Consider the following 72,089-nt stretch of genomic DNA (forward strand, 5'->3'; position numbering starts at 1 on the left):
ATGTGAAAATGCATGTCATTAGCCCCGCCCTCCCATCATTCCAGACACTTTTACACAGTGAAGGTCAGAGTGCAGGATCCGCACAAACAAATATCACGTCAGGACACCAGTCCTCTGAACAGTCGGCACTTTGTTGACCACCCCGCAGCTCAAATTAAGAGGCGGCTAACTCTTTAGATGTTAAGTGAAGTGTGAGAGGCAGGAGGGTAAAAATCCCACAGTAAAAGCTGTGTGAGGGTAATTTGTCACGGCTAAGGCCTCCGCTGTTGTGCACGAGGAGGAGCAGCGGGGAGAAAATGGCTGAAAGGATTAAAAGGGCGAAACATCAGGAACACGCGGGCAATAAGACAAGTGTCGGGTGGCGACAGTAAAAAGGCGGACGCTGCCCGACGTCCCTGCGTCCCCTCCAACGGCTACCCTCCCATCTCCAACCCCTTCAGTGCAGATGAGCATATGTCGGCTGACAGCATGACAGCGCCCATGAAGGAGAAGGAGGGACGGAGGGAGAGGGAGGGGAGACCAGGAGTTACCCTGACATCCCAGAGTCTGACAGCTGATGGAGGCAGATTAGGTTAATGAGCACAACTGTCACTGACATCCAACTCCACAGCCAACACCATCCATCCCACCGCTGACTTCTACCTGCGAGTGTCTCCAGATGTCATGCGAGGTGTTCTCCCCAATATTTCACCTTTCTCACCTGCACGCAGCCATGACGACGTCCCTCTGTCCTTTTGGTACATCGTTAATATTCTGCAGTATTTGTTTTTCTTCACACAAAGAGATACAATTATACACACAATCCTTCTTTAGTTCTTTAGTCTTGGGACCTGATGTAGAATGTCTTAAATTTCCAAAATAAAGTACACGTTTTAGCAAGAAATATTTTTACAGGAGTTTTGGGGTATTTGCACTGTAGTTATGTTTTTGAAATCTAATTGTTATTTTAACTTAAATTTTTACCATCTATCCACCTACTGCTTATTTCTTTGCAGGATTGTGGAGAGGCTGAAGAGGGGAGGGGTGGACTGTAGCCAATCCCTGCTGTCAACAAGTGAGGTGGGGGTACAGCCAGGACAGTTCACCAAATGCTGTAAGAAAATTGTTTATTAATCAGATTAGCTGGTGTTTATATTATCATTATCTCTGAAAACATTGTCTGCTTAATGCTGGTGTTTATATTATCATTATCTCTGGAAACATTGTCTGCTTAATATGATTTTTATTTATTTTTTGCATTGTCTTACATTGTGTTTAATCTTCATCTTTTTTACAAGCTGTAATGGCATCCTTTTCTTATTCTTGTACAACAGTGATCATTATAGTTTTAAAATATCTAGGATGTTAAGTGAGTATGAAGTTCTTTTTTTTTGTCATTTAAAGTCTCCCTATGTCTATATACAAACGCAGTAATTACAAAACTCACACATTCAGTGAACTGTCAATTCATTTTTCACATCTCTGTCATAGAGAACATTTAAAAAAAATGTTTCACCAAAATTACCAGGATGTGAAAATGATTGTTTATGTGTTTGTGTTTGTGTGAGTTAATCTCTGATTGGCAAAACTGTAGTGTAATGCACTTTAAGTGAACATAAAGACTACTACAGTGCTATATAAATATAGACCATTGATGGACAAGGTAAACAAAGCCATTTGAATGCATTTCCTGTAGCACTTCAATACAAACAGAACACACACAGACAGAGGAAATGTAACCGTACTCTATAACGCTTGTTATATTACTGTAGTACTTAGCTCTACTGTCTATTCAGTTATTTTTAGCCCTTTTTTTTGTTGGTGTGTTGTTTGTGTTGCTAAATTGTTGTCTGACAAACATCTGTTTACAAGCCCAGCTTTTATCTTCCCACTCTGGTTACTTATGATGCATAAAAAAAAAATTCTCAACTCAGATTTATTACATTGCAGATTTAAAGCTCCTTTTAAAGTACTAAAATACACCCCTCGCCCGCCTCCACCAAGGAAATACAAACAAATGTTTGGACACACAGGAGGTGAGGATGTTGGAGCCTGGTGACTTTGTACTGATGCAGTGTTCATGCCTTTACTCTGACCCGTCAATAGTCAAGGTCTAACACCCGCACCATGATGCTGAGCGGCAGCAGCCATGTCCAGGACAGGTCTGTGCAGGCCTTCTGTCTGTTACAGTACACAGCAGAACCCCATTACCATAATGTGTGTAAGCCTCGTGACTCAGGTGGCCTCGCTCGGAGCATTCACCTCCTGTGGGCTTAACTTCAGGTGTTAGCACACTTAACCCGTGCAGTGACTGCATACGGTATCAGCACCAAAAGTAAGAATTTAACCAGTGGATAAAAAGGTTTGTTTTGTTTCTTTTCTTGTGTGTGTTTGCACATTGTACCAGGCAGGTCTGAATAAGAGACAAAAAGCTGACATTTTACTCACTGACAGATAAATGGTTGGAAGAACAGAAAAGATTTTGTGTGTGTGGAGAGAGAGAGAGGGAGAGAGGGAGGGAGAGAGAGCACAGACGTCCACCCTGGGACAGTGTGTCATCGATTGAGCTGCAGGAAGAGGCCTATTATCTCCAGCCATGGTTCAAGCGGGGGAGTCAAGTGTGTCATATGTGTTGGCTCTAATTGGCAACCCACCCTGGTGGAGGCTGAGTGGGGTGAAAGCAGAGCTGTAGAAACACACGCACACACACACACACTTGTGTGTGTGTCTCTTCAGTGTTGCCTCAGGTGATGTTACATTGTGTTGATTTTCTACCTCCCTACGAAAGAATAACAGCTTTGTAAATGTAGCAAATGACACAGTGAGTTCAAAGCAGAGCTTATTATTTCTGAGGGTGTGTGCTTTCACATGTGCTACAGTGGTTGTGTGGCTCGTTGCAATTCTGTTATTTTAATTAGCAGTCTAACACTTTTAGTGTCAGTTGCTCTGTGTTGTGTTGTGTTCTTCTAATGGCAGATATCTCCCCCCCCCTCCCCCTCCCCTCTTCAGGGTCAGTTTCTTATTTCTTAGCAACTAGCTCCGCTTTAGTGACTGTGATGTCTTTAATCTCCGCACTACAACGTTTACACGGTCTAACACCGCCATCTGCAGCCATAAACGGCAAGTGTGATGTTTGTTTTAAATTACTTCTTTCATAACTCTGTAGTCGTCCTGTCGTTGAATTCTGGAGTCTTCTCTATTCTGTTTAAAAAAAAGTCAAAGTAAGGACTAGATATTTTCTTAAGAGGCTGTAATGGATTTTTTTTGTTGTTGTTGTTAATAGGTTTTGTCAGTTTTAATTTATCGCAAAGTCAGCTTTTCTTTATATGTTTATATATGTATAACGTTTGAGCAAACATTTCCGGGAGATTTCCGTCGCTAAAATTCGCCTTTTGTTTTGGTCTCTAATACACGCCTGTGTATTAACTGTGTATTTGTTTGAATTATACGGTTTTTTTCTGTTTTATTTAACAGAATATGGTCAAAATTTAAAACGTGTTTCTGTTGTACATTGTTGTAGGTGAAGTTGTGGTTGGACCAGCAGGGGGTGCTGACTCATTGCTCATTTTTCCGCTTTGCCTTTACAAACATTCGACTGTGGTATTTAGACAAATATTTTATACTGTGGTATTTATACTGTGTTTATTTATATAAACATACCACATTCGACTGTGGTATTTATATCTCGTGGAATGGGTCGGTTAGTTAAAGAAGAAAAACGTTGTTGCCGTTGCGTGAAAGCCGTTGAAGGACGCTGATACTAAAGGCAAACGCGCTCTCTCTCTCTCTCTCCCTCTCCCCTTCTCCCTCCCTCTCTCTCCTTCCCTTCCTCCCTCTACTCTTTCTCTCCCTCCTTGTTTTGTGTGTTAAAATGTGGAAGAGAAACTTCCGGGCGACTCCTGCCAAGTGCCTTTGCCTAAAGTGACAGAGACAGGTGTTGTAAAATTATCCTATGTACAAGAACCTCTCTGTCTGTCTGTGACACACACACACACACACACACACACACCATGCCAAGCCGCCCAGTCATACTCACTTTTCTTCTTGACTGTGAAATCAACAGTATTACTGTCTGATTTTTTATTTTAAATGTTCATTGATCCCCTCTGTATTGGTTTTGAATGGGTTTTCCAACTCATCGAGAATCATGAAAGAGAGGCCAACGTGCTCTTGTTTTGTTTATTTTTCTAAGCTCCATATCGACCTCTGACCTCTGAGCAGTCTTGCTGAGAGAGCCTCCGTGAGTGTCTGGACTCCTGGTCATCATGCTAACGTCAAACACATCTTTCCTGTTAGTTTTCTCTCCCTGAAGATCGGTAAACCAGCCAAAAACCAACCAGTCCTCAACACATTTTACTGACTGAAGTGAACAAACATCGTCAACCTCACTCACACACACAGACCCTGCGGACTCTCGCTCTATCACTGTCGTTTCGAAACCATCGCCGTTCGGACGTGACTGACAGCATCGTAGATCTTCATCTTCTGCTTTGGCACAGAGTCCGAAATAGTAGGAGATCAAAGCGCTTTGAATAGCATGTGTTATACTGCACACTGAGATCTCACGTCTGACCTCATGGCGCACAACGCTGATCCAGACTAGATTGGGGGGGGGTAGTCCCTTAAGACCACTTCAGACCCCATAACACCCTGACAGATGTCCTGTTGTCAAGTGAAATCTGAAAAACAACTTTTTTTAACAACTTGGACAGACCTGAGGTGATGCTGTTGTTGACGTTTAGATTCAAAGATAATATTTAAAGGTTAGCATGTTAGCGTGTTATAGAGCTAAATGAGACACAGACTGGTTTACAGGTTGAATCCCTGAATACAGAACCCACTTTATGTATTGGAACAATAGTGTTTCAGTTTTATATTATAACCCAATGATTCCGTGTTCAGATTTATATCAACAATTGCTTTGTTCGACTTTGTTGTTTTGATATTTCGATTGTCTTTTTTCTGTGACTTGAAAAAAAAAATCCCAATGGGTTAGAGTTAACTAAGTTACTCAGTTAGCTTCCAACTGGTGCAGACACTCCTGTCTGCACCACAAACAGCTGCCCTGCCTCTCTCCTCATCTTTATCTCTCTCTCTCCCTCTCTCTCTCTCTCTGTTACTTTGGGTTTGTGAGTGACAGCACATGTGCTGGAGAGAACCAGGGACGAGTGGTGGTGAAATTTAAACCCTCTTTTACCCCCTGCACTAGGAGACAGACCCCAACTACGGACAGGGAGGAGCCGTGAGAGACGGAACACTCGCAGAGGGAAGTAACAGGGAGACGGAAAGAAGAAAGAGCCAGAGCAAGAAGCTGAGTGTGAGAGGGAAGAAGAGAGAGAGGTCCAAGGATCAGGGTTGGAGAGTTTGGCCTTTTTTGCCCTGTGGAGCAGCTGAGAAGTCCAGGTCTTAGTGGAGGAGCTTCAGATCTCAATCATCAGTGGTCTGTTCTTGCTGGGCTTCTGACTGCTACGGTTCTGAGGATGGCAGCAAAGTGGTTGCTGGGATGTGGACTGGTTACGCTGCTGTGTCAGGTAAGAAAAGTCTAAACAATAATACGACAAAGTACATGTTAACTCTGATGGTGTTAGGGTTAGCCATTGACTCAAAGTATGAAGAAATTGTTAAAAAAATAAAATAATTTTAGAACATTTTAATGACACATGTTCTGCATCAACACTGCCCCCTGTCTGTATTTTCTTTTTTCGTTCTGCAAATGAATAGGAAACTTGTGTTGATTCATTTACCAGTGGAAAGTAGACAACAGTAGGTGGCAGTAATGGAGGTTAAGAGGTATTAAATACTCTAAGAACCTAGAGGGTACAAAGTTAGCTTAAAGAAGGACAACTATTGTTTTGATATTGATTTTAAAATAATATTTATTTTCTCCAAAAACAAAACAATACAATGAGCTGTGGATTATGTTTATTTGTTAAATTGGTTTGACCAAGGATGTAAATGGTTGTTTGTTTCTATATATTGCCTTACGAAAGAGCCCCATTCTAACACATGTACACCGGTGATAATCAACAGGTGGTCTGCGGGCCAAATTTGGACCGCCAAACCATCCATTCCAGCCCACGACTGGATTCCAAAATTAACATCAAACAATTTATTTCATTTCATTTTAGTGTCCGGCCCACAAGGTCCAGAAAAGTTCTGGCCTCTTCGACAAATATAGTTGGTGACCCCTGCAGTTTACTGGGGGGAGGAAGTCTTATCTTCTGTATTTATACGACTTCTGGCCCAAACTTCCAGCATGCATCTTGATTACTGGGGCTAATATAAACTCTGGTAAAGGTCAGCACTCCTAATTTTGTTGCAGTGGATCTAGGTTTAGTCTGTCGTTGTTTCTGAGCTCTCTCACTCCCAGCTTCCTGTTTTTCCAGAGTGAGATTTCAGTGGAAGTTTGACCTTAAGCTACCCTCCTCCTGGAATACACAGTTTACATTTTCACCTGAGTCTTGTTCTCGGCAAATATCAACTCCTTTTCATCAGCACAGGCATCACACTGGCTCCACAATCAAAGTTGAGCGGGGCTGGTGTAAACATCTGACCCCAGCAGTAAACGGATGATGAAGTGCTGCGGGGAGGATGTGACTCCAGATGTGTGTGGAGGTCGGTGGGCATCATTAGTAGCCTCTGTCAGCGGATGCCATTATGGGATTTAAATGGATGTCAGTGTAAACTGACATAGCACTTTCAGTCTTCATCAGTCTTTGACCATGTTTGGAGGAGAAATGAGCCCCAGGCCTGAAGGGTAACTGAAAGAGATCCATGTGACCTCATGCTTTATTTTATCCCTTATAAATACTTGTGGATAGATTGGTAATGAAAAATTCAGATGTTCTTTTTTTTAAGGCAAGAAAGGTTTGTATTACTGTGGATCACTGCAGTTTTAGTTTTAAATCCTGTGCTGCTTCAATAAAAATAAGAAGAGTTTATTTTTGCTCAAATACTTAGAACTCCAGTAGTATTTAATACGCAAATAGTCATTTTTAATTTGAAATGCCCACACAGCCGTTGAAGTGCTCGAAAAGTACCACCATAATCACCTGTAGACCATCGCTGTCTATGGAGAAACAACTGTAACAACCTCACTACTATCTGTGTTTACACAATAAGAAACTGAGTTTTAACCAATGTTCAGCTACTGTCAGATTTAATGAAATTCCTGCAGGGGGCACTGCTAATATACAAATTATAGATCGGCTCTATGCTCAGTAGTAGTAGGGGTTGATTGGCTAAGTTGTGTTTGCTGTTAGCAAGCAAGCTAATCAGTCCTTCTAGTGCTCATTGGTGGAAGTGCATGGGTGTAGGGTTTGATTCTTAATGCTAATTCACCCATTTGTGGCGATTATGGCTTTTTAATGTAAAATGTTAAAATTGTTTCTAGAACGTTCTAGATTTAACGAACCTTTGCGTGATTTTCCAGACAGGAAGTTAACACATGCCGAAGATTTTTATTAGACCTGAGCAGGTGTAGATTTTTGCTGAATGATTCTTTTCCCTGAGTCATTCATGTTACATTCAGAGTGGGTCGGTCCCAGACTGGCTCATGGCCCAAGTCGATCCCCTGTATAAAGTCAGTTCATCATAAGTTAATAAATGTATGTTCTGAATCACATCAGTGAATAAACAAACATAAACGTTACCATGAGCTTCTGTCAGTCAAACTCCGAGACTGTGACCAGTCCGTACGTGTTGTTCCCCCACTGTTTATATTCTTCAGTGTTTGGTTGTCAACGTTGCGTTGTTGAGTGGGCAGCAGTGACCACAGCTGTTCCCAGATGCATACGTGATGCCATTTGTCTCGCTCTGTAATCGCCCCCACCAACCCTGCCCTCAGTTGTCATAGGAGTGGGCCACTCCTGGACCATGAAATCGGGTACAAATCAAGAGACCGTATCTGCATCCAGCTGGTGCTGAGGTCTCACTCATCGGAAATAATAACTCACAGGATTTAGGGCCTGAGTCACACGACCTGCTGGGCACGAATACCTGCAAGCTGTTCTCCACGACTAGGGTTACAGTGGTAATTGCCGATACATAGAGTTTTCAGTCCTTGTGACACGATGACAAGTTGGTAAACGTGGTCTGTCTCCCTGTTGGTTGTTGTCTTGGCCTCAGTCGATCGACTCTAGACAGTGTTTAGTCACCACAGAAGATCTAGCAAAGGTGTGGACAAACTTTTGGAATTGTTGGGCCACAATTGTCCTAAAATTGAACAGGTGGGCCGGGTCAGGAACGTTCGTGTGAACTAAGATAAATGACATGTAAAAGTAATGTACTGTATCAAGGCTAAAGTTGCTGTAAAGCTTTTTGTGAACTCTACACCACCTATTGGGGAAACATGGGTATTGCAGGGAAAAGGCAGAAGTATAATGATAATATAAATGAATCATATAATTTGGAAAAGTTTAAAAGCTGAATGGGCCGCATCCGGCCCCAGGGCCTTATTTTGCCCATGCCTGATCTAGTGAGTTTTAATTGAGCTAAATGTCTTTTTTACTTTTATTATTTATCCATTGTTTTTAAAATTACATCTACAAAATACGTTTTATGGACAAAGAAATCAATCTGCCATCAATCTAAAATTTCAACTTGTTTCCCTGTAAAAAAACAAAAACAAAAACGTACATTTATTAAACTATTTTGAACAGAGAGATGAAAAGAAGAACTTTTTGTAGATTTCTCATCAAGTACCAGAAAAAAAACACCATGTACATTTTAACTCCCTAAATACTGTTGGGTTAAATGTTCAGACTTGTGTGAGTTAAGCTAACTTTTCTATGTAATACCAAACTATCATCACTGAAGGCGTTTGCGTGCGTCCAAACTTCAGGCTACGTTTTAGGTTCAAACCTTGCTCAGCATTCCAGTCAGTGAGACATCTGCTCCGTGATGGACACACACTTGTAGTGGTTCCATAAATAGGACGTCCATCAAATACTAAACAGTCATGACTTAGCAGAGAGCGGCTCTGATTGCTGGACGCCTGTTCTTGAAGACCAGCGACAGAAGTGACCAAGGAGACACTTGTGTGACCTTTTGACCTGTGGGTGACAGAACTGCCAAGACGTGCGAGACATTGTATCCCTTCTGCTGGTTTGAGTGGTTGTCTTACCACCACCCTGCTAGCTTTAAACAACAATGGCTCATCTTTGTGTGATTTAAGATACACAGCTTTACAGTGAAGCCACAGCAAACACTCCAGAGTAACGAGCTGCCCATACGTTTGTGAGCACATAAGGGGAAAGGCCAGGCTGTAATAGTATCTGTGAAAAGCCTCTAAAAGAGTATCTGTGTGTGGTGTCATCACTCAGCCTGTCAGAAAAGGTACTTAATGCTCTAATTGGCAACGCGACACTTTCATGCGTGTTTCCGTGCCCAGGTCTGCTAAAACCATTAGGAGACACCAGCAGATACCTGATGAACAACACGGCATCATGTGTTTGTGTTTAAGGAGCTTTACGGGAAGAAACAGGAAGGTTCTTGCCTTCAGGTCCAACCAGGCCCTCGTTCATCGGTGGTGGGCTGTTGTTTCTCTCCAGAACTTCAAAGACTTTGCTCTGAAGGTTATTCTGTGGCTCTTTATTGCCCAAAGGCGTTAATGTGAGTGTGGATGTTTGATCGTCTCTGTATGCTAGCCTGTGATGGAGTGGTGACCTGTCCAACTTTTACCCTGCCCTTTGCCCAGTGTAAGGCAGGGGTGTCTCCAGCTGCCCGCTATAATCCCCATGTGAGAAGTCGTGTCGATAATGAGGAGAAGTGAACCCATGGAACATATGTTGACAGAGTGAGCCGTGGTTGATTGGCTGAGATTAAACAAACACGTTTTCATTTTCACTCAGTTCTTCTCGTCTAATATTAGTCCTTAGGCTTATACCACATGTTAGGGTCTGTTATTATATCAGTCAAACCTGTGTGACTCCAAAACATTCCAAGGTATCTGAAATCTGGAGGTGGTAAGGAGAGCTTGAAACCCAATTCAGGGTTCATCAACTATATTTGTTGGGGCGCCAGAATTTTACTGGACAGACACCTCAGGGGCTGGACTCTCAAATAAAATAAAATCAAAATCCGTTTTTTGTCTAACAGAATGTAATTAGAGTCATAAATGTGATTACTTAGAGTTATTTTGGTCTCAGTTGTTTTATTTTTTCAGTTGCTTTAACAGTAGATTCACAGGATATTTCCTCTTCAAATCCTCTGATTTGATCCTCACAAATTTGGAATGTAGTCGTGGGCCGGATCGGTTTGCTAGGTGGGCCAGATTCGCCGGTTGATGATCGCTGAACCTTTGGCACTGAAAAACAGTTCTAGAGACTATATGTGGAAAAGAAACATAGGTGACCAAAAAGTAGACGACATGTGATGGCGACACGGTACGTTGATGGAGTGTAAACATCACACTGGAGGTGGAGATGATGATGATGATGGCTACGAAATACTAAGTAGGTGGAGGTCAGTCTAAGATTAGCCTGCCCTCTGACACGGCCCGCGGATGCCCGCCATGTTTGTCATTTCTCCCTTCGCTGTCCTGCAGTGTGTCAGAGGATTGTAGTGCGGCCCACCCCACCAGTGACCAGTCATGAAAATAAGCTCATTCATATCCATTTATTCAGTTTTCACCAGTGTCCAATGTGCGCTGAGTGACTTGGATCCGGTTGCTGTAAATTGAAGTTGTTTCACATATGGTAAATAATGCAGGGACTGGTGAATTCCCACAGAGAGGAAATAACTCCCAAATGTGTGTAAACACAGCGTAGTGTTAGATCATGGGTCGGTGTGTTGTTGATGCACGTGGGCGTACCGTACAGGATATGTAAAACGCCCAAACATCAGTGTATCTGTGGAATTCCTGATCCGTAAGGTGACTCCAAACTCCCAGTCAGGTGCAGAGCTGAGCACAAGGGGGAATCTGTGAGTGTGAGGGGGAATGTGGGTGGGAAAGCTCGGGGTCTAAATCCATAGTCGACAGCTGCTGTGTATGACTGTTTCTCGTGTGTGTGTGTGTGTGTGTGTGTGCAGTCAGCCACCCAGTGATGAAGGCCTTGTGTGAGATTTTTGTTTCCTCATTCCTTAGTTACATTTGTACTTCAAAGGAAACTGTCAGAGTGCAGTATTAATGAGTGAAACCTGAAACTGCAGACCCTCATCCCAACTGCCCCGACCAATCAAATCATCTCTACATTGACTTCAGTGCAACACACATTTGGTCAGACCACTGGGGGTTTTACTGCAATGAGGAGCTCTTGTGTTTTTTTGGTTGTGTTTTTTTTACCAACAGCTGCAAAATATCCATAGCCTAGAACAGGCATGGGCAAACTAGGGCTCGGGGACCGGATGCGGCCGTTTGGCTTTTTAATCCGGCCTACAAAACTTGTCCAAATCATGTTATTAATTCCTATTATCATTATACTTTTCCCTGCAATCCCTGCATTTCTCCAATAGATGGCGTAGAAAAGGCTTAAAGCATTTTAGCCTTTATGACTTTTTTGTTTAAGTTCCTGACCCCACCTCCGTCAAATTTTAGGACCCAAAAAGTTCGCCCACGCCTGGTCCAGAATGTCAAAATCTAATAAGAAATAATAAGTTCCTGGGATTTCATAGGTTTTATCTCAATTTCAAACCCCTACCCTGGTGTACCCTCCTGATTGAATTCATGAAGCTGTTTCGGTTTCCTTCAGTGATGTGTTTTGATGCTACGATTGCTTTCTCCACAGGTTTGGAGCTTTGCCGAGTCACACAGTGAAAACAAGCTGCCTCTTCGGTCTCTCCATCCCTGGAGAAAGTTGAATAGTGGATTGGTCAGGATGAAGAGGGACTGGATCATCCCACCTATCAGAGTGCTAGAGAACAGCAAACAGGTTCCTGAAGATCTAGTCCAGGTAGGAGCACCAGTAAATTTCTTCTTTACTAAGTCAATGATTGGATCATGATGGTTCAAAGAAATGTCGTTTTTTTTGTATTTAATTCCACTGAAACAGATATCATATGTATATTAAATTGTATATTTTTCATTATATTTTATATATATTCAATATATTTATCATAATTAAAATATGTTTAAAATCAGAAGTTTGTCAGGACCAAAACTTACTTCACTCTATGTATTGATTATGGTATTTTTCATGACATAATGAATCAGTTCACTAACACTAAGAGAACTGGGTTGATTCACTGGTTAAATACCAGTTTTAACCAGATTTACCACCTGTTCCCTCCATATTGTTTTCACTTACAACACTACAAGGGAATGTTCACTGCTAATATATCATTCATGATTTAAAAACACAATCATACTGTAGGCATTTTAGGTTAGAGCAGATAGTACAGGCTGGTGCTCAGTAGGAAGTGCAGTCGCCTTACAGCAGAGGGGTTGAGGGTTCGATTTCAGTCTTAGTAAATTATGTTCCACCGTCGTGTCATACACCTGGGGTTGTTATATCCCATTTGAGTGGTCATCAGACCATTTGCCAAAATGGTCATGGGCCCACAAACCCCTTATATCTGCCTGATGACTAAATGTCAATAATAATTTGCCCTTTAAAAAAATGTCATGTGTCTGTGTGTGTATATAGGTATAAATACATATATTAAATTATAAAAAAAATGTATTTATATTCAACAAAAACTACTTTTTTGAAAGCCATTGCTGCACCATCAGGGTTTGAGACCCCTGTTCTTGAGACTTCAGAAACTATGAGACATAATAGAGACATGATAACTGGTCCTTTAGGACATCAATGTCTGACAATTACCAAACCAGAGTTCAGTCAAAAACATCTGTAACCACAGCCTTAGATTCTTCTAATTATCCAGGACGGAGGACCATATGCAGTTTGGACTGTGTGTGTGCAGTGGAGAGGTGGAGTCCTTGTTGCGTTAACATTATTAACAAGCATGAAGTCATAAATACACACTGGGGCACTTTTATGAAGTGGTGAATCTGCTCCACGGCCAAGATGTCCAAGACAGTGAGAGAAGAACACATAAAATACAGTCTCTCTGAAAATATTAGTTTGGAGTTTTATTTCTGCTCAGGTCTCTCTGGGTCAGAAGACTTTTTTTGTCTCCAGGTTCTTGTCAACACACTCACATCTGGAATTACGACACATGTTTTACGACTCTCCCCAGACTTCTCCGCAAAGTTGTAACAATCGTTTCTGTCCAGATCAAATCGGACAAAATCTTTACAGGTGAGGTGATCTACAAGTTGGAAGGGCCAGGTGTGGACCAGGAACCGAAGAACCTGTTTGAGATTGATGATAAGACGGGAGTGATCAGGAGCAAGCAGCCGCTGGACCGGGAGAAACACAAGAGTTTCACAGTAAGAACTCATCAATCTGTGTGACATCATGATCACTGAGCTACTTTACATGTCTTTGACAACGTAATCAGAGACAGGAAACAACACGGGCTCATAAGGCTCTAATGAGAACCGGGCCAAGAGTTTCTACATGCGCCCACGTTTTTCTGTTAAAGACATACATACATACATACATACATACATCTGTTTGAGACGCTAGAACCAACAGCCAGAGGTCAGTCTCCTGGGGCCTTTATAGGCGTCTGGGGAGACACTTCAGGATGTTTCACTCCAGATGACTCCTGATGTAATGTTGAAGCAAACATCCTGCACATGTCTTTCTGCTATTCCCAGCATATGTCAGGGACATGTAGTGCACATATAGAAGCAGTCCCTGCAGCAGAAGGTCAGATGTTTCCATGACCAAATGCAGGTTTCTTTTTTTGTATTATTATTACTACAGATGTTTCCATGACCAAATGCAGGTTACTTTTTTTTTTTTGTATTATTATTACTGAGACACTTTTGTCTGTTTCTGCAGCTGAAAGCCTTTGCACTCTCACCCAGTGGAGAGAGACTGGAGAATCCCACCACTATAGAAATCATGGTTCTGGATCAGAATGACAACAGACCTTCCTTCACCCAGAGCCAGTTTGATGCTTCTCTCCCTGAGTTTTCAATTCCAGGTAAATCATTATATTGTTATACAGTCAACTGTCAGCGATGACTCATAGGTAGACTGTACATTACCACCTGAACGCCTTAAAAGTAGCTGCTGTATTAATGGTTGTAGATTCAACGTGTGGACTTCCTGTCATCTGCAGTGTACTAATGTCATGGTAGAGACCAGAGGCATCGTCATGGTCTAAACCAGTCTTTCCCCAACTTTTCTGGGGACTCGTAGAGGGTCGCAGGATGACCCCAAAAAAAATCTCCCACCTGAGGGTTGCGACCCAGTCTTTGGGAAACAATGGTCTAAATGGTCTGATCAGCACCTGCTGTTGTATAGACACGACAAACACAGGAATAACAATCCGAGTTTTACTGGCATAAAACCATGCAAGATGGAAGATGGACTTAAAATATTAAAAGTTCAGACCTCAACAACATTCCTGTTACAGCCCACATCGCATCACATAACTCCACAGAACCTCTGGGGGGGGGTTAGTTCTGGAGGTCACATTCCATTACAGTAGCATTGATTTCCCCCCAGGCGGTTCCTCCTATTTGAGGGTCCTGGTATTCCGTCAGTAATGGTTGGGGTATGTGGGAGTCACTCTGACACGTGCTTACAGTATAACAGTCAATCAAGAACATTTAACAGGATTAGGACAGTGTTTCCCAAGCCTTTTTGATCCACAGCAAATATATATCATCAGGAAAAACCCACGGCACACCACCAAACACAAATCTCACAAAAAGTATATGTAATGAAATATAATAATCTTCTAATTTAAATTTACTAAAAATGTACTCCTGTCTAGTTAAAGACAATGCTATTATACTGGCAGGAATTGAAGAAAGACACTCACAAAGGTCTTCATCAACAGCTTTGATTATCTTTTTTGTTTTGTTTTCATAGCCATCTGCCGCCACCTAGCAGAAGAGTATTTAATTGTTGTGCCTTTTCTGCTTTGACGAGAAAAAAGGAGTAAATAAATAATAGCTTTCAGACCAATTAAGTGAAATTGAATTTTTTCCACGGCACACTTAATGATCTCCCACGGCACACTTGTGTGCCACAGCAGTGGTTGGGAACCACTGGATTAGGAAATAGCTAAAGTTAATACAAAATGCTAACCAACGTAACGGGTCTTTTATCATATAAAGTATCGTGTTTCGTGACTGTAATCATTTACCTCCTGACATGTCACTGATGTGACTGATGTGAAACTTCTCACTGTGATCGTCCACAGGCACATTAGTGATGACAGTTTCAGCCACAGACAAGGACGACCCAATGACGGATAACGCTATACTGAGCTTCTCTATCATTGGTCAGGAGACCATTCCTCCCAACGCCGTCACCAAGACCATGTTTGGTATCAACAGCCTGACGGGAGCCATCTACCTGAAAGAAGTGGGTCTGGACAGAGAGGTAAGAAGAGCGACCAAGTCAGAGTGACGACGTTGACTGTTGGAGATTATCGTCACGTGGTTGATTCTCAAACATCTCTTCTTGTTTCAGGTGGTGAAAGGTTTTAAATTAAAACTGCAGGTTGCTGACATGGGGGGCATGGGCCTCACAAGTGACGGCTTGGCTGTCATCAATGTGTCTGACATCAACAACCACGCACCGCAGTTCAACCCCGACACAGTGAGTTTATTAAACAGACTCATGTGAACCCAAACTGTCGTTTGAATTTTAACGTATTATAAATTGTGTGTGACTTCAGTACAGCGTGGCTGCTGTGGAGAACAGGAAGGACTACGAGATCTGCCGGGTGAACGTGACAGACAAAGACGAGCCCGGAACAGGAAACTGGGAAGTCAAATATTCAATTTCCAATGATCCCAATGGGAATTTTGCCATCGCCACACATCCTACAACCAATCAGGGAATACTATCAGTAGTGAAGGTAAAGTCGGCTTGCGCTTCATACACACGGACTTAACTCAATACTACCACCTAGTGGCCACATCTAACGATTACTTTTTTCTGTTTGTCCTTCAACGCAGCCGTTGGATTATGAATCTCAAAGTAATCACGTCCTGATTCTAAGCGTGGAAAATATAAACAAAATGAGCACCAAGACTCCTAACCTGCCAGTGAGCTCGGCTACAGTGGTGGTGACGGTGGTGAATGAGAACGAAGCTCCACATTTCACTGAAGACCCCATCCAGATAGTGGTCTCTGAGTCGGTTCTGCCAGGAACGCTGCTGAAGAGCGACATCGCCTCTGACCCTGATCATTCTGAACTGAGGTACGATGGTAACGCAACAGCGCTGGGATATTTTTATTTCTATTTCACATGTTTGTTTATCAAACATGCTGTGTTTGTGGTGCAGATACGAGATGATCCTTGATCCAGAGCGCTGGTTGGACATCAACAGTGTCACAGGTGACATTTCATCTAGGAGAAAGTTCAACATGAGATCTCCACACGTCCAAAACCAGGTGTACAGCGCTGTGGTAAAGGTCACAGGTCAGTTCAACTTCCTTCGTGTTTTTTTGTCGAATAAGAATTAAACGTCTTTTTATGTATAAAATAAATATTAATGGAAATGATAATAATGTCTTCATTAAACATTAAAATGACCCTAAAATATATTTTAAAATTACATTAAATATATTTCAATAAACTATGAATTAAATATTATCACATCATTTAATGTAACATTTTAAATATAAAATATAAATAGGATATAAATAACTTTAACTATTCACTGTGTTTTACTTCATACTGGTAATAAAGATATTAAAATAATACAATGTGTATATTTTATTTCTGTTTTATATTTTATTTAATTATTCCAATTAAATTCAGGGCCTACTGCAGCTAAGTGTACTGTAGTTATTTTTGTCAGCGTTACTTTTGGTCACGTGGTGATGATGTCATGATGACATCACTTATTGTTACTTGTGAATATTATTGCACGAGGCAGACATCACTTATTGTTACTTGTGAATATTTCGAACATTGCACGAGGCAGAAAAAAAAAGTGTTTCTGTTGCCAGTGTGCTTTGTTATTCTGTGGTCATTACAATAGGATTAGGATTATTTTATCAGTCGCTTGAACATTTGATGAAATAACTAATTGTTTTCCGGTATTACTGTGTGTGTCTGTAGATGCTGTCGGAGTGTCGACCACGGCCACAGTCTCCATCACATTGAAGGAAACCAATGACTTCCCTCCTCAGATCTTGCCTCTTACTGGGACTGTGTGTGAGGGCGCGGCGCTGACTGTGACTGCGGTCGATGAAGACTTCCCTCCACACTCCTCACCGTTCAAATTTGAAATTTATGATGATCAGTTAGCCAACTGGACCGTCACCCAGATTAACGGTACGTTAAACAGACAGTAGTTTGTTTTGGGTTTTTTTTTTCCACCTGGTCTTTCTCTCATTCACACACCTTCTCTCTTCCTGCTCTAGACACTCACGCTAAGCTTTGGCCCCTGGTGAAGCTGGAGGCCGGAGAGTACACGGTCCATGTGCTGGTTTCTGACTCGGGCAGTCCAGTCATGAGTTCTTTTGCTGCGGTCAACATCACTGTGTGTCTGTGTGACTTCTTCGGAGACTGTAAATCAGAGGCAGGGGCTGTGTACGGCTCCAGTGTTGGAATCAGTGTCATTTTTCTCACTCTCATCATGGCCAGTGTTGGTCTCTTACTGGGTAAGTGTCAATTTCTACTCGAAAACCAAGACAGTAAATGTTGTATAATCTACTTATTCTGTTGTTCGAACTTGTGGTCAACGCAGGTAATAAGTAATTTTATGAAATTCTAGTTTATTTGTTTACAAATGTGCCAGTTCACAAATCCACTTTAAGTAACTTGGTGTGCAGAGGTATCTGGAAAAAAGAATGGTATCTCGTTGTAAAATACTATATTAACAGCTGTAAGATTATTATATTCAGCTGTGGTTGTGTTTTATTTAAAATGTTATATGAATCAACAATTAGAAAAAAATAGAATTCACATTATATACAGTATATTTGTATATATGTGTATAAATACATATGTATATACACTGTATATAATATGAACCCTAGTTTTCTTCTAATTGTTGAAAGTCATTATTTATATGTATATATTCAGTATATATACAGTATACATATATACTTTCACTTTCATACATATATATATATATATATATACACACACTGTTGTTTTTACATGTTTATTTACACATTTACACAAAAACAAATTTATTTTGCGCACACCCTAGTGGCAACAAAGGTGCACGCACTAAACTTTGCACCCGTTCTAGTTCATCTAGCGTTAATCTTGGTTTCAGACCGAGCGGAAAATACTAGAATGAAAGGCAAGTACTAATTTGTTCTAAAAATGCGACACTTATCCTCAGTGCTCCTCCTGCTGGCCGTGGTTGTGACGAGCTGTAGGAGACGCCACCATAACAAGAAAGGAACAGGTCTTCTCATTGGAGAATCAGAAGACGACATAAGAGATAACGTCATCAACTACAACGAGCAGGGAGGTGGTGAGGAGGACGAGGTGAGGGAGACCGACTCTCTTCTTCATACACTCGTGTTAAATGTGTCCCGTTGTGTTTCCCATCACTACATCCCATCTGCTCACCTTGCAGAATGCTTTCAACATTGACATACTGTGGAATCCCCGTGACGTGCCTTCAACACCGGGCTCCTACCGCCCAGAGTCATATGTGCCTCGAGGCAAACAGCCTCTCAGGATGGATGCCCCACATAATCTGCCCTCCCCTATCTACCCAAGGAGGCCTCCGGCAGACCCCACTGACATTGAGGACTACATCAATGAAGTGAGCGGAGAACAAACAGTAGTTCCATATGTCAATAAAAGAGACTTCTGTCTCTCTGCCTCAGATCAGACAGGAGAGCAGCCTGTAACCAACAGTTTACTATGAAGGATCTCGTTGATCATCATTATATATTGTTAATTATTATTATTTAAATTAGTATTTTTTTAATTACTACACACCTTTTATGAACAGTATTAATATATACACATATAATTCATTCATCTTCTACGACTCACTTTTTTTTCCCAGCAGTCAATCATTCATTCACACCTATGGTCAGTTTACAGTCATCTAATTGATGAATTGCATTCGTTTTCTGGACGGCAGGCCGGACAGTCACTTGTGAAGCCACAATACTGCACTGTAATGTGTGTGGAATAAAGTCTGCCGCCACTCTGCTAAAATGTATTGATACTAATACACGGTCCCTACCAATAAACAGGTCAAAATAATGTACCACTTGTTTCCCCCAGAACCTTGAAGCAGCAGACAACGATCCGAACGTTCCTCCGTACGACACTGCTCTGATCTACGACTATGAAGGCGAGGGCTCTCTGACGGGCAGCCTGAGTTCCATCGCCTCCAGCAGCTCTGACGCAGACCAGGACTACGACTACCTCAATGACTGGGGACCACGCTTTCAGAAACTGGCCAACATGTACGACCCACGATAAGGTGGACGGTCCCCTGACAGAAGGAAGGTTCACAGCCAGTGAGAGACACTGATCCCACTGAGGGTCTGTGTCTGGACACATTAGGGAAGATTTTAAAACGGTGAAGCACAAGATGGGAAAAAAAAACAAAACAACGACACTTTAGCTTTAACACGCCCGAGCTTTTAGCGAGGATTGTCAGTGGACGCAAGTTTTCAAATGGTTTATTGAGCTCAGGGAGAGTTGCCAGGAATTTTTGATCAGGTTTTGAGTGTAGACCGTGAATAGAGGTTTATATTCCAGAAGTTTACAGAAGTCACCTGAGATGAGGCTCTTCCTGAATCTTCTCAGGTCTCAGTAATACTGAAACAAAATGTAGCCTCATTGCCTTGTAGCGCTCTATTTAAGTTCCTTCTGCCAGGATGATACACTTTTGGTCTCCTCCGTAGACCTGTATGGCTCTGTCCTACAGGAAATGTTACCAGGCCAGAGTGTGGGTTAAATTGTACGTTAACAAGTCTGGTTGATATTGGAAGTACAAGGCGTAGACGTCTGCAAAAAAAAAAAAAATTCAAAAAAAAAAAAAATCCAAAAAAAAAATCACGTTTAATTGTTTTTGTATTTCTTTTTTATATATATTAATGTGGTTATTTTATAGATATTTAGTTATTTTCCTTCTGTTGTGTTTACTGCGCCTCCATTCCATCATTTGTTTCATGTTGTGTGAACCCTCTCAGCACAACTATTACTTAAGAAACTGCATCCCATCATATTCTGTAGTCACATCGTCTGGAGGTAATTTTTTTTTTTTTTTCGGTTTATTATTTGTGGATTTTAGATCTGACTGAAGTCTGGAGAATAAATGCATATTGTCAGTAATTTTTGAATGAGAAATTCAAAAATATAAGCAAATTTATATTTTTTACCCCTAATATCAATAACAGATATTTTTGTTTTATAGAAAATTGTGTAAGAAATATGCTTTATGACCTCATATCATTTATTAATTTATCAGAAAGTAAGAAATAACTGAAGTTATTGTCTCATTTGACTTTCTGTTCTGATTAACTTTTTATTTGCTCACGACTAAGATACATGTTCTGATTAACTTTTTATTTGCTCACATTTTGACAAATACGACTAAAATACAAGTTAATTTTTTTTTTTTTTTTTTTTGTATGCCCAAAAGGCTGTCGTTTTACAGCGTGATGTTTCCTTCTGAAATTTGAAGTGTCTTACCAGTTTCTAACGCTGGTGGGCATTGTTTTACATATTTGAAGTTTCTTGGACTTTTTCTTAACCACTGTCCAATACCTTTTTTTCTTTTAGTACACATACAGTAAAGAGGGAAAGCCAAACATACAAAACCTCGTTCTTGTACTTCTCACAACTACAATCTGTGTGTCTGATAGTGAACGAAGGCTGACCTGTTGGGTGTGTTGATCACATTTGCTGACTCAGGATTTTTATTTGCAGACAGTACTGTTTCCGTTTTGTAAGCATACTGCACTATGCTAACACAGTAGTAACATCATAATCCAGGACATAAAAACATCACAAGTCGATGTATTTGTCCCTTCTGCTCATCAACTAGTTCCTGTGTGAAACTTGTTTCAGCACCGTATGTTGGAATGATGGACCAACTTTCTTAATGACCCCCTGTATTTAGAAGAGGATCCTGCAGAAAACTGTTTCTTAAGGTTCCCCAAAACAAAACCCCAAAGGTGAAAAAAATCACTTTTTTTATTTTAATTTCTTCTGCCTCTGATCAAACTTAAAAATACAGCCATGTGCAGAGGTTTGTCACTTTATAGTTTTACATTTTACAACTAAGTCAGCTGGGAATTCATCTCCTCCTCATCTCTGTGTTTCCAAGAAGGTGGTTGAGGTTCCTCATCTCCTGTGTCTTGTTTGTCTTTCTCTGCCTCCACCCAACTTTGGGGGAGGATCATCTTCTTGGGCCCGTGAGGTGGCGGACCCAGTAAGGCTTCGATGTCGTTGTAATTCACCACCTCCCGCTCCAGCAGAGCACTGGCCAACTGAAGATGGGAGACAACTGGGTCAAACTTAACGCCACCAGACACCAAACTAAAATAACGAAAAATGATTGGAATGTACAGAATTCAGGATGAAGGAATGACCAACTGACCAGTGTCAGTTTGTCTCTGTTGTCCAGCAGCAGCTTCTCTGTGTGTCTGTAAGCACGGGCTATCAACAGCTTCGCTTCCTGAAAGAACAACATCTTCCGTTAAATCTTCAACTCTTCAGCTTCGCTTCCTGAAAGAACAACATCTGCCGTTAAATCTTCAAACTCTTGACGGCAAAAAAAGCACTTTTTACTGTAAGTCAACGTTAGCAGTGAGCTAATTTAAGAACAGAAGACCCGTCCAGTTAAAGAACCCACGTGGTCCATTTGCTGCTGCAGGCCTTTGCTGAAGGGCCGACGTCCGATGGCACCTTGTTCTTCGGTCTCTGGGAAGGAGACTTGTCCCACACTATCACACATGCCGTACTGTTTCACCATAGAGTAGGCCACACGGGTAACTTTGCGCAGATCATCCTGAGCTCCTTGGAACACAGAGTACACAGTGTTTTTTTAACAATTACAGTATTTTTACAGCGCTGCGCACAGAGGTCACTTCAACGACTTCAACAACTTCAACGAATCTATCATCTAGGAAACAAGTGCCTGATTCCACAATGGTGAAACACATTCACGTTCCTTTTCTACATATTACCCATAAATAATTATTTGAACATAACTAAAGATCTCGCCCAGCTTGTTACCAAACACGGAGGCAGAGAATTCCTAATTCATTTCAGTCCATGCAGCAAAAAATGACAACTGGTTCCACAACTAAAATGATACATATTTTTTATAGGTGGGTTTGCCGACTACCATGACTTGTTTTTACCTGTTGTAACGTGGTTAAAGGTGATGGCTTCAGCAGCTCTTCCTCCCAGAGCCATGCACATCCGCTCAAACAGCTGATCCTGGGAGAACAGGTACTGATCACGAGGCAAAATCTGGACAAATCCAAGGGCTGCGTTAGTCCGTGGGGCAATGGAAACCTGAAAGAAGTAACACATATATATATATATAACCATGTCTTCCAGCCAGACCCTTTTTTGGCCTGTGAGTCCATTCTGATTTCACAAATTTCCTGCAACCCCAGAGGCATTTTATTAGCTGTCACTTGCACAGTCACTTGATTGACGACAGCCAATCAAGATGCTCCAGCTTGAATATTTTTATTTGAACTGAAGGGATATAGTTAATTATAATTGTGGTTGGTGATTTTTATTAGTATTTTTTTGTATCAATTACTAGACATTTCAAGTGACCTCATTTGAATTCTAGGCGACAACCCAAAGGTTGATCAACCCCGCCTTAGAAACTCACAATGTTATTATTGACATTCAAAATTACCAATATTAATAATAATGTGACTAAAGAAACAATTATCACTAGGATCCCAGGCCATCAGTGTGTTACCTTCATTACTGCCTCTGTGTGCTCCAGTAACCATCCCACCAGTGCATGTCCAGACTCATGGAAGGCAACAATTTTCTGCTCCTCTTTAGACAGAATTTTACTCTTTTTTACACTTCCTGAGGATTCAAAAACACACAAAATCACAGTTACTGTATGACTGCGGGACGTTGTTTGTCCTACTATAAAGTGTTGGCACCATTTTACCTGCTATCACTCTCTCCACGGCGTATTCAAAGTTAAAGGTATCAATCGACTTGTATCCCTCTCTGGCTGCGTGCAGAGCAGCTTCATTACAAATGTTTGCGATGTCTGCACCTGCAGTAAAAGGGTCGGATGGAAAGCAAGGTTTTCCAATTACTGTACATTTATAGTACGTGGGAGTAAAGAGCAACTGTTGAGGAATTAAGTAAGTACGCCTACCACTAAAGCCTGGGGTGAGCTCAGCGAGTCGTAGAGAATAAAAATTAGCTGGTTGTGTCAACTTCAAATTCTTAAGATGCTGCTCATAGATCTCCTTCCTCTCCTAAGGGTAAAAGAAAAGAAATAAACAATGCTATTAAATTATATTTTTACAGATTTGTGATACTATAAAGTACACGTTTAAGTACTATAAGGAGGTTGGTGGTTACAGCAGAATGAAGAGAATTATAATATAATGGCACCACCTGCAGTGTAGGAAGATCAATAAATATGTGCCTGTCCAGTCGGCCTGGTCTCATCAGAGCATTGTCCAAGACATCTGCTCTGTTGGTGGAGGCGAGGACAATAACATGGTCTGTGGTGCCCATCCCTATGAGACAGGTTCATCGTGAAAATAATGTCACTACACAGTCTGCTTCTAACAACAACCAACTGCTCTGAGGTTTCCACCTCTACTGACCGTCCATCTCCACCAGCAGTTGGTTGAGGGTCTGCTCCTCCTCAGAATTGGAGAAACCTGACATGTTGGTGGACCGCTTCTTTCCGACAGCATCGATCTCGTCAATGTAGACGATGCATGGCGCTCGCAAACGAGCCTCCTTGAAAAGACTCCTGACTCTAGCTGCACCCAGACCTGTGCACAAAAAAGTTATACGTGATTATTATACATTTCACTTTTTTACAAATTATACATTTTTTCTGCTAAAAATAACCCTTAAACAGCATGGTTAATTAATTAATTAACACAAGTAGTTACAAACCTCCGATGACCTCAACAAACTCGGAGCCAGCCATGGCCAGAAATTGAACTTGGGCCTCAGTAGCCACAGCTTTAGCCAGCAGTGTTTTCCCACAGCCTGGAGGCCCCAGCAGCAGTGCACCCCTGGGCACTTTAGCTCCCAGCTGAATGTATCGTTGTGGGCTCTGGCAACACATGCAGCAATGTGGTTCACAATAGACGGCAACAGGGAACTTTGAATTTGTATGTTTTTAGCAATGTGATACAACCGCCAATCATGCAAAAATCAACAGGCGTAAATGTGGTTTCTTACCTTAAGGTAGTCAACAAACTCCTTGACTTCTGTTTTAGCCTCATGCATGCCTGCTACATCTTTGAAACTCACACCTTTACCCGACTTTCCATCCACTATGGTGAACTTGGCCATCTTCAGTTGACTCTGTTAAGAATCATAATACCGGCTTAAGGAATAGTGCACCCAAAAAGAGATACGTATGTGTACCAATGCGATTATCAGAGTTCACTCACAAAAGCACTGAAACCACCATCTTTGCCACCCATGCCGGCCAGTCGAAGGATATACCAGAGAATAGCCACACCGATAGCAGCCATTCCCACAGCATAGAGTGCACTGCAAAGAGAACAGAAAACCGTGGATTACATCTAAAAATGTTCACTTTTCTAGAACCGATACCGTCACAGGTGCTTTCTTAATTCTACAAGAAGTCTGTTTCTTACTTTCCAAAGAATCCAGTGCGTTTGTATGACACAGGAATCCTGTCCTTTGCGTCAATATTCAACTCTTCTTCAGCAGCTCGCAGCTTCTCCTCAAATTTGTCAATGTTTGCAACTTGCATTCTGTACATTAGTGCCAGCCTCTGCAAAGCAGGTTATGTTGTATGAAATGTTTTTTTTTGCCAAACTTGTACTAGTTTCACTTTAAATTTACAATGATTTACAATAAACTTACAGGCCTTCCAAAGATGACAGCACCAGGATGAAGGTAGATTTCAACAATGTCACTTTCTGGAACAACTTGTACACGTGACACCTCTCCTTTGGCCAACATCTCATTAACAAAGTCACTCCATGAGATGTTACCACCACTAGTGTTGATGGAGTTTACCAGGCTTAGGATTAGAGCAATGATGAAGAGGGTTCGAAGACGCTCTCTGTACATCTGGGCTACCTGCTCACGCCGTTTTTTCTCATCTGGAAAAAAGAAGACAAAATGGCATGCAATACCAAATTACAGTTTAAAGAACAACAATTGACAGATGGTACAAGTGTTCTATAACTGACCTTCATCGTCCTCTTGACTTTTTCCTGTCTGTCCATCAGTTTTATTTTTCTCTTTTTTAGACTGTGATGTACTGAAAAAGTTAGTAGATCCTGAAAGGAGAGTTTTCAGGAGCAGGTTAGAGTAAAAAAAATAAAATAAACAAACAATAACGTGATGTTAAGTAGGGTTGTTAGATTAAATGATTTACCTAATAAATTCACCAAACCAACAGGATTCCTCAAGAGGTTGCGCCTGATTAACTCTTTGCCAATTCCCTCCATGCCATAACCCAAGGGCCTGTGTAGAAGACTCTAAAGTAAAAACAATAACAGTGTAAGTTATAATCAAGGTAATAATGAAGTATCACTTGGTAGTTGTTCCTCACTCAGACTCAGGGGCACTATAAAGACCCACTGAGGAAACTTACTTTTGTAAACCTCATCTACATTATAAAAACTGTTCTTTCCCCCTAACTGCAATTAATTTAATGAAATATACATACATTTGTCAGATGAACCTTAAAGGAAAAAGAATAAAGATTTCTACACAAGAGTTGATTTATAAAGGCTACATAAATCTGGCAATGAACATCACACTGCATCTATACCAAGCAGCTATTTCTGTAATACGAGTAGTTTTGTGTCACCTGCATGAGTTGTAGGGGCTGACTTTGATTTGTCCACTCTGATTTTGGAAGAAGTCTTTTCCTGACATTCGTGCATCGGGAAAGAAGATGTTTAACGCCATCTCCGAAAGCCAGCTTGTATGATAGGCCATGGCATTTTCTCTTTGACAGTGACAACAATATACCACAGCTGGACTGTTTACAAAGGCCAGTTCGTTGCTGCAACAGCCAAATTGACATTATACCGGCTGTCACCAATTGCAGTGTTTTAGTTTAGAAAATGCTATGCCATATTCAACAAAGGGCCTAATTAAAGCTAAATTGCAGATTTTAAGGATTTGTTTACCTTCACTGCTCGAGCTAGCCTGTCTGTTTTTTAACTACGTAAGTCAAGATGACGGCTAACAAATGCAAAATAATACTAGCAACACTTATTTACGGAAGAGAAAACAAAACGGTAAAATGCGCCATTTCCCTTTTCCTATTATTAATATGTCGACGGTGTTTTAACCTGTCCTTGGTTTTATAAATATCCTGCGTGTTAAGCGTATGCGTAAATAGTGCGCCTCACACACTCTCAAACATGTTTAGAATGAACTATGAACCGGACGTTGTTCGTCGTCACTGCGTGTTGTTTGTCACTACGTTTTCAATCCGTTTATTTTTACGTTTTTGCTCAATATCAAGTTGAAAATGACATCAAACATAAAAAACAAATCTAACAGATGACAATGTGCCATATTAAAGAGGTTATACCGTTTTTCATTACAAATTGTATGTAATAAAAATCTAATTTTAAATTATAATAATTATTGATATATATATTATATTCTAATAATTAGATAATTAAATATGTTTTCTTTAGTGAAATGACAATGCATCGATAATATTCTTAAAGGTATTCTTAAACGTTCGTTTTCTTAAGTCCATGACGGACGCAAGTATCAAAATGCTAGAGCACCAGAGGGCGCTATTACTTCAGTTGATGGCATCGAAAACCGGGGCTTACTGTACATGTCGCCAATTTTGATTGCAATACAAATACTACGCGTATTTATATTTGTTGATGCCTCAAAACGTTTGCTAAAAAACATACATTTTATTGAAAAATGTGTCAATGAAGGAATGCATTTTCAATATTGACCACTGAATACAGTATAGTGTCCCTTTTAATTTCTGTTTATATCTTATGGGTGAAAACGCACCACTGTCATTTGTTACTGTAAGCTTAAGCATAACCTGGGGTAACATAACGTGTACAGGTCCGTTCGACTGAGGTGTCCAATGACAACACCTGACTTATCTTCAACCAATATAAGGATTTGTTTCATTCCCTCGTTTTCGTTCGCATCATAGATCTAGCAATTGTTTCACCGGGATGTCCCGGTTTAATGCTGAAACTGGGTTATACTGTTATACTTAAAGTATATGCCACAGCAGTTATGACCCGTGTGGTCAGATATCGGACTCGCGGGGAAGTGGTTGTGATTAAGACACGCTTGTATATTTAAACTATTAAGTACATTTATTATGCATTTAGAGCTTGTCGGATTGGTGAAAGTTTCCTCAGGGTGAATGAATCAAGCGCACTCCTTGCTTGTACTCCATTTCCTTTTCTTGGTCTCCAGCAGTATAATGGAGTGTGGTCCATTGCGCTTGAAACTGTGTAGCAGAGGCAGCCACGTTGGTGCAATACTTCCGCCCCATTTAAAGGAGAAAAGCTGCCACATGGATCCAAAATGGCGCTTGTTTCGCGGTGGTCGAAATGGTATACGCCCAACGAATTAGAGCCAATCAGAATACTCGTTTTATCCCCAAGCATTTCCGTCCCGAATGTCCACACGTCGAACCCAAAGGCCGCTCAAAAAGCGTTCGAATGGGTTGGCGAAGAGGATTAACCGAAACTAAATATGATATTGTGATGCTATACTTTGTGCCGAGCAAGTTTACCGCTGTGCAGAAGGACTGATCAACGTACCGTGTTTGTGGTGGAGATGAAATAGCGACGCTGCACACACATTTTCGTGGATATTTTAACCATTTTTCTTGGACGTGTGTTTGTTTGTTCGCTCACTCGCAACAAGCTAGCGCTAGCCTCGACTCCCGTAGCTGCGATGGTCGTCGCCAGTTAATGCGGATGTGCGGGGGCCAGAATATGCTGACCCGACGACGACAAATGGGACCATTTATTGTCGACCTAAACCACCGAGGCATTGACTATAATATTTTTTAAAAACGTTTTCTATTTAATTTCGTGGAATTAAAGCTGAGGTAAGTACAGATTTGCATGTGTATTTTCAACGCTAATGCGTTAATAACAACAAACCAGTTATGCCAGCCTTGATTCCCTGTTGGGTTTTTGTCGTGTGTGTTCTAAGGGGGTTAGGGGGCGTTGTTATACATTTTGTTTTTGGGTGTTCTATTTATGTTAATTAGCGTAATGTTGTCCCACACTGTTGGTTTTAAGCAACGTTCAAATAAACTTTGTTTATCTTCTCTATATTACCATTATATTATGCACTTAATCTCTATCACGAAAACATCACTTATTCCATTGTGGAGGTCTCCAGTTTTGTATATTTAAGTTATAGATATTTATTAAAAGCATTATGAACGAAGGTAGGGGAAAAAAAAACTATATAAAGAATTATCCTTGTTTTGTCCACTGTCTGATATCGAAGCGACATCCCTAGATACAGGTCTAGCCTATTATGTATTGAATTTCACCACTTGGAATTGATTCAGTCAAATTTAATTAAATCTTTAATCCACTAGTTTCCAATATTATTACAACCTATCATAGTAGAGTTTGTTTGGTTCATTTGCTGATTTTGCCACCTGAAAGCAAGAATGGGTCAGTTCTGTTTAATTAACTAGATTTCCAGTGCTTTGAATAGTCCACTTTATGTTGTGTGAGTGTTTTTAAAACGTTAAAACCACAATTTTCTATATGCTGTTCAGGTGACTACATGAATATAGAATCAGTCGTTATTTTTACCTGTGATAACTAAAGTTGTTTGGTTCAGTGTAGTGCTAGTGTATATCAAAATAAAATAGGAGGTGTGCCACAGTTTGCTTGCATTTGAGATCAGCTGTGAAAGGAAACAGGATGTGGATGAAGACTATACCACTTTGGTGCAGTACCAATGCTGAGGAAAACACTGCAGTGCTGCTGGTGGTGTTTTCCACCAAGATAGTGTTTTATTTTGGGGCGTTCATGTTGACTACACTGCAGAGGCAGTGATGCGTAGCACTGTGTCCCCTGAGTTTGCATAGCCATGTTATATAAAACAAAATTTGATGATATACATATAATTATAAAAAGTAATATTTCTCTTATGCCAGGCTAATGATGTTTGGGTTTGTATATACTATTTTGCTAAAATATAGATGACTGTTTCTCTTTTAAGTTTTACTTTCACATATACTGAAAGTGATGCCTGTTGTTTTGTTGTTTTAACAGCTGTTTAAAGTTATTTGGATATTTGTTGGATTTGCAGATTTCTTTAGGATTTCTTTTTTTATTTTAGGAAAGAATGAAATATAACACAGTGTAGCCAATTTTATTTATTGTTATATACTCATGAGAAGATACTTGATAACCTGCAGAAAATTAACCTGAACATTACTTTAGGAGCTGGTCTTCTTTATAGGGGTTGCTAAGTTGAATCAACACATGTTTGCATTAACCCACAATTCACAAAGTAAACAGATTTTTGTTTTTGCGACAAACAAAACAATTGTATCTAAGTTTTAGACTTGCTACCATATATTTCTCAAAAGACGTGTTGGTTAAATATAACAACAATCTATGTAACAAGAAATGACACCGGCAGATTGTCATGTTTGTGTAATTTAGAAAATTTGGATTGATTACTGAGTTAAAATGTCCAAATGAATGTCAACAGTTTAATCAGTGAAGCAAGAATTACAAAAAGGTCTCACCTCCACACCTTAGTTATTAACTAAACTGCAACACATACTTATCTTTTAATGCTTTTTGGAGTACACTCTCAAACCAACACAATGTCAGTTTTTCAAACCAGATGTTTAAAGATGGACATTTTTCTGTTTTTCTATTAGGGTGGAATTTTTTAAACATACATAAAAAAGATCTTGTAGTCTGTATTGGTTGCAGCACAATGCACACTTTTGTTAATAAACACCTTGGGCTGGGTATTGATCAAAAGTTACTGGTACCAATACCAAATTCTATATTTCGTGACGGTTCCTATACGATACGTTTTTTATAGCAATGTTAAAAAATATCCTCCTAAGAGCCCATTTAACAGGGGGAAAATAGATGTATACAGTTAAAGGGTGTTGATGATGTCTGCACACAGAGATACCTGGTTGCCAAAAATATATGAATTGCCGCTTTGCACAGTCTATAAATCAAGACATTTGTGAGGGCTTATAGTTCACGAAGCAGCCACTGCAGTTGTATGCAAGCGTCTTTCTGTGTGTGCCCTGCTCAAAAAACATATCGTTTTGCCATTGCTGCTGCCGATATTCTGCTCTATCATGTTTCTAAGTGATAGAAGCTCACAGTAATGTCTATATTGTGTTAATCAGAAGAGTGACTATTTTGAAAAATGTACACAAGCAGACGTTGCTGTCAGATTCACTCGCGCTGTTTTAACCACGTATAAACAACAGTCACTGACGTATGTATCAGGCAACCTGGCTTCAGCTCGCTTCACAACTACAGTTCCCAACATGGATACATTTGAACCTAGTCTGTGGTGGAATTTTTTTACCATGCATCGTGGAAGTAGCCATGTGTGAAATGTTCTAATGGTGCACTCACGCTAGAGTCATCAGACCGTGCCCAAGCACGTTTGCCCCCAAAAGTCTGGGTTCTGGGGTTAGTGTGAGTGCCTGGTATAGGACAGTTAGAAGAGGAGGTACAGTAGTACTTGGTCACACGTGTCAAATGAGGTTAAGTACGTCTCCTGTTGCTGTTGAAAAAATCTTTGTATTTGTGTAGCAAGATCGACTGCAAATCAAAGCCTCCAGAGTTAGCAAATCCAGACTTTGGCGAGGCCTGACTATTTTGAAGATAGTTTACCAAATCATTGCAGTCATTTTGTTTGATTCACCCTTGATCGCGTTGCTTTAACCATGTATAAACAACAGTCACTGACATAGTGTCAGAGGCAACCAGGCTTCAGCACGCTTGCCTTTGGGATAATGTGAGTGCCTGCCAACTGAGAACAGCAGATGGGTGCATTTGGGTTACAGCACATTATGGAACAACTGGCCTTAGTGTAAGTTCACCCTAAAATGTGGTCAGCAGAGACCGATTGACACCATTTTTGTAGTGTTACATGGTCTGATTTCACGTTCAGCTAAAATGCAAATCTGAGTCTGCTGTTATTAAGACCTGGACAGTCTACTGGACAGTAGATCAGGACACAAATGGGAAGCGAAAGGAATGTGGTATTCCGTACTAAAAGCATGATATTTGGTCAATTGGATTTTATTAAATACATGATTTGTCTATCACATGTGCAATTATGATTCACATAACTGGTCTTTTCTTTAAAAATCAATTTCAATTTGTATCCAAAAGGGCATCTGGTGGAAAACCTGCCAAATCACTGTGCAAACTACTGCTATGGTGGCCCCTGATTAAGTGAAAAGCTGAAAGTAGAAACCATCAATACAGATTTGGATTAAGTTTCTGATGTTAAAATGTGTCACTTCTTCTGTTGCTTTATATGCAAAGTTTATCCCCTTACAATGCGTCTAATGTTGCTACACTATCCTTCTGTTAAGTGATCTCACTGTGGGATATACAGACCTTTTTACACCTGAAGTTTTCTAAGGAAAACTTATCTTCATTAGTGACTTTGTGTTTTTGTTTTTTTTGTTAATTTATTGTAATAAAATATAATAGAATAACTTATAGCTGTAACAACAGAATAATGCAACGTCACGTCGCCATTTGAAGGTTTACTCCAACAGAGGGAATGTTAAAAGCTCTTTTTAACAATTGTGTTAATGAGAGCTCTGTGACAGAAAATATTTAGTCAATTTAACCGCGTTGTCATTGATGTTTTTTTAACGTTCTTTTGAATAAGGAAAGGAAGGAAAGTGAACTACTTGTCATTGTGGCACAGCGTACAATGAAATGTGACCTCTGTTTTTAACCCATCACCAAAGTGAACAGTAGGCAGCTTTAACAGCCCAGGGAGCAGTGTCAGAGCACCTCAGTGGCAATCGAACCTGGAACCTTTGGACCCAAGTTTGCTTCCACTTAGCCACCACTGCCCTATCAGCTGTATCTTGAGAATGTAATTAGTCACGCGTTTTTTTTTTTGTGAACTACCTATGGTTAAAACTCCCGTCTAACTTGTTTAGCGTGCAGCACCCATTGGCTTGGAAAGGGTTATGTTAGTATGAGGTGACAACTGATACTATTTAAGCTGTTCGAGTTTGGTTTCCTGTTTGATTTGAGAATGCACCCAAATAGAACTTAGTGATTTAGTTTGTTAAATTTCTGAGTTGTTCGAAGAAAACAATGGGTAACCAGGTCTCAGTGTCCTTTGTGAGATTATGTTCTGTGAATTGCAAGGGGAATAAGGTTTACACTCATGCTAAGAGAAACTTTGATTGGCTACTGCTGGGTGAATTTACTAGCTTGTTTTTAGAGTGTAGAGAAGCTGCGTTCTGTGACTTGAACAGCCACTGTGCCTGTTTGCCGTGTATTCAACATCACCCCTCCCCCTTCTGCTGAAAGTGTGGTTCGGTTTAGGTAAACAAGCATGGCTGCGTGTGTTTCTTGCTTTTCTGTGTCTCTGCCATGTCTTCTCTGTATCAGTTTCCACTCACAGTATCTTCTCTGCGTTCAGCATATGTTCGTCTTTTTCACGAGCACAATGTCATCATAAGCCCAAATGGTTTCTGAAGCCCTTTATCATTCAGCCTAGTCCTTTGCCCCTTCCTCTATCTTTGAAATGAAATGGAACAAAATGGCGGTTTGAGTCCTGTGGTTTCCCAAAGGTTTGAAGAACCGCATTTGGGGGTTTAAATGGTCCTGATGGATTAAAGGGGTCTTTATATCATGTTCATTTGTGGTAAAGTGAACATGTGAATTATATTTCCCTTTTCCCCAGCTTTTGCTTATCAAAGATAGAGTTTCTGCTTACACATGCAGCCCATCCAGCAGCATTGTGCATTTTACAGACTTCACTTTTGGTTTTGCTTTTTTTTGCACCAGTCCATACAGCTCAATTGAGATGTACTTTGTGTTGTTTTTTGTTGTTGTTTTGTTTTGTTTCAGTGAGCTGTTCTTTTTTAAATGTGCACAGCATTATGTCTCAATTAATTCTGGAAAATATTTTTTTTAGTTTACAGTGTGTTACTTGGACCACATACAGTAATTTACAAGGATAGTTTCATTTGAAACTGTGCCTAACAGACTCCACCTAGAAAATTTTGACCTAATTTTACCCTCACACTGGAAACTCAACAACCAGAGAGAGAACCCTTGACTTTTAGTTGACATTTTGATTTGCTTCCTCCAATGCCATTGTTATCCATCCAGAAGAGCAATAAGAAAAAGCATACGTGTTATAGTTTGCTCTATTTCTGTCTGAAAATGCAATCACATGCTCAGTAACTGAGGTATTTATTTAAACCATTATTACAATATTATGCCTCCCCTAGCTAATCCAATATCCAGGAACATGAGCTCACCTGTGTCAACCTGATGTTCAGTATTATTATAGATTATATGGTTTTCAGAGCAGTCCTGGGATTTTGATTAGTAAGTTGACTTCTCAGAAATACCCAAGAAGAAAAATCACTTTTATTCATAGAGCAACACCACATGTTTTGCGTTTTGAGTACCTTTACTAAAAATGTAATCTTGTATAATGGTGTTGTCATTTGTGATTTTTGTGCTTAAAAGACTAACATTCTAGTCAGGTTTGACATTGATATAGGTAGAAAAAGTGCTCAATCTTTCCAATAGGAAAATGTAAGGAATATCTAGGCACATAGTAGTGTTCATTTTTCTTATGTTAGCAACAGGACACTTGTGAATTTTCATCACATGGACTCAATATGTTTCACTCAAAAGTCATAGTCTTTCTACATGTACATAGATATAACTCGTAATTTTGATGTACAAAGGAAGGACAATAAACATCAACACTACTCTGTTTTTGTTTATACACTTACTCTATTGCACAGTGTTGCAGACGTGCATGTCATCACAACTGGACATCTACATTAGAAACGTCGAGGAGTATTTAGTTCAGGACAAAAACAGATTATTAGAAATAACTACATTCTAACTGGGTGACTGTTTGCATCGTTGACATTATTGATTTAACACACTTGAATCACATTAGTTCTATTCCAAAACAAAGCAAATGGCTCCAACATCCATATATATAAAGTATATTAGGCATCAGTTATCTTTTTTGACAGTTGTTGTTTTTGAATCTGTCACTAGCTGGGGTTTCATTCCTATGCACAGTGCTTTTAGTTCATGTTTTAAAGTTTTTCAATATTGAAAGGAAAGGAAATCTTAACGAAAAAGTGTTCATTTAGCCAACGGATGTAAACAGGACTTGTTGTAAGGTATAACAGTAAAGTGCATTTATAACTAATAGTAGCTCACACTAAAAACAGATTTATATTGTCTGTTAACCCAGTCTATGTGATCACTGTTTTTCATGGTGGTTCAGGCACTCAGCATAAAACTCAACCAGTGACCACAGAGGCAAGGTTCACAAGAATATTTCTGTGTTACTTTCATTACCTTATTTCTGGCCTCTAGTGACAAGCATATATTAAAAGTCATTATGGTATACATTAACGAGTCAAGAACCTGTTATGTTTACAGATGTTAACATCCAATACTTATTTAATGAACAAAGTTTAAAGAGTAACCAGTTTGATGGGCCACTTCTGTGAAACATATTGTACACAGAACAAATAACAATTGTACACCTTGTGCTTTTGAGCTCCATATTAAATGGTCAATCTAGGACATATAGGAGATGGTATTCCATTCTATAGCTCCACGTTTGGAACTGGTGTAATGTTCAAACTCCACTCTGTCACTTGGGGTAAATGTTTGGGGTATATTTGACAACATCCTAACTGCTATTTTTCTAAAATCCTCCTTGTACTCAGCTGTCCTCTTTGTGCCGGACATAGGTTATAAGTAGAGACAAGGGGTAAGAGTATTGTAACAAAGTGTGTGGTCGGGGAGGGTAGAGGCGCTTTAGCCTGGCTAAATCTCAATCACTAAGACTCTTCAGCAGCCTGCCCTTTTGATGGGCCAGCTGCAGCCATTCACCCATCCATTTACATTGAAATGCAACAACAGGAAGGGGGAGGGGAAGAGTGTGGGGAGATGGGCCTCTGTGCTTGTGCAAGTGGGATGTGAATGAAAAGCAAAGGCATACCTAAATACCAAAGAGAGGAGGTCTGCTGGCCTCGGCCCACACCCCTGCTCTCCAATACATACTTTGTTTTTTTCTCTGCCATGCTGTGGGGCGGTATACTTGACACAAAGGATCCAAGCACCCCTTTGACCACTACATGCTTTTTTTAACACTCAGCTCTTTTCTGTCTTTACAACCAGGCTGGTGGCTATAAAGAGATTGTGAATTATCCCATGGCCAGTTTTAACAACATTCTAAAGTTACTCTTGTTGATGCCAATTTTTTAGTACTTTTTGTTCATATTTGTGGGAAACTGCTTTCACACACATGTTTTGCAGATGTGAGGTCTTTATCAAAGTGTATTAGGAAGTTTTGTAGCGCTTGTGGATTTAACTTTGTGTTTCTGGCTCACTGTAAAGGAAGCCCCACTGTGATGTTGGCTGGTAGAGAGGGCCTGTTCTCATTTACAGTTTTAGACCTAAAGCACAGTTTGGTCAAATGAGGCTAGTGTGTCATTTTCTGAGTTTATCCAGCTTTCCAGGATAACTTGGATATTTACAGGGGTGACAGTTTTTTTTAGGAAATTACATTACACCACGCTATGCTTGCTTCAAAGACAGTCTTAGCTGATCAAAACTACTGCATAACACACCATTAAAGAAAAATGAAAAAAAAAAAAATAGGATAAAACCTTCATAATTTGTGCGTCTGTTTCTTTCATAAAGGTTATTGAACATGTGCTTCAAACATTATAAAATTGTCACCACTTGTGACTTAGATAGATGACTTTATTAATCCCTCGAGAGTTCCCTTAGGATGATAGACTTGTGTCTATCATGATTATTATCATCTTTACTATGAAAGGATTTTGTGGTTTAGTATTTGATAGTACCACAATAAGCAGCATGTGTTATTTTTGTAAAATAATTTACTTCTGATCTTTGAAAATATCAAAGTTAAGAGAGGTCTGCCAATGATGTATTCCATGAGGTAAGCTTTCATCATGGTGCACCAAAGCAGGTTAGTAATGAAATGACAGTCACTGTACATGCATCTTCTTTTCAACACATTTTGGATGTATGGACCAGAGTAAAATAAGTTTTAAAAAATAATTCTGTTCTTTAAATTTCAATTGAACCAATACAATTGTAGGGTGTTTGCAGAGGTTTAATTTTGCGAGCTGACACAGACACGTTTTTAACCCTAGAACACTAACATCGGATGATTTTCACCCACACAACTCTTGTCATGTGATTTTCATTGTTTAGCTGCTGTCTGAGTTGCATGGGTGCTTGGATAGCTCCAGGCTGCTCACTCATGTCATTAATGGTATGTTTGTTTCCCTCCTGCCATCTATGGTTTTTTCAAAAGGCATGTTAGTGATAGAGAGTAACATATTTTACGGGTGAAATTTGTGATGCAGGAAGACTGTGCCTTCACCAGACATGGCTTACATGGCCCAGGAATGGGTGGACTGAAGAACAAGTTCCCAGCTCCATAATTTTGGAAATTTCTCATTAAGGATTACGTGATTTCTCAATAATTTTGCTGCCTTTTTAAAGGGTCCCCCATGGTACCTTTCTTATTTTATGTGATATTGTATATTGGGAAATTAAAGAAGAGTACTACAATTTGGCATACAGTGTTGTACTTTTACATAAATTGATGAAAACTGTATTTTATTCGGGATATTATATTGGGTAAAATATATCACGTTTTAGATCCTTGCTCTTTTGTCTTTCAAAATGTCTATGTCTATACCGGTCGTTACAGTTAGCTCAATTTCCAAAACACCAGCTACAAACATTAAAGGGAAATAATAGTACCAAAATGAAATAAGTACTGCAGTGTTGTTTTTAAATATCAACTGAGGAACCTTTAAAATAAACCACATGGTTTTGATTGACTGTTGAGTGACTTCAATGTTTGTAATAACTTAATACATTGAAACAAAATCATGTGTTGTGTAATTCAGTATTTAATGGAATTTGGTTCTCAGAAACCCTTCATATTACATAATCAGTCCACTAAGGATGTAAAAGAGAATATACAGTACTGACATTAGTGCTGAGAGGATGAAGAGTTTATGATAAAGAACACGGAACACAATTCATCTGTTTAAGAATGAATGTACAAGCTCTCTTTGGGTTGGTCAGCAAGTAGAGCGGGTTGAGGTTCATTCCATTTTTGCTGGTTTATTGTGTGCAGTGTATCTTTAATAGAGTCCTGAAATAGTTGACATAACATCCACAGTTGTAACTGAAATGATTTTGGTGAACTTCAAAACATATCTGCAAACAAAGCACATGGGTTTACAGTAATGTATAGTTCTTAAGCTTTATATGTTTTCGGTGCACATGTCTGTAATTAGCTCTAAAGCAAGGTGGAAATGAAATTAACGGAAATAGGAGTTAGCTGGTGTGTTTAACCTGAGCAGTCAGAAGAGAGTGGAAAATCACACCCTCTTCAGTCTGCCTGGTCAGGGACTTTCCCTTCTGGATATGTGGCAGTAAAGAGAAGCTCTTAAAGCTACAGGCTAGTATGTGTTATGCCCTTGTATAGAGGTCTGTAGAGGTCTTAACCGTGACTCTCTTTTTGTGAAGCTTAATCACATGTTCATTTGTGTTGACTTAAAAGGAAGAACTTCAAATAGCAGGTGTATAAAACTGCTGGAGTCAGTTACATCTCTCAACTTTTCCAATGTGTTTGATTCCCAAAGCCTCCAACAGCTACCAATCTGTGATGGGTTGAACAAAGTCGAACAGATACTGATCTGTTGAATTGTTTTGAGGCTAAAACCTTATTCCCTAAAAATACACTGGCTTGTTTTGTGCCTATCTGCCTGTTTGTATGCAGTGTGTACTTATGTGTGTGTGCCACACATACTCCCTGCAGTGAATCTTTTTATAGAAACAGCAGCCAGCAGTGTAATCTCAAGTGTGGATGTAGGACAGCCTTTTATTCTTCCTCATTACTTATGCAAAGCTATTTCTCAAACACCAACTCGACGTGGCATGTTTGAATATACAGTTTACGAAGAAATGGTGAGCAGCGAAATTATCTCACTAATGTTTGTGCACATTTGAGTAGATCTACATGTCCTTTTCTGTAGGTTCACACTACTTTTTTTTTATGAGCCTGCTCTCTGAAGCTGCAGTTTGTATTTGTCACTTTAAATGTTAAACATTTGGTCAGTGCAGTAATAAGTTCCATGTTCTCATCGTATTTTTATAACCGTAATAGTTTTGCAACCATATTTTACCTGTCACAGAAATAAATGTATTTACAACAAACCAACTCTTTCTCTTTTATGGTCTGTGGTGTCGAAAAACGCGTAAAGACAGGATGCGAACATTAACATCACAAAAGCAGTATAATGGTCACACCCTGTGTGAAAATGGAATCCTTTGTAGTCAACCCTCAAGTAGGATTTTAAAAACCCAGCATTAAAAGATTTGAGCAGTGGAAAAAATGCCTTCTGTAAGCTTCATATTGCACATATTGTTCTCAAGTGTTTCATCTTAAAAAAAATAATCAGGGGCACTATAATTTTATTAATGCATTTCCGTTTCCTTATCTAATGCTGCAGTTTATTGTTATTTATTTTATATATTTTTGTAAGCTTAATAGTACAATTATAGATCTATTATTCAGAACCTTACACTAAATATTTGGAACATGCATGCATCGTCCGGGATTTCACTTAAACACTGTTTACCTGTTGACCTACCCCCAAAAAGATTTGTGTATTAAGTTAAGTAATGGCAACAGATACCGTGGAACCTCGAGATACGAGCATAATCTGTTCCAGGACTGAGCTCGTAACTGAAGGGGCTTGTATCTCAAATTATTTTTTCCCATAAGTTATAACAGAAAAAAATTAATCCGTTCCGACCCTGTAAAAAGCTCCCTTAGTAATGCTAATAATAATATAAATTATTTTAATTGCTATAGAAACATACACACACATAAAAATATATGGAATATAAGGATTCACATGATATAAAATAAAATGTGGTGTAATTATGAGTTCTTACCTTCGAGACAGACAGACAATACAGTAGTGGCTAATGGCGCCACATACATGTGGCCTGTATGTAGACACTTGATTCAATACTGTACCTTGACGTACACTATGTAACTTACATAAACTTAGTTATCTTAACTTACGTATTTTTTAATTTTTTTTTTTACTTTTCTATTTTTTTTTTTTTTTTTTTTTTTGCTTTTTTCGTTTTGTTTTTTTTTTTTAGGGGGCCCCATGCTCATATTTATCAACAATTTCATGCTTTATTTCTGTGGTCGTCGTGCATTTCTTCTTCTCACTACCATCCTTACCACTCACTCTCTTAGGACTCATCACTATTTTGAAGAATAATGCACAAAATAGAGAGAAAATCACATAGGTAATGCAAACATAATATGGAAGACTCTCTGGAGATATATCTCAAAGCAAAAATTTGCTCAAAGACTTGCTCGTATCTCGGAATACTCGTATGGCGCGGCGCTAGTATCTCGAGGTTTCACTGTATTGTATTGAATAAATTCACAGAAAACTGACCTTGTGGGCCTGTTGTTCAGTGAACCTATTCAGACACCATGACCCTCATTTGTCATCTTAATTTTCTCTGGGTACATTGGATGCTTTCATGGGCATCCCAAGAGCAAGGGATTTTGGTGCTTTGGTGACTCTGTTATGCCCATGTACTTGCTGTGAGTACTTGTTCAACATTTGGAACTTTTGAACACTTACCACATTAGTTGCAATTATAAGGTTGTGGTTAGATAATAGATAATAATAGATATGGTTTTTAAGAAATTGCAAGAGAAATCTAAGATTATGATAGATGGTGCAGCACTCTCAATGCAGAAAAAAGATGTGCAACATAAAACAGAAACACACTTTTCCGAGAATAACCAGAAATGGCTCGACGACCCACTTTTTAGCCTTAGCCCACTACACCGTAAAAAAAGACTGCTCTGAAACCTGTCATTGTGCTGACCAACTTGGGTGTTATATTTCCATGCACATCAATCAGTGCTGAAGTAAATGAATATCCATAATTACTGCAAAGTAATTTGGCTTGCTAGTTGTTAAATAGGTTTACCCCTTTGAAAATGTGTGGGTAACAAAGGTGGGGTATAACAAGACAACAAGGGGTCTCTAAGACTTCTACCCAAATTCCAACTCTATGCAATAGGCTTTGTTTCTCTTGAACATGGGAAAGCTTAGTGTTGGTCTTGTTTACCTTCAAAAATAACATTTGTATTATCCACACACCAACTGTTTGGCACCTCTTATTTTTTTTCCAAAAAACAATTAGAGCAATACCCACTCAGAAAGTCAGCAATTAAATACAGACACCCTTTAATTGTCTCTAGGATCATTTCCATTGCCTGACCCTGTCAAAACTCCAAAGACAAATGTTTTATCTTTTTAGTGTGCAGTGTGCTTTTTACATTTGTAGCTTGTACCTGACAAATTCCACACAGGAATGTAAGCATAACATGTATTACCACAGCATGTAGATTGCTTAGCCCACTGGTTAATAAAATGTAACTGGTGTAAACATTTGAAGTTTATTGAATCCCTCATCACTTGAGGGATCATCATTGCTAAACAAGAGCAAGAATTGCCCCCGTCAACTATGGTGGGTGGAGTTAATAGCTGTGGCATGACACCTTTCCTGCCTTTTAGTCATAACTGTTGATAACAAATCTTTGTGTTCATGATTTTTTTTTTCCACAATCAGCTGTTGTTGGCTTAGCGAACAGGTTGGTTCCCAGGTGGCACACGCTGCACTTCTGCATGACATCAGCTGGCAGCTCTGCACAGTACTCCATGACTCTTCAATATTTTTTTCTTTCTCTACAAGAAAAAAGAGTAATCAGCATGTTGTTGTTATTTCTCTCTCCCTCTCTCTTTCTCTCTCTCATATACTAGTGCTTCTTAAAAGACTGGGTCAATGTAATATGCTTTTAAATGCATGGCAGTAATACTGCTGCTGGATCATTGTTTTCATCAATGTAGCAACGACAACTGCTTTAAACCAGAAGCATACTAGGATAAACAGCCACATGAGCGGCAGAGTGAATGTAAAATAACTCACACTCACTGCTGCAGTGTATAAAACTGTGTTTTTTTTTTTATTGTTTGCAAATATTTATGTACAAGCAAAATTTTTACAACTTCAGACAGTGCTCAAAATTTTAGTTTACTCTATTATCTTAAGTTGTAAAAATCTAATATTGAACTCTAAGCCTTCTAGTGGAAGGCAGGACTCCTGTTGCTAAACCACTCCAGCTACAAAAGTATTATAAACCACAGATATTTGTGGGTTGTTTTTTTTCTGACTATGTCTCGTCAGAATGTTGGGTGCACATTTAGCACCTCATTCCAAGCACTAGGCACTTTATCTTGAAATTTGTTGAAATGGAGAGCGAACCTATGACTGATTGGTGGTTCTAGGAAATATTTTCAAAATAATTACTTTGAAAAACAATTGTTGTGCTGAAGAACAATTTTGCTAAATTGTAATATGCCATAATTCGTATTTCCACGTCACCCTACCAAAAATTGCAATTGGTATATCTCTAGGTTGCCTCTCTAGGTATAATGAAATCCTACTTGACAGATCTCACAATATTTAAACATGCCGTTTTTCCTGAGGTGAAGGCTATCTCATTTGACAGATCTCACAATATTTAAACATGCTGTTTTTCCTGAAGTGTTTGCAAGTTTCTTTAAGCAAATCCTAAAATTTTGGAAAATATATAACCAATATTAATCAATGATAACTCGTGATCTTTTCATGTTCTTCACAAGTGGATAATTTACTGCTATGTTACGTTAAGCACAATTAGTTTTGATAAACCTGTATTGTGTTCTTAAAACAAATTTGGAATTGATAACTATATATGTCATCATACATGCTCTTTGTGCAAAACTATCCTGTCTTGGCTACATTAAAGAAAACATAACCCATTCCCCTAAATGATCTGATTCCCCCTGATCATTGATCAAGAATATAACATTTTAAGGCTCACTCACATCTGACTTACACTCCTCAAATGAAACTGGAGCATAAGCTCTGCAGCTGGAGACAGGTTTTAGGGAACCACTTGGGTGGAGAGAATGTGTGTCAGTGAGATATTTTCTAACAACTGTGTGGGTAAAGAGATGGCCACAGGCTTTCAGAACCAATGTGTTGTCAGAGCATGTGCGGGTGTTTATGTTGATAATGTTCTATGCGCTGCTACTCCTCCATTTCAATATTCATAGAGCTCTGGTTTTTTTTTTCTTCACCGCAACCATGGCAACAGAAAATGACAAATGGCAGACCTGTGGAAATACTGCGCCTGAGAACACGACTGAATTGTAAAGCAGGCTTTCAGATAGATAATCAAATCACAGTGTCACTAAAAAAACTGCCTGGACCTCACTCACTTTACAATGCCATTGGTAAAATTATTGTCTTGAATGAATACAACATTATTTTTTTCTTTTCTCCCTTTTTTGGGGTAAATACAGGAAGCATGCACACAGGTCAAATAGAGGTCACAGCTTTCTGTGAGATGGTAATATGCTTATTACGCTGATTCAACAATTGACATTTTTTGTATTTTTTTGTTTTTTCAGCCTTGTTGCAATTCTGTCTCTATCAGAAGTATGTTGTTTTGAAGTCTTAATTCATATATTAATTCATATCATAAAGAATGACAGACAGACAGATAGACAGATAGATAGATAGATAGATAGATTAATACTTTATTGATCCCAAATGGAAATCAAGATGGTTAACAGAGATGGCTAATTGGCAGTTTTTATTCATATATGTCTCTGTGGTATATTCTGCCTAACGTCTGTTCTGCTCAAAACCTTAACCGGAACTTGTAAGAATGTAGTGTCTTTCTTAAACGATCTTGGTCTGTGCCGTTGTGCTCATGTTGACACACAAGCCAGTGCATGGAGAGAAACACGACATAGCAGTGTAATCTGCTCAGAATCAGAATATAGTGACTGTTTTAGAATAGGGATGTGATTAGTCATTATTTATATTTCATCTAATTAGGCCCAATTGATTTGCAAGGCATTGTGGATTATGCATTATGAATATCCCTTTTAAGTAGTTACAGCAGTATGGAACCTTTTGTGTTCCAGATTGATTAAATGTACCTATTAATTGTGCTGCAAATCTAAACTGAAGATGTGTAAAACTGCATTGTAGTGCGATGGGCAACTTAAAGAAAGGTGTTTGAAAATTAGAGGGTTTTATTTTTTCAGTCCACAGAGATTGTTACCCTGACAACAGCAGAAGATTCATAGCGAAGGGGGAACTGAGCAAGCGAGTGTGAGCTGAGCTCGCTGTGCTGAACAAACAAGCACTGTCACTAACTATGTCACGAGCTGTGCGGATGCTGTTGGCGGCTTATTGCAGTTCTTGTTCCTTCTCTCTTTCTTCTTTCTTCAGTTTGATGTTGGAGAATTAAGCATGCAGTTGAAATAGATTGAGCCATTGTTCTTGAGTTTATATTTATACATTAATCTGATGCCTGCATCCAATTTGTCCCTAGTTTTTATCTCATTTTTCAATGTGCTTCTTTTATGATGTTTTATATCACTTTATACCACTTTCCCTTAAGATACGCTGTCTGATCATAATGTGATTGTTGTTAAGGTTCTCTAAAAAAACCACAGTCCTGTCATGGTTCTTTCTGTGATGGTCATTAACACTAAAAATGTAATGGCTCACTACATCACCTTACTTTGAAGACCAGTTTATATTAATAATGTAGATGTTTTTGAAAGAAGATGTTTTGGTGTGCATCTAATGCCTGAGCTCTACTTGTCCCCATGGCCCATCTCCTTCTGCCTTCCCATCCTCTCCAGTGTCAGGTTTCACATCCACTATTTGTGCATTGAAGAGCAGATGACTAAATGTGATTAGGAAGGATACGACAATAGGCCCTGATACCATATGCTTTAGTAAAGAGCAGGCCAAACCTGGGCTGCTATATTGAGCTGCTGTTGCATGTTATTCATCTGGTATAGGGCTTCAACTTGATATGGGGTCTGTCATTAACGTCACTGGCCGGTAATGGATAACATTGGCAATAGATCCTCTATGTTGAAGATAATTATTCACGACCACATAAATGTAGACATTGTTATATTCTTAGTATATCCAAGACTCATCATCATCATCATGCTCCAGGAAATATTTTAATCAAAAGCCTCAACCATTTTGTTATTGTTGTTTTCCCCAATGTAGTTTGATACATTGAAGTTCTATGTCCGGTGGAGGAGGCGAATAAACAAATCACATAGAGCACAGGAGGAGCGTTGTCTTGCATGAAGTAACAGAGGAGCACAGTTAACTTTGTGTTGCAGTTGAAAATGGATGTCTAGTCTATAGAGACAGTCAAGATGCAGCTTTATACCACAAGTTATCCATATGTTTGTACACTACATATGTAGTACTTGCTTTGTCTTGTAGCTTAAATTGATTTAGCTGTGAAGTAGGGCTCTGTGATTATTTTGGCTTTGTGAAGTAGGGCTCTGTGATTATTTTGGCAAGCTTTCCACGATTTTGAAAATAAGATAATCAATCAATCAATCAAGTGGTTTAAGTTAAACACATACCAATCATACTATCTGTTTGTTTAGATTGAACTGCAGTTTGAGTACACCGCCACTTAGTTTTTGATACATATTTTCATTTATTATTTAGATTTATATTGGCACTTCCATGAGAATTTATTTTTTTCACTTGGTTCATTTGGCGCCAAAACCTACTGACTGCTCAGAGCAGAATTTAATCATACATTTACTGCATAATCTAAGCCAACTAGCTCCTAATCACAAAACAGAACATAATGCGCATGTGGTGCATACAAGGCACCCAGGGAAATGCAGTATATAACAGAATATAGAAAAGTCATTACAGGAACATTATTGGCAATAATACACGAGATAACTACACATCACATGTGCAAGTTACAATGTTATTTATATTTTTTCACTTTGTTTTAATTTGTTTTTTGTGCTGGTGGGCTAGTAAGAGACTACACAGAGTACAGCTGCAAGAATGGGGATGATGAAATACTTTTATGATTTTAATTTGTTATGGTCTCTGTCCAAACAAATAAGTAATAAGCATTTGATGCATATAATTTTGTGGGATACACAGGATTTGTTTTTTTTCTATGTGTTTTTAGTACTAAAAGCTTGTATAAACAGTTAGTGTCTTCAGTCTCTGTGTGAAACCTCAAAACCAGTTTGGTGAAACAAATGTTTCAAACTGGGAGATGGTTAGGGGAGACCAGTAGTCATTGGAATGTTACGAGTTTAGCCTGTCAATGGACCCCCGTTAAATACCCTGCTGGGTCTCGCCTTCTAAATCCTGATAAATCCTCGTCCTCGTAGTTGGGAAGGGATTGGGGGAAGGGCTGGGCTTTGTCAGGGTATGTTGTAATGTTTGGTTGGCAACAGCCTCTTTGCTGTTACAGTGCCCCCATGTAAAATGAGCTTCATAGTTTTTCAGTTTACATGACATTACTTGTTTATGTAAAATCATGTACTGCATGTGTTTGTGATGATTGTCTTTCTGTGCGTTTATTCATTTTATTTGACTTTGGTGTTAATGTGCTGGGTAAATATAAACAAAATGGGTATGTGCATATTGAAGAGAAAGTCCTCACGGAAACCTGCTTATTCTTTAACTCAACTCAGAAAATGTATTTGCAGCCCAGTCAATGATGACAGCGAGTTCCAGAGTGGATGTACAAATAATAATTATTGTTACTTTTGTCTTTCAGGATTTTCTGGCAACTGTTGTTTTCAAGTTGGTTTTATCCCACTGAGATTCTCCCACAGCCATGGAATCGGTATGTAACAAGGCCTCTACATATGTCTTTTTGCAACATCCTCCTGGAACTGATGCCTTTGAGAGTTTATGCCACAAAAGGGACACAATTTGTTTCCGTAAGGAAACTATAGGTGGTTCTATTATTATAAAAGTGATTTGATATTAAGCGTGTGATTGTAAGACTCCAAAAGAGTCCAAACATTTCTTGAATTGTTGGAGCTGATGTACTGTGATATAGGTAAAAAAAATGTTGATTGTGGTCAGATTTGTTTAACAGGGCTTTTAGAGGTTTGTTTCAATTATATGGTAGCTGTAAAGAAATGAATGCATTTTCATAGATTTGCTTAACCATTTGCGTGACTTGACTTGTATACATTGATGCACTTAACAGAATGATGTGGTCACAAACTACAAGACTGAAAGACATAATGTCTTCGTAATCCCGAAACATACAATCAGCATGTAAAATTAACTTGTCTTAACATGTATTTGAAAAGTCCATCTTCACATGACTGACATACTCTATGCCTATTGGTAGTCATGTGAAAGACTGTTTGTTCAGACAGCAGAATGGAGCTCTATCTGCTGGTATGCATGTTTAAAGAACAGGGCTTAGAGCATGTCTAACCTTTACTCTTCACATTGTAGTTGAGTAAAAACTAGGTCATTGCTTTGGTAGTGCATCACTAGCATATGTCCAACAGAAGCCTTTGCCTTTCCTGTGTCCAAATCATATGCACAGCATACATGTCTGTTATGCAAATTATACATAGTGCTTTAATCATTGTCCAATTGATAAAGGCATCCAAACCAATGAAAATTTCCCAAGGAGAAGTATTCCTTATGAGGGCTGCAAAGCTAGAAAATATGGGAAAAAAACAGCAGCCTGTTGATAAATGTCTACTGTGCACTGACCGGCAGTCTTCCCACCTCTTTCACTGCACAATTTTCATCTCTCAGCCTCTGAGTCTCTTTCTTTCCTCCCACCTATATTCTGCGTCTGTGTGCCTGTAGCTGTGCAGCAGTAAGTGCTGCTGTTGTTTACCTCTCTGAGCTGCTAGTATCTGCTTACTGTCAGTGGAAACCAAGGAAACCGATCAAAAAGCTTTTTGTGGTGCCAAGAGTGAAATACATGTGTATTGTAGTTTTGTTTATGAGGGCTGAAGATGCACACAGGCAAACACATATCCTAACTTGAATTTATTTTCCAAATGATTCAGTTAGTGGGAGATTCTAATACATGGGTTAAAAAACTCAGAGAGTCAGTTAAAGGTTTTTTGTGTTTATTTTTTGTCTTTAAATGGAAGAGGTGCAATCATGTTAAACTGACCTCCAGAGTAGACAGATTTACAAATGTCTGCACCATGATCCCAGTACAAATGCACAAACATGTAGAGTCGTTGTTTGTATGCATTGTATATAAGAATTGTAAATAAGAAACTGCTATATCCTACACTTCGTCTATATGGTAGGCAGAATCAACATAGGGTCTGGTGATTTGAATCTGAGGCAAAGTTTCTGCATTTAATTTGCCATGGGAATTGTTAGATTAATTCTTTCATAGCTCTGCTTTTAGAGCACTTGTAAAACCTTGCCTGATTCTGAGTTGCAATTCATGTGTGCCTCGGCTCTAAACAGAGAAGTGAGCCCTGCTAGCAACATTACATAACTAACCCCCTCTAGCTCTGCTCGGTCTGCCCCGTCTGCAGAGGCGACTATGAAGGCTTTGTTTTTCCAACCATCCCTTCCTTCTCCCCTCTGTTGCTCCTCCTCTACCCCTGAAGCAAGCTGCATACTGATGCCATAAAGAACGAGTCAGTGTGCATGGAACAGGCGAGGTACTGTGGGATTCAGTGCAGAGGAACATGCTAATGTCAAGATAAATGGCATGGAATTTGAGTACTGCCATAGGTCATGTAGTTTCATGGAGGTATAAAGCAGAGCTATGCTGCAATTTTCTTTAGTTGTTCCCGGAACTCCCTCTTTGGTTCGTCCTGTATTGTGTACAGGAACTCGATGGTATTTTACAAAGGCATCTTGCACACTGGTCCAAATTGTGTAATGTTGACAGGTTATGAGTTGGTTTGTAGGTTTTGTGCAGCACATGCTTGCACGCACATGCCTACACATCCCCACCTGGCAGTCGGCCACTGTCGAATGGGAGTGGGCGGCAAATGTGCTCTGGGTAATGGAGGTTCAGACCACTTTGCACTCTGACTGAGTTGAAATAGGCGTGAGAGTAAAAAAGATAAGTAGCGCACAGTATTAGCAGCAGCATGATATACAAAAGTCTGGCAGCATGAAGTCCCTTTGTCACTTTCTGTTTCTACATCTTCCATGTATGAAATTGTGTCACTGTAGCAATAAAAGTACTTTAGCATTGATACGGTGGTGGCACTCTTTCTTTTTCACAAATGTACATTTGGTTTTCTACTGTACGTCATGCTGTCTAAATATTAATGGAAATAGTGTGGTCACCTAAAGATGGATATAAATAGTGGTGTATGACTTTCCTTAGTACTGGATGCTAAATTAGTCAAGATATTTATTCTGTTGTTGCTGGGAGGTCATGGATTCTTTTTTCCCAGGCACGTTTTTCCACTAACGTTAAGTACACGTTTACACACACACACACACACATAATCACACACTACAGTATCTCTACCTGATTGTTAGTCTCATTTAACCTCACTGCTGCTTTATATTGTTGGTGGTCTTTAAAATATTGTTGGTGGTCTCTTTTTGTCACAAATTCCACCATGAGTCTTCTTATTCCATCAACATCCTGAACATTGTGTTTCGATTAAATATGTTAAATATTTGGCTGATTGACCAATCCATAGTTTTATTTACTTCTTTGTTCATGTTTGCTTAGAATGATGGCTTATCTATCACAATTTGCCTATAAATCTCAAAGGAAAATTTAATAAAAGTATACGTTTTTCCCCAATTAAACAGTAGAGGTGGGGAAAAATGAATCACAATACTAATCATCTACAATTCTGAATCGATTCATAAACTTCAAATATAGTCTCTGTATTATCATTCCTTTCTTCTCTTTGCATGTCCTTATGGGCTTCTGCCCACAACTTCTGGCATACAGCTCTTGCTATGAACAGGAGCTATGGGGGACCAAGAATTTCTGTCGGTCCCATCTTCATTGAAGGCACAGGTCTGGGCTCATTTTGGATTTTATCATCTCCCTGGGGAAGAACAGCTCGACATGTCATTCAGTATGCAAGGTTTGCAAAATGAAAGTGAAGTCTTTTCGAAACAGTACAGATGCTCATGCATGCATCGCATTCTACCACCCAGAGTTAAAAGGAGCAACCCAGGCCTTCGTTACATTCGCCGCTAACTACGTCACTGGCAGCTTGAGTCTTGTGTTTTACAGATGAGGGTACAGATGATGAAATGTTTCACTCTGTCGCCGATGAATGGAAGCTAACGCTCGCAGAATAAATTTGACCTAAATTCTTACCTTTATGATAGAGAGGAAAATGCAGCTAGCCTAAGCTTTTATTTAGGCAACCCTTTTGTCCCTTTAATCATTTTGTCTGAAGTTTACCTTTGTGTTTACATCATTGGAATCAGTTTATTTGAAAGTTCAAATACAATACATTCGTATTACAGACTGTATAATAGTGTAATCTGTCTCATTGACACACTAAGTAGTCATTTTGAATCGAGAATCGTTTAAATCCATTTTTAATCGAATCGCGACCCTGAGAATCGGAATCGAATCCTGAGATACCCACAGATCCACATCCCTATTAAACAATATATTTAGGTCATGATCTTTAATGTAGACATACTTGATAACTATATTCTGCTAAATTAAATCAAAATTCAAGTGAATCTAAAGACTTAGTTTTGTTTAGACTGTCTTGGTTTTATCTCTGTGCATTATGAAATGGGCTCTAGTGTACTTGCAGAGCGTCAGCCATGAGCCAAGTTCCCATCAAAGAGTGGCTGCTGCACTAAAGGCTGTGTTTAGATGTGATGGCTAATTTTAGAGCTGCTAGGCCCTTGTCCAAGGTGGAGGAGGATAAGATAACATTGAAGCCCTCCCTCTGTAACATTGTTTGATTTTGATTGTCCATCCAGTAAACCTCCTCCAGTTGCAGCCATCAGCCTTTCATTCTATTGTTATGGTGTTTTTTTTTAAAGACAAATTATGTTTAAAAATATAGTTGTATTTAGGGTTACTGGCTAAAAAATAGGTTTTATGGATTGGATAGCAATAGCACTTTGTGTCGCTCAACAGAAGGCACCACTTTTCCAGGACAAAACTTTTAATGTAAGGGATGTAAAGTAATTTCTGCAACAATATTTTAATTAGAAAGGTCACAGAGACGTGTCTTCCAGCATATTCAACTAGTATGTTGGTTAAATTGTACACCAGGTTGATATCAATATTTGTAATACATCATCCAAATTTTAAAATTTGAATTAGTAATTTCCAAAAAAACCAAAACAATTCTTTTCATAAATAAATATGCCTTTGGTTAAGGAAACCACTCGAGAACAGCCTAAGATGTGTTGGCACACACGGAGCATCTTTGGTCCCTATTCATCAGTTTCTCACCATAATGGCAGTGATAATGGACCTTATTCTTGTTTGTTTGTCATAAAGGCATCTGATTTCAGGAAAGTATGTCCCAAATGTCTGAGGATCTCTGAGTCAATAGTTTATTCATTTGTTTTTTTGCCATAAATATGATTTACACACACACCTACATATACACACCAAACCAATACCAGTCACGCTGTTACAATTCTATGTCGCCTGCATAGCATGCCAAACCTATACCCAGACCATGTGGCAAAGCCGTCCCTGTCTGGCCCCACTCCCCTATTGCTCCCGCAGCTACAGAGCAGTGACCTTGGTTTCAAGTAGCTGTACTCTGTTAGAAAACCAACACCTCTCATGGGATGGTCTGACCTTGTTGTCTGACACACTGTAAGTCTGCACGCCCCTCTCTGTCTTATCCTGTTATTTTGTCTCACACACATTAACATTAACTGTATAAACAAGTCATTCTGCATTGACTTTACTGTTGGAAATCGGCACATTGTATTCTAGCAGAGCAGATCTTAGAGTAGATCTCGCTTGGTGTTTATATGCAAATTCAAAATAAATAGGGTGCAGCAGGTTCAGACATCAACCTAACCAGGTGTTTTTTCATCAGACAACCATCTCCCCTCCCAGTGAAAACACTCTTTTATGAAGGCTTTTTTGTAGCAGGACACACTGTTGTCCCCTCCCTTTATCTATCCAATTGCCTTTGATTCTTTGCAGCTGTTCAGCTGTGGAGTGCATGAATGGGTCCAGGCATGTATTCTGAGTATACTGCATATCCATTTCATCTACTATGGGGAATTTTTTTTGTGATTTCCTGAACATGGCTGCAGTATATGGCCAGAACAGCATCACATGGCTATCAAAGCATAACACAATTGCTTACTTCTGAGGCCCTTTTTATATCCACCTGTGATAGAAGTTGTTTTACACTGTTTTCAATTTAAATCAAAAGATCAGCTGTATACCATCTTGTCAGAAAAACCTAAATGCAGTATTTGTGCAAGTGTCTGAACAGAGGTTATCTTACCAGGGTATTTGTTGCACAAGAATACTTTGAGTTTGAGAGCTGCTTGTGGTTGGACCCCCTTAGACAATAGGTTAGATACATAATGTCCCATTAGTTAAATTACTTAAATAAACATACAGATACAGGGCATAGAATGTTTAACATTAATAAATATACGTATATATATATATATATAGAGAGAGAGAGAGAGAGAGTAATGTGTGCACAACTGCTATATATGTGTAGTTGTGCATATATATATATATATATATGTGTGTGTGTGTGCACAACTACTATATATGTGTAGTTGTGCACACGTGTGTGTGCGCACAACTAATTCCAAGCCAGTTAGAAAGAAACGCTCTCCTGCCCCTTGCATACTGCGTTGTGAAAGCCATGTAAAAATACCCGCTCATTGGTTTTGTTAAGGTTACACGTAGTTATGTCTGTGTGCGCCAATGTCGTGTGCAGAATTAGGGTTGGAGCCAATAACCAGCCAGCACAACAGCTGAGGAAGCAGATGGGATTTGACTTAACTCTTCCTCTGCCACAGTGTCCTGCTGGCCTTCTTCCCTGAACCTGTGTTGTACCTCTTTATACAGTAGAGTGATAAGTTTGTTTGTACCTGCTTGCATGTGAATATGTGTGCAATATTAGGCAAAGAAAACAAAGCTAGAATTGAGCTTGAATGTATCCACCGTTCCATTACAATAATAAGTTTACTTAAGTGTGTTGATGTGTTAAACGCTCCAGATGAAAATGGCCCTAAAGTACATTTAACACCAAACCGAGGCCAGCGCAGGCTTGTCAGACATCTGAAATTTTCTGTTTAACCAGGCAAAACTGCGTTAGGGATATCTGCAATACATATCCAGCTTAGCGTTTAAATGTTAAAACCGTTTGCCATAAGTACCAACATGTCAGCGGTGTGGAGGTATTTCAAAATATCTGAGAAAAACCCCTAGATAGCGATTTACAAAACATGTGATGCTGAAATTTCAAGAGGAGGGGAAAAGTAGTACTTATTTTCACAGTCTGCCAGCACACGTTTCACTGAGATCTATTCGGATCTCCTGCACTCGTCACAACTGTACTTCATTTGCGATATAAAGATCATTATGCACGATAATGGTACAGGACACTATGGACGCAGAGACGGAGAAGCTCACAGCGCAGCAGAAGGAGTGGAGTGTGCCAGATGAGGGGCAGGCAATCTCGTTGTCTGATATGTTCTGTTAAATCCTGTAAGAGTGTCTCAAATAATAATAATGTGCAAGCTACTCTGTTCTGACTACCTATGTGACCAACATTTGATTTTATTTCCTTGCTAAACATTTGACAATTAATTAGTTTGACAATTATTAATTTATGCAATCACAGTGCCTTGGTTTTATTGAGGCTTAGTACACAGTCATAGCCATAAATGCAATGATACTAATAACTGGCATAATAATTTCTTTCGGTGTTTTCAGTTTTGGACAAAATTTCAATTTCGATGCATCACTAGTTTAAGTTGGTTGTCTTGGTCATTTGGCTAACTGTTTGGTCTACAGAGGTTTTCTGTGGCAGTGAACTTGCTATAGTGACAGAAGTGATTTGTTTTTGCACAATTTCTGTGTAACCACTAAGACTGATGTTGATCAATTTTAGTGTACTAGACATTTGTATTGGTTAATGTTTTTGGTACACTATGTATTTTTCCCCCTGGTGTTTATTTTTCTTTCCTGGGGTAGGTGCACCTCTTTAATTCCATAGGTCCATACGGCATTAAGTTTGTCAGTACACAGAACTACAGAGTTAATAACAGAGTTGTTTCGGTATTTAAAGGTGTGATTCTGGGATGTGAAGTGACTCGTGTTATTGTTGGCTGCAGTTGATGACTGACGCAGCTGCACACAATAGGTAAGATGAGATGAGATGTCTGACCATTATACGTTTACTAGCTAGCTAGGTAATTGTTTCTTATTTAGTTTATACCTCCCTTTATCCTGCTCTCTTTTATACCCTTTTACAAAGTACAGCTCTACTGTACCAGCAAGTCATTCAGTGCACCATCATGTATTTATATTTATTTATTTCCTAACAAATTCATTTAATTTCATCAGTGATGATAAAGCACAACCATAAGCCAAAATTCCTTCCTCATGTAATTGTATTTGGATCCTAAACCAATGTACTTGTTGTACCTGTAACCTTGATGGAATATCAGTAGCTATTTTGTCTGTGAATTAGGATAGAAAGACGATGATTCTAAGAGACAACTGAAATAATTGGCCATTGTTGTGTTTTAGGTTTATGGTTCTCTGTCTATGTTTTTCTGTTCTCTGCTCCTCTAGACTTTTGATAATTACCAGCAGTTCATCCAAAAAGGGATGTCATATCACAAGCAGGTCAATTGATATATTGAGGTCATAGTGTTGAGTGAATGTTTGACCTAACAACCTAAGCAGCATATCTTTTGTATCAATGCTGTTTAGAATCTTCAGTTACTACTGTTTGGCCTCAAAGTGCTTCATGCATCTGGTGCATGTTACTATTTGACTGTTGTTGCGTGTCTGCTGTTCAGACTAAAAGCCTCTCTTGTGTATCATCGCTGCATGTCTGCAGAGTGATTTCTTTTAGTGCTTTATCTTTCCACATCTGTCATGATACAACCCAATTACTTTTAAAAAATACAATGACTTAATTTAAATGAGCTCCCCTCTGGGGTCTTTTGATTTGCCCTGAGTGTTCTTAGTGGTGCAGATAGGCAAGCAGAGCAGTATACAAAATAAATGGAGTAAGAGGCTGTTGTTAAAAATGAAATAAAAAGATTGGTGTTTTCATTGATGGAGCCGAAGTTTGCCTTTTAATGGATTTAACTCCTCATCCAAAGACATTTTTCGTAAGTCAGCAGGTTGATTCTCCCGTAGTGTCTGCTTTTTATCACCTATATAGGGCTTTTACTAATCCTTCAGGAAAGAGTCTGTTCTGCCGTTCTTGCGTAGTAAGTTCAGCTATGTCTGCTCATGTATTTTAAGCATTGCCTCGTAGCATTTATGACCTGTGAGCCAAAATTTAATGACACTGTTTTCATCACCTCATAAGTCACCAGAGTTTGAAAACAGTTGAAGAAAACTGAGTAAAAATGCAAGTATTGGTCATTGTTTATGAATCCACTCATAGTTAGTTCTATTTGTAATAGAATACTTTGGTGAATAAATACAACAAGCAAATACTTGTTTAATCAGTTACTATATTTACACATACTATATTTTAAGCATATTCCTCAAATTTTTACTTCTCTTTCACATTTTTTCTTTTTTTTTCTCTACCAGAAGGAAGAGTGACTCATTCTTATCCACCCTCCCATTAAGAGCATTTGTGTGCTAGAGAATCTAGCAGCATGTTTAGCGTGACAGTGATGTGTTCATATTAGACACCAGAGATTTAACTGAGTGCTTCTCTTTTCTTTGTTCTGCTTCCTTTCCTGCTGTTTCTGCTCGTGGTCATGTATAACCATTAAGGCATGACTAGTGAAGTACGTGGCTGACCAGTGCACAGCAGGTGTATATAAGTATCATACATACCTGTACTGGTATACATACCAATGCAATCACTGCATCCCTAACACACACAAAAAAAACATTTAGGGGAAGCTGTCATGCCATGTATTTAATAATTGCTTGAATGAAATGGGTTGGTTTTTTTTAAATTAGTGAATAAATGAGTGTATTGTGACAGTGTAGGATAAAGTTAGCTCTTATATTTACTAAGATTTGTGTTAACTCTGAAAATCAAACAATTATGTCTGTCTTCCTTTCCCATCTACTAAGATTTGTGTTAACTCTGAAAATCCTTTCCTTTCCCATCTTTTTTTCTCTGATTCACAGCTGTGGCCTTGTCTAGAGTGAAATACCCCGTTTGGCAACATGGCTCCATGGCTGGAATTGTAAATTAAAATTCCAGATTTTTTTGTGCAAGTCCTCCACAAGATGTGGTTCATTGAGTTCAGCCCTGGTGTAGATATCAGACATTTACGCCTCTCCTTTGTTTTCCATTCAGACTAGATAAGCTCTAGTTTCATCATTGATCTCAGTTCCATTTTTTCCTCTGGATATGTTAGTGACCTCAAGCTCAATTCACCTGTGCCCTAGTTGGCATTGTATTCTCCAACCTTCCAGTGCAGTGGCTCACATAACCAAACAGGGCGAATTACAGAGAAAGAAGGTCCTGCATAGCAGTGGAATAAAGCATAGCACCTGTCACTGAGCCCTAAGTGGAACAGAGAGGACAGTGCTTTATCAGCAACCCTTTCTTTCTATATTTCTGTGTTGTTTATAGCATTTTAGTCCACAAATGTACTACCCAGTGTAAATAGATTTCAACAAAAAAATTTGGCACTCCATAATTAGCAATCTCTATCCATATTAACACCAAAAGAGATTTTATCAAAAGTAAAGTAAGCATCAATCAGTATTCTTAGTAAATCAAAACAATTACCATTTGAATTTGTTTGTGAAGTTTACCATTGTAATTCAGTCGAAAGCACTTGTGTTTCTCTGCATATGGAAATGTATTAAACATTTTCCTTATGTTTGGCTAACATACTTTGCACATGCAGTTTGTAGAAGCTGCATAGGCTGATCTACAACGTCTCAAGCACTTCAGTGGTGAAATAAAGTAGTATTTATCATAGAGATATTCTTTAAAGTGTACATATATTACCATTTTAAAATGTAATTTTAGACATTGCACTGCAAGAAACCAAAGGGCAGCAGTGCTCCTAATGGTCCCATTGACACAGAGACAGAAATGTGTCTTTAACAACCTTCCAAAAATATAAGGAAGCCAGGACAAAGGTGCTGCTTAACCACCCATTATAGTCCAGTCCTTGATCTCTCTTCCAGAATGAGGTTCACTTATTTTAGATGTTGCTCCGGTAGACCAGAATTGCATGTTAATAAATAAACATCCCCTTTCCTCTTCGGACTTGGACTTGGACTGCTGACTTGGGTCCAGAAGGTTAGAGTCCACCAGCTGCCAAGTTACCACTGAGGTGCTCTGAACGTCCCCACACACTTAAAGCTGCCCACTGTTCACTTTGGTGATGGGTTAAAAGTAGAGGTCATATTCCGTTGTGTGCAGTGGTGTGCTGTGTTCAGAGTAGTTCACTTTCCCACTTTCCTAAACATGACAATTGACATCTTGTAACACAGGAAATACAAAATTATTGCAGAAGTCTGCTCTTGGTTTCTAGTGGATAGAAAGTGCAGTCGGTAACCCAAATTATTAGTTTTAGTTGCTTTAATTTGTATTTTTACAAAGGTGGTATGTTAATAGGCAACTAAGAGTAGACATGGCCTGTATGTGGACAGTAATGAAATATCTCATGCCACACATCTAACCTTCAATGGTGGGATAATGTGAACTGTCTGTACTCAGTGTGTGCGTTTAATGTTTCTTTGTACTTGAGGTTTTTCATGCGCTCAATGCACTTCTTGTATTCCCGTAACTTTATAGTCGATACCACTGTGCTTTATAACCATTCTTTGCTCAGCGAATTGCTTTGTCTAATACAGATCTTAGTCTCTGTTCCATAAACCAAAGCACACAGGCTGGGTTGTGTCTTTTGTATTAAACTTTAAAAAAAAAAAAGTTGATAACATTAGTCTTTCACCCTAAATGTCCTACAGGAAATATTGAGCTGGTCAGAAGAATAATTCTGAGTAAAGTAGTTAGTTAACTTTATCTAGATAGTTTATCTGGGAAAGATAGGGAGTGTGGAACTGATCTGGGCCTGAGTGTTATAAACCATTGTGGTGTCATTTAAATGTCATGGATATATTAGGTTGATCTAATTCATAAAAAACAAGCAAGCTGCATAAAGGAAAGCAGAATGAGTGTTATGTTGTTGGCTGCCTGATCTGATGAATCTCCTTAGCAACACGTGAATCCATGTGTTCGTACAAAATCTTTCCGCTTCAATGTGTGCCTTGTTACCGATTAAATAATATATTAGTTTGTTTCGTACATTAGTGTGTTACGAAATCAAAAAGGCAACATCACCATCGTGTACTTTTTTATTTGACTACCCCAATGTGAGCATGGGTGACCATCTTATAAACAACAACCAAACAAATAACAAACCGACTTATATATCCAACTAACTGATATAAGTAATAAATCCAGAATCGGTAAATCCTTACCAAGTCCATAAGGACAACCTACAGCACTTTGTTTGACAAAAACAGTCAAACCTCTGAGTAACAGCATTTTCACCACAACTACTGTGTGCTACCTGGTTGTCATTACCCTTTTTTTACTCCTGTTTTATTGGTGGCTGGCAGCCAGTCAGGAAGAGTGCGAGTTGTTGAATATGAAATGGATTTTTGATTGACAAAATTCTTCATTTCTGTCAATTGTTGTGCTCTGCATTATGCTGTTCAGTTGCACCTAATGTGAAAATCTTATAGGAACATAAACTGTACAACTTAGGTCTGGCCATAAGGTGGTTTTGGTTAACAAAACCTAAACACCATTAATCCGAAGAAACATATCAGCAGTAAAGAAGTTTGAGTAATAAAGGAAAGGTAGATAAATAAAAACCGCTGATTGTCCAGGTTCAGGCCCAAGCCAGTACATGAAGATGTACGTCCGTTTCCTCAAGCTGGTAAGTGTGTGTACTGAGACACCAGGCAGTCATTGAATGGCTGTCCACAATGCAGAAACGTGAGCCTGAATAAATGTCACATGCTCTCAGATTATCTTCCCAGGATGTTATTTTATGCAGTGAGGATGTTTGAAATGCCAGTCACAGACGCGGTGCTCCTCCCCCATTCTTTCTCCCACACACAGTCTTTTATATTGTATTGTTGAGCAGCAATGGAATAGCGCAGTGTAGCGTTGCAGAGCTTCGTAACAGCATCCCATTTTGCTTATTTAATTATTTATTCCGTTATTTTTGGAATTATCTTTTAATTCATAAGCTGTAGGCACATGAGGACACTGACGCACATTATGACAGTGTGGCCCAGCAGGGCAAGTCATGAGCTTTTCTCACGGGGACATCTTAGAAGCTGATACACAGCGCAACGATGCACACCATACTGCCTGTTCCTTCAGACCCTTCTCTTTCCTCAGTATTTTGTAATATGTGTCTCCCTTTTCTCTTCCTTAATAGGTATCTTGATCATCCATCTCTTTTCTTGAAAGATTTTTGAATGAAGACAATGTTTCTTCAACTCCTTTTTCCCTTATCTCACAAAACAAAACACAACCAACAATCATCCAGCCTTCGTAGCAAACCAGTAGAGATAAGCCATCAGAGGCAGGGAGGAAGATTGAGCTAAGCCAAGGCATCGACAGGAGTAGAAAGACCCTGCCTGGGTGAAGGCAGCTAAATATAGAATGCCTCATTGGAGCAGTGATGAAGTTGCAGGCCAAATAGGAGAGGAAAACAAGGAAGAGAAGAAATAACTTTCCCTTTCACTACTTCACGTGCAGCTATTTCACTGATTATCTGTGTTCTTATAAAGGGTATGCCTTGTTTAGGCGTGTATACTTTGGAATTGTTATTAGTTTTATTAGTGTATGGGGACTAGTGATATTAGTGAAGAAGGAGCATTTTTTGTCTTCAGCTTCAGCAGCAAGTTTATTATTATTTAGATTTTTTGACATTGCTCTCTGTATCTCTGTGTTACACCTCTGTGTATTTTTGTGTACTCCATCCCTACAAATATTTGGCTTTGGGTGAGAGAAACCTCCCCTCATATAAAACCCATTTCATAAAGATAGAAATGGCATCCTGTGTCTGGTGGTTTCCATATCCATCCCAACATATAAGTATGTATTTGTGATTTGCCTTTGTGTTGAAAATAATGTTTAAGAGCTAGCCAATCAATGCACAAGGAAAAAAAACATGCCACAGCAACCTCAGTAAGCTGCAGGCAGATGAGTCTGTCTAGAAGTTGCTGGAATATTTTCTGCTGTACATTGGAGTGTTTGTATTTTAAATTTTCCCAAATGTTTAGGGGTTTACAATTTTTGTTTTTGGATATGTGAGACCTCTAGTTAAAACATTTCATCAAATGTAATTTTATAATGTGAAGTTATGTCTTTGTTTTGTTTATATTTTTAAAATGAAGGATGAGCATGTATGTCATAGAGGTTATAAGTATATTTCTATGTGTTGTTGAGGTTGAAAGTGTTAAGATTATCTTTCTGGATTTTCTTTTGCTTTATTTCCTAATATAGTTCTATGTGCACAGAGAGCTTGCTATGTTACAATGTTAAGGGAATGTTGTACGTCCTTTTCCATAGAAAACAGTACATGGTGCATCTCATTTCACCCTCTAGGTTACTACCAAAATGATATACACTATTTGTTTTAATCGGTCTAAAAGAGAAATGCTGCTGTTCTGGTGGCTTCAGCACCTAATAAACTGGTGATCAGAAAAAACTCTGGTTAAAGGCTTTAACAGATGCAATACGTCGAGTACATAGTTGACCAATCACAAGAGCTGACCATTTAGAAAAAAGAAGAAGTATACTTTGGTGCAAGTCATTGAAAAACAAGTAGCATTTCAGGGTGAAAAAAAAGAATCTGCAGCAATTTGCCTTGAGAGACAAATTTTGCTTTCTAATCATGACAGCATGCAGGAAATCCAAAACAGCCTTTTAATCTGTCCTAACATTGGCTGTGTCATGCAGATAAGGCTTTTATGGCATTGTGGCAGCTGCAGCAGAAAACCACTACCTAATTCTATTGATAACTAAGCTTTTTGTATTCTTTATGTATTAAGTAAGTACAGGCCATTGGCTATTTTAGTGCGAGTGGTCTTCTTGTGAATACCATCTTCATTGATTTTATTATCTGATGTTGATATGTTGACTGCACCTTTTGGAAAAGCCTGTTTTGAATTTAAGCTGCATCTGACATTGAAAAGTTAATTTTCAACTCGCCTTGAGTTTGGGGTAGGGAAGTCTCTACAACAGTGAATCTGCAATGGTCTAAGCCTTTTGTATTGGTAAATAGCTGTAAAGGTGTAAAGTTGGCCCTCTTTATGACCCATCTTTAAACCAATGCATGTCTGTCTCACTATGCTTTTGTTTCCATCCTTCTCTGCCATTACACTGATGTTCCACGCCTTAACAGTTGTTGGTCTTAACCTAGCAACATGTCATACTGCTGCATTCTATCCAAGCCCATTTTACCCAAAACAACTGTAGTCATTTATAGTCTAAAAGCAGTGCTGCACAGTGAATCTAATAGCAACTGTGATCAGACACACATTCAGGATTAACAAAACCACACAAAAGGCAGCAATCTGTGATTAAAAAAAAAAGCAGACAACAACAAAAGTAGTCTGCTGCATTGACATTGGGGTCCTAATGTCAAAAAAGTACCTAAAATATCATGAAATCTCTAATGAGCTAAAGGGAGTATAACTGACGATTGTAAAAGAAAGAAAAGAAAGAAGGGGTTTATGAACAGTGTATCTAAGATGCACTTAAATATTTCTGCTGAGAGGAGACTATACCAGCAATGCTGCTGACGTTCTTAATTGTCTGTTGGGGCTGGGCTGGGCATATATTACACTATCACTAAGTTCTCTCTTACCCTGAAGGGTTACTTAATACACAGAATTAGCCAGCCCTAAACCTGCCATTTTATGACCAATATATATGTCATGTAGTTTTTTTAGAGCCAGAATTGTGCTCTGCTGTTATAGTTAAGAACACATCAGTGATGCCAGCCCATCTTGACATCAAAGAGATTGCTGACTGGACCCCTGATTCGGATGCTTACATCTCAATACATGTGAAATGTAGGTTTGATGAACCATTGTAATGATGATAGGGGGAGTTAAATTGAGCAGGATAGTTTAAAAGTGTGTAGAATTCATCCATTAAATAGCTTTTGTTTAAACAGGAATTCAGTCAAATAATATTGTATGTTTAATTTTTCGAAACCTATGATTTACACTTGTTATAGCATCAGAATGAAAATGTCGCCTTTGACCTGGGTAAAACGTTTTTTATCACTTTTAATCTAAAAAAAATATATTTAGCCATATTAACTGTCTCAGTTTCCAGTCATTCTGAATTTGGCTTCAGGGCATCATAAACTCTATTATGTGTTTTTGTGTGGGTGTGCACATGAGCCTGCACATGTCCCTCATGTGATCTGATGTAGTGAGGCTTTTAGTGTAGGTTGCTAGGCAACATGCTTTAGAATTCTCAGTCAGAATCTTTGATTTAGCTTGGAGAGACTGAGACTAACGAGTGGTGGAGGTCTAAAGAATGAACAGTGTTTTTTTTTGTTTTTTTTTGGCCAAACCCTCGAACACAACCACACCCTGAACCAGCCACGGTCCTCTCACTGGTTTGAGGGAATTAATTGTGGCAAGTTTAAATTTCATGATTTTATTTACTTCTGTGCTAAATAACATTCAAATAGACACGGCTCATTTTAGCACATATTATATTTACATTGATGCAAATTGTTTTTGGGTGTACTTGCAGTATGATTAGAAGTCTACTTTCTAATATGAATAGTGGGTTCTCACTTGATATGTTGGATAAAAACAAACCCTTCTGTTCTTGTTCTGGTTAGGAGGCGTCTAAGATTCATAACATTCTTTATTAGTCATCACTAGTCATTACTTGATTATATCCAGGAGAAAGTACACTGACTTTAGTTTTCTATTTTCCAGAGGCGCTGTATGTCAGCTGATGAGGTAGACAGTGCCCTAGCTAGAATAAAAACGGTTCTGTGGCCTTAATAAGATTGCTGGCATGGCTTCAGCAGCTCTGGCTAGTGTAGGATTAGGCTTGAACAATCAGGACTGCAGGATCAAAACAAGGGGCAGGAACACCAGGGTCATTCGGCTTGCTAGGATACCATCTGCCCTGCTTTCCTGCCTGCCGCAGTCAGGGGGAGGGGAGAGAGGGAAGTAGAGAGAGAGAGAGTGTGTGAGAGAGCGAGTGAATGGGGGAAGGGCAACCAGAGCTCTAGAAGCATTAACAATGTTAAAGCAGCTTTGTATTGGGCTTATCTTTGCTCCACTTAGTTCAGCCTTCAGTGCAGATAGAAACACAATAAAACCCAAAATGTCCATGCTTTAATATTAAATGTAAGTCATTATCTGTCCTGGCTATATGTATGAGTTTTATGTCTAGCTATATTACTATCATACTTATAGGTTTATGTTGTTTTCTTTTTTCATGTTTACATTTTTACAAAAACTGCGACCAATTTTGTATCTGTCTCTGAAAATACAGTATATATATATGTGGGTGTAATGTTTTGACATGCTTCAGAATGCACAAAGTGTGCATCTTGTTACCTAATAGGAAGGGGTTTGTTGGAGGACAAAGTAAAAACTGTAGTAAAAAGAAAAACCAGAGTACAAGAAAATACAGAGAATTGTTTTTCTTTCCTCATTTGTAGTTTTTCCCAGGTCCATTAATTCCTATATCCCGGCTTCATCTCTATCCATTTTCTTGCTCTCTGGTCTCAGACACAACATTTCCTGCAGGCCCCAAGACAAACACACACACACATACACACATGTTCTCCTCCCTCCTTCTGTTCTCACACACTCACACATGCCCACAAAGGCACAGGCGGAGCTCGAAGCAGGGGTGGTGTCACGTTGGTGCAGTCCCCCCTTTGTATTTATGGAGAATGGAATTGTCCAGCAGCATTGTGCTGGGCTTGGCCCGTACAGCATTGTTGTGCTACTTCTAGCCTATATTTGAACTCAGCTATAGTGGGCAGCTTTCTGTTCTATCTATAAATTCTGTTAAATGTTTAAATAATGTTTATTTACATGTTAATGTTGTCTTTGTTTTGGCATTTGGATGTTTTGGCTATAAAGATAGTGATCATAGATGGTTTTTTTTAGTCTTGTCAGGGAAGCTAAAAATTAAAATTATGGAGTAGTTTTTATAAAAAATTGACCGTAGATAAAACATAAATTGAACAGCATGCTGTGTTGTTGTTGGTGGGTTGTTTGGGGGCAGGGAGAGGCACACAGTTGATGTAATTTGAAACAAAATCCATGCCCCATGTAATGCCTGCATGCTCCTTGAAGTATGTATGTGTGCATGCATTAGTACTGAGGGCCAGCCTGCTGGCTCTCATCAATAATTCAGTCGTCCTTTTAGTGCATCCCCCCCACCCCCCATCCTCCCTCGGTTGCCTTTTCTTTCCTCCCTCTCCTCCCTCTCCCATTTCCAAACACCTCCTGAAAACACACACACACGCCACACCCTTCATTACTCATCATACTCATGTTACCCTATCTGGTATTATATAGTCCCTAGCCCCTACAGGCCAGTGTCCATCTCTTTTTCCTAACCACTTCTATCTATCTCCATCTCCAGTCTGGAGTCTACTGCTGGTTTTTGGTGGAGGACTCATAGTAGGGACATGATACCGTTTTCTGTTTGAGGGGACTAAGGGATGTTAGTGTTTCCAGAAGGGTGACGTAGCTGGTTGTTATGGTTGCAGCCATCTTCTTGAAATGGCAGCCTTACAGGCTTTTGGCAGTACTCCCATGGCCACATTTAGTGGTGATACAGCACAAAAGTGAAAGAACCAAGGACTGTTTAGGGTACTATAGGGCAATAACTGAACTGTCTTACAGGCAGTGTATTATTTTTTAAATAACAGACGTTGATCCTCAAAATACAAATACATTTAGATGGACTGCTTTCTGAGCCGATTACATTCTTGAAAGAAAAAGAGGGTTGTCAAATACAGATCATCAGTCTTAAATGGGCTAAGAGGCTTGGATGTCTCTTTTGTAGTGAACAGCAAAACATTTTAACTAAATAAGGACAGCCACGTCTGAACATCTGTTGTTCAGAGGAGAAATAACAGGCAAAAATGTAGTCGACTCTTTCTATATAGTTTTCTTGGAAAAGTTAGGAAATGAGGAGTCAGTCTTGCCTTGAGAGTTATAATCATAGTGGGGTCAGGTAATTGTTGCAGAAGTACAGGAAGTGTAATAACTATATGAGAACCATGTAGTTAAAAAAACATAGAGTACATACCATATAACATTGAGTACATAAGTTTGCCTTTACACTCATACAGTACTAATTTTTGTACTAGATTTTTTTTAACCAGAGATGTGCCAAAATAAAAATTCTTGGCCAAAACCGAAAATGAGAAAACCAAGACCGAAACACCGAAAGAAATTATTATGCCAATTATTACTACCATTGCATTTATGGCTATGACTGTGAACTAAACCTTAATAAAATAAAGATAATACAATTGCATAAATTAATAATAAATAAATAACTGTCAAAATATTTAATTGTCAAATGTCTAGCAGAGTCACATAGGAAGTCAGAAAAGAACACTGCTCTCATTCTCCGCATCCAAATAATGATCGTTATAACACGGATCAAGTATAGACGCGACAGTGCACAGAATCCGAATAGATCTCAGTGAAACTTGTGCAGACAGACCCTATGAGTCTATTTCCCCCCCCCTCTAGAAATTTCAGTATTACACTTTTTGCAAATAGATTTATTGAAATACATCCACACTGCAGACTGGCCGTGGTTTTTGCTTGCATCATCATAACTTTCTGTTTTGGTCATGTTGTTTCGGTGATAAAAGTATTTTGGCCAAAAACCGAAAATGCAGAAATTTGGTGCATTCCTACTATGCCTAAATTAATTTATATAATCTACTGTTGTAACCCCATTTGAGATAAAATGTGTATACAAACAACCAAAAGTGTGGGTTTAAACCACCACCTATTGCTTGCATACATGTAAACTAACTAACTTTCAGGTCATAAAGAGTTAAACTGTTGTTAACCTTGTTCTCCTTTGCTTGCATTTTTCCCCAACTTCTGCTTATCTGCTTTGCTCAAAATGTCGACCTAGCTAGGTCTAGATAAAATAAAAAACATTGGCAGAGGTCGTTAGAAAAAAAAAAAAAAAAAACACAAGTTGTCTCAAATTGTACAGGGACCCTTTGGCTCTACTCATTAGTGATCCAGCGGAAATGTTGTTCAGCTTCTTAGTATCGTGAATGCTCACTGAAATATAACACTGCCCTCTGTTGTGTCTATAAATAAAAACATAAAAGGCCCATTAGGTAGGAAAGTTGTCCTTTGCTTTAAATGCAATTATTTGGAAATTGGTTTCTTGAATTTCTGTGAAACCTCAGGTGCAGAGATCAAAGAGGTCAATAGCTGGGACAGACATTGTATTGATTACCTCCTGTCCTCCTCATACTATTTTTCTATCCTAATGTTAACTCACCCCCCACACTCTATTGCCATCCTCCCACAGAGAAGGCACATGCATAGCCAAATAAACACTTTGATATGCAGGAGGAATCTCTCTCTCTCCCTCTTGCTCCCCCGCTCTCTCTCTCTCTGTCTCTCTGTCTCTCTCTCTCTCTCTGCTCCCTCCCGCCCTCCTCTTTTGCTCGCACTTTCTCAACAGCCTATGTAGGTCATCATGACTCACTCCTTTATGCTTCAAAAGATTCCAGATTCCTGCACGGCTGCTTTATCTTGAGCCCTCTCACGTTCATTAGTTGTGTAAGAGATGATCAAGCAATGAATAACAGGCACTCATTTTAGTATAATAATAAACATGATTGTTATTGTTTTTGTTAGAAGTTAGGTGTTTGTTTGTTTTTCTGCAGTTTTTGTGGGCCTTGCAGTGAGTTTTGAATGGTAAATCTTAAGTAATGTGCATTTAAGTAAAACATTTTAAATGCACATCAGACTCACTTTTTATTGGTATGACTTTACCTTTTAAGTTGTCAAAGGAGAATTTAAAAATATATTTAACACGTTTACCGTTTTTAAGCTATGATCCCTTGCGTGACCATGTCGACAATCCAATTGGGTCAAATCCAGGCCACTGCACACTGCACATCTGTTGCTGTTGCTTTGCTTTGACTGGTTTTCCAGCCTGCTACCTCTTGACTTGCGAGTCCACTATTTTGTGAGCCTTTGTGTCACATTGTTATAAGGGGTTATTAAGTCAAATTATAGTGTGGAAAGAAGACCCCTTTTCCCCCAGACGGGGCATAGTATCTGCATATGAATGCCGCCTTCTGCTTCTCATTTCTACCGAGACAAAATGTCCCATGGAAACAACACAGGCCTTTTGACATCTGCATGACGTCGGCATGAAACTGCACTGTTGTCATTGTTATTGTTATTGTATCCTCTAAATTAGTTTTTATACTCTCTCTGTGCAGAGCTCAAGTTATCTTTAAAGACTTGTGGAACACAGCCCGCCCATTTTTGTTATCTAGATTATACTTGATTTGACACCAGTTAAAATGAAGAAAAATATAAGCTGTGAGTTCCATTCACTTGTGTTTGAAGAAGGGAAAATATGAGTGTTTCTATTAGATGGCGAGACCTGTGGTAATTAAACAAAATAAATGTCCATTGGATAATTTTATTCGAGGAATAGCAGGAGAAAACATTTGAAATCTGATAAGCATAATAAAAACAACTGATATTTGCGGTCAGTTGTATAAATTGAAATGTAGCTATTTTTCTATTAGTCTGTGCTCAAGGAAAGCCTTGCTTTCCTTGAGTTGTAACCAAGATCTCTAAAGGCCTACTTCTGTCACATCTGTATCCTTTTGTGCTTTTCACCAATGGTCTGCTTATGGCCAGACCTTAAAAGGGTACAAAAAGTGCACAGAGGCTTTTTTGATGAGTCACTCAACCGATCAAAAGGGGAGGACTTAAGAAAAATAACAATGGCAAGGCACAAAGACTCTTCTATTAGTGCATTTTAAATCACCAGTGTTACATCACACACAGAGGAGAATGACATTTAGAATATATGTTCTCTTGTCCTTACGGTGGTCAGCCGTAGTACATTATGTCATAAGGTAAAAGGACAAGCTGAAGGAAAATAGAAATAATCAGTAATGTTGAATAGAAAAGACGACAACAGAATGTTTGCATCTGTGTGCAAGACTCTGAGGGGGTTGGGCTTACCAGGTTTAAATAGAGGCTTTGTGAAGGAAACCTGAGAAGACTAGGTTAAGGGGCTTTACATTCACACACCTGTGTCATCTGTCTCTTTTCATGAGCCTCAGTGCAGCTCTTGTCCTGTGAACGTACCATCAACTGCAGCCAGTCTTTTTCTGCCTTGTGTCTTGGATTTTGTATCAAAACTAGTTTATTTTGCAAAAGAAGAAAGTGTTTTGTACTCTCTAGACAAAAAGAAATAGTCACATTTAGAGTATGTTTCTGGTTAACTCTTAAGTTACCTTTTTACTTTCAAATATACTTTCGAAGCAAATTATTCAGATTGCATTATTGTGTGCCACTTATTCACCAACGGTCGTACAATTATACATTTGTAGCATGAACTGACTACACAAGTACTGCATTATTGTTTTTATTTTAAAATGAATTATTTAATTTCTTCAGTGGTAGGTCAGAATAATATGATAAATATTTTAAAGCACAGAAAGTAGAAGGATATATTTCACATTCTTCTTATTCTATTTATATTAGATATTTCTCCAATTCCAGCTGAAGTTGTTGTCCTGTGTGTCATCAAAATCCTTAGATATATATCGATTAGGATGTGTCGATGTGCACTAATGATGTGTTGCAACATATATTCCTGGTACTTCTGTACAGCAGAAGTGGTTTGTTTTGTCAATGCATTTCATACTTTTTAAAATGGCAATTTCTATTGCACAACAAACCTTCTGAGCATTTGTTTGTCGTCTGCTAACCCAGTACTCCAGGACTTTGCGGCAAATTGGTTTGTTTGTTGTTACCAATAAAATGAATCCATTTGTGGGGGTGATAGAACACAAACACACAAGCTCACCTTGTTTTATTTTGTGCTTGCAATAGTTCAGGATGCGACTGCTCCTGTAACAGTTTGTTTCAATGGTTTCACCTGGATTTCCAAATCTTGGCTTCACAATTTGCACATGGTGCAAAACATTTGTCCTCCACTTTTCCTCCGTGGTCTTGGACTGTAATTTAATTTGCATTGGTGAGCCTCTCCAAGCATACATTGTTGGGGCATGACTTGTAAGCAAAGCAACACAACACAGGAAATGCTAAGCAGTGACACAGGAAGTGACATATCGACAGTCAGACATTGATTGAAGTTGTGAAAATGGCAATACTGCCTTGAATTAGCAGGAATTAGTTGAATTAATTGTATTTTGCATTCTGGAGGGATTGAAAGAGTGAGTGAAATGTAATTTGTTGCATTTTTATGACTCTGAGCGCTTTTTGTGTTTGTTTTTTTCTTCTTCACAACACCCTAAGTTAAGTACCAGAAAAGAAAAACAGGCACACAAAGCGCTGCAGCTCCTTAGTTTAGATTGATATAACATCAGAATACCTTTGGTAGGTGTTGGTATTCTGCAGTTTCTCTTTCTTTGTGTTGTGCACATCTTCAAAGTAACTTTTCCATAAGTGGGCGTTTGCACTGGGCCATCAACAGGAAATTCCAGCCTGAGAGAGTGGGGTGGGGGTGGCCGAGGAGACATGACAGGATCTAGAAGAGTGTGTTTAGCAGCTTTGTATTTGCACCCAAAGGTCCTGGATAGTCTGGGCTGCATGAGAGCTACATCTGGTCAGTTGACATAAATGCTGAATTGTTCATTTTATACTAAAATTGAACCCCGTAGTCACATTCTCATAGTCATAGTATTTTTGAGACTTAACTAAATAAAAAGTTGGATGCTTTATTGTTACCACAAATCTGTATCTATGCTGTTCCTTTTCTGTTTAACAATGTTACAATTCATATTTGTATTTTGTTCTTTGGATAACAGTAACACACTTATCGTACACTGAATTGAATAAACACACAGGGATGCAGAAGTTTATAAATCACAGGTATTCGATTATATAGATTGTTATACTTAAGCAGTGGGCATTAATCATGCAAGGCAGACCTGTTCCTTAAAGACCTGGTACATATTGTAGAAAATACAAAAAAGAAATACATTTTCAATTACAACACAGGTGTCAAACTCAGGCCTGTGGGCCAAATCTGGCCCCCAGCGTAATGAAATTTGGCCCGTGAGAACATATCAAATGTGTATTAGAGCAGACCTGCCATTATATAGCAACTATATACTGGTGGGATTTGAAGTATTGTATGCACAATATTATAGCACATACGTTTTTTGTTGTTGTTCTTTTGTTGGCCTGTGAAAGAAGATTTACATTAAAGGGAACTCAAAAGGCTAGAGACAGAGAGAGATAAGAAACAAATACCACTGATGTGTCTTATTTCAAATTTAATTTCTCATGTGCTTAAAGAAAAGAAAAAGTGAACTAACGAGTTACAGTGACCTCTGCTTTTAACCCATCACCAAAGTGAACAGTGAGCAGCTTTAAGCTAGGGTTGTTCTAGATTCATGTGTGTACGCAAAACTAAAGATTGTTTCAATATGAAAAAATTCAACATTACATATCTGTAGAGAAGGGAAAAATATGCACAATTGCATTAAATGTTTCAATAAATATTGAGTTTGGCCATTTCGTCCCAGTTTTTATTTTGGCCCACTGTGAAATTGAGTTTGACACCCCGGAATTACAAGGTAATTTCCAGATTTTATAATCTGTTGTGGAATTGTTACCCTGGGAGTCACAAGTACATGCATTTTGCTGGAAATGCTTAGCAACAGAATGGTAGTATTATAAATGATGTTAGCATCTAGAGATAATAGTAATGCAAAGAAAGATTGGGATTTTGAATCTGTGAACAAATGCCACGAATATCTAAAAGACCTTTAAAAAACCTGTTAATTATGTCAAACTGATTTGGCATCAAAATGATAGCAGATGTGTTCAGTATGAGAGTGTGCGTGGTGTGCATGGCTATTTTGTTTTTCAGTGGCACACTGTAAAAGAGAAAAAACTTGAAGTACACTTAAAAGGCGCTACACTAAAGCATAGATTTTGATAAGCGAATGTGTTACTGTGAGAGAATCTGATGCCTGGCATTTTTCAGCAGCGATAATTACTATTACAAACAGTGAGCCACAGAACAAATTTTTGTAATAAAACAGCATAATATGACTAAGGAGAGCACTGCAGTGCTTCACAGCAGTCATTCTCCTGTGGTAGAGAGGCTGCACGTAATCTCAGCTGCAGGATCAACTATTACTGTGACAGTTAGTGTTATGACTCATCGTTATTTACCACGAGATTGGTATACTGTTTTTGTTTTTTTTTCTTAAAGGGATAGTTAGTGTGTATACAGCTAACATACTTTTCTGAGTGTGCTGACAACTTTGTAAGTTCCTATTTTATCTTCCATTTTTTTCCTCTGTGGCGATGTAAGCTACAGGCGGAACTTGTAAAAACAGTTAAAGCCATAGCAATTCTCTATTACACAATTTCCCCTCTATTTCATTGTGAAACATATTGTTTACTCTCTTGTCTTCTTTCATGAAAAGAGTGTGCTTTCTGTGATAGGGCGCCACTGTGATATTGGTGAAAGCTTTTATTGGTCATTGTTTGCCTTTGTTTGGTGGTGTTTGTGCACAACTGTGTGCAGAATAACATGAGGAGAAATGATACCTTTTGAGTAATAAAAATCCCCTCAGGGTGTTGTCTCTTTCAGCTTGGAGTTCTTACACAGGATCTCTTTGACATTCACTCTTGCGAACCTAAAATAGTAATACATCTGGTTGTCTCGTCTTGCTTTTGTTTTTAGATAATATTTTTAAGTGCCTCTTAAAGCTTTGAGAATACCGTCGATGTTAATACGCCACAAGATTTACACGATTTTCAATTGATGTTCATATAATTTGTATAATAAGTGTCCTGTATCTAGATGTATAATGTGCTGTATCCTCAACAGTACTGGTTCAAACCACTAATTGGGGCTTTTGTGTCTAATTTAATGAGTTCATTGATTGATCCATTGTGAGTGACTGTGGCCTGCTACAGACATTACCTGGCCAGTTGTTTGTTGGTCTGCCTTACTACCTGTGTTTGCATCAATATCAATTCTATAAAGAAAGGGTTTTTTGTAGCCGAATGCTTCTTGGTTTCAGTGTATTTTCACATGCATTGAGTGCTTATTGTCCAATGTTTGATTACAGGTTGGGGGTTCGCTCTTTAGTGGTAAACCCCTGACCTTGTTGAGACCTTGTCAAGTTAATTACTGAAACAAAGCCTTGGTCTATTCAGGGGTGTCTGTGTGTTGGTAATTTTTTTGACGCAAAACACACAAGCCTCTGGGGAAAAAGCACCTTCGCTACTGAAGAGTT

The 72,089-nt window shown here is 39.0% G+C and overlaps 2 protein-coding genes and 2 long non-coding RNA genes across 5 annotated transcripts; 2 read left to right on the top strand and 2 right to left on the bottom strand.

The window, feature by feature from the left end:
• Positions 1-2,859: 2,859 nt before the first annotated feature.
• On the top strand, positions 2,860-19,541 carry cdh15 (cadherin 15, type 1, M-cadherin (myotubule)). Its single transcript, XM_008309932.3, has 15 exons — positions 2,860-3,200; positions 5,189-5,510; positions 11,706-11,870; positions 13,157-13,312; positions 13,833-13,977; positions 15,208-15,389; positions 15,480-15,608; positions 15,688-15,870; positions 15,971-16,215; positions 16,301-16,437; positions 17,083-17,298; positions 17,388-17,627; positions 18,320-18,468; positions 18,560-18,751; positions 19,225-19,541. Exons 2-15 carry the CDS (start codon positions 5,460-5,462, stop codon positions 19,423-19,425), a joined length of 2,391 nt encoding a protein of 796 aa, XP_008308154.2. The 5' UTR covers positions 2,860-3,200; positions 5,189-5,459; the 3' UTR covers positions 19,426-19,541.
• LOC112487022 (uncharacterized) lies at positions 13,144-16,191 on the bottom strand. The gene is made up of 3 exons (XR_003049723.1): positions 16,055-16,191; positions 13,494-13,685; positions 13,144-13,282 (listed from the first exon to the last, which is right to left on the bottom strand). It is a non-coding gene; the product is annotated as an uncharacterized LOC112487022 (long non-coding RNA).
• Positions 19,542-21,129: 1,588 nt separating the features above from the next.
• On the bottom strand, positions 21,130-26,554 carry spg7 (SPG7 matrix AAA peptidase subunit, paraplegin). The gene is made up of 17 exons (XM_008309931.3): positions 25,988-26,554; positions 25,550-25,652; positions 25,362-25,451; positions 25,030-25,271; positions 24,798-24,937; positions 24,588-24,690; positions 24,373-24,498; positions 24,082-24,244; positions 23,781-23,954; positions 23,566-23,690; positions 23,321-23,423; positions 23,105-23,215; positions 22,901-23,016; positions 22,320-22,476; positions 21,809-21,972; positions 21,554-21,631; positions 21,130-21,443 (listed from the first exon to the last, which is right to left on the bottom strand). Exons 1-17 carry the CDS (start codon positions 26,204-26,206, stop codon positions 21,234-21,236), a joined length of 2,424 nt encoding a protein of 807 aa, XP_008308153.1. The 5' UTR covers positions 26,207-26,554; the 3' UTR covers positions 21,130-21,233.
• A 955-nt stretch (positions 26,555-27,509) lies between these two features.
• Positions 27,510-55,635, top strand: LOC112487016 (uncharacterized). Of its 2 annotated transcripts, XR_003049706.1 has the most exons (3): positions 27,510-28,237; positions 46,192-46,260; positions 49,345-55,635. It is a non-coding gene; the product is annotated as an uncharacterized LOC112487016 (long non-coding RNA). The 2 variants fall into 2 exon arrangements; XR_003049705.1 differs by having other exon boundaries at positions 27,784-28,237; positions 46,192-49,498.
• The last annotated feature ends 16,454 nt before the right edge of the window (positions 55,636-72,089 follow it).

Source organism: Cynoglossus semilaevis, chromosome 5, assembly GCF_000523025.1.
Source record: "Cynoglossus semilaevis isolate Cse_v1.0 chromosome 5, Cse_v1.0, whole genome shotgun sequence".
Classification (NCBI taxonomy): Eukaryota; Metazoa; Chordata; class Actinopteri; order Pleuronectiformes; family Cynoglossidae; genus Cynoglossus; species Cynoglossus semilaevis.

Bases quoted from the DNA above. Each gene is read 5' to 3' on its own strand.
- spg7 (XM_008309931.3), bottom strand. From the start codon at position 26,206: ATGTCAATTTGGCTGTTGCAGCAACGAACTGGCCTTTGTAAACAGTCC. The intron at 25,272-25,361 runs GTCAGTTATAGA...TCTTTTTTCCAG, and splicing joins AAGTCAAGAGGACGATGAAG to ATGAGAAAAAACGGCGTGAG. The intron at 24,691-24,797 runs GTAAGAAACAGA...TTCTCTTTGCAG, and splicing joins CGCACTGGATTCTTTGGAAA to TGCACTCTATGCTGTGGGAA.
- cdh15 (XM_008309932.3), top strand. From the start codon at position 5,460: ATGGCAGCAAAGTGGTTGCTGGGATGTGGACTGGTTACGCTGCTGTGT. The intron at 13,313-13,832 runs GTAAGAACTCAT...CTGTTTCTGCAG, and splicing joins AGAAACACAAGAGTTTCACA to CTGAAAGCCTTTGCACTCTC. The intron at 18,469-18,559 runs GTGAGGGAGACC...CTCACCTTGCAG, and splicing joins GAGGTGGTGAGGAGGACGAG to AATGCTTTCAACATTGACAT.